Consider the following 72,089-nt stretch of genomic DNA (forward strand, 5'->3'; position numbering starts at 1 on the left):
CGTTTCCCCGTGCCTTGATACTTTTTGAGCGGTGCCGGGGGGCGGCTTGAGTTGATGGCCGAGAGGCCTCTCTGTCGCGGCCACGAGGTGGCCGGTCGGCCGCGTCATACGCTGGTGATGTAGGTTTAGTTGCTTCCTCCTCTAGTCGGGGTAGCAGCCTGCGCTTTGGGTAGCTCTTGGAGGGGCATTCGAGTTCATACTTTTCGGCTGCAAGGACTTCAGTCCATCGGTCGGCTAGCAAGTCTTAGTCAGCTCTAAGATGCTGCTGTTTTTTCTTGAGGCTGCTTGTCGTGGCCATAAGCCTGTGTTTGAAACGCTCTTGTTCAACGGGATCCTCAGGTACGACAAATTCATCGTCGTCGAGGCTTGCTTCGTCTTCGGAGGGAGGCATGTAATTGTCGTCCTCGACCTCTCTGTCTGCCGCACTCTCATGGGGGCTGGCTTCTCCATCCTCCTGTGCTGAATCCTGCTGGAGGGGGTTGTCTTCGGCACTGTCTGGGTGTTATTGTCTCCGGTGCTGGAATCGCCATTTTTGCTATGGCGGGATTTAGAGCGGCGCCGCTGACGCCGGCGCTTAGGCTGTTTCTTAGAGGGGTCATCCTCCGTTGTTCCATCGCCATCCCCTTCTTTTGGGGTGTCCACCATGTATATGTCATATGACGAGGTGGCTTTCCAGTGCCCTATAGGTGCTGGTTCTTGGTCGTCTCCTTCATCAGCGTCCATACCGTCGATGTCTTCGAAGTCGAAGTCGAGCATGTCGGTTAAATCATCGACAGTGGCTATGAAGTGGGTGGTGGGTGGGCTTCGAATTTCTTCGTCGTCCACATCCCAACCTTGCTGACCATAGTTCGGCCAGGGCTCTCCTGATAAAGAGAGAGACTTTAGTGAATTCAGGATGTCGCCAAAGGGCGAGTGCTGAAATATGTCCACGGCGGTGAACTCCATGATCGGAGCCCAATTGGGTTCGATTGGAAGGGGTGTGGAAGATTCAGAGTCCGGAAAGGGGTCCAGCACCTTGGAGTCACGAGCTTCGCGAAGGGAAAGACTGGTGTTTGGCTTGATCGCCGTAGAGATTGCAGCCCCCGAGGTGGTGTCCAACCATCCGTCCTCGATTGGCGCAGTCAGCTCCGAGCTAAGGGTCGGAGCGGACACCTGAGCGGCCTTCTGGACACTGTCCGGTGGCAGAGCTAGATCATGCCCCTCATGATAGTGCGGCGCGCTCAGCCGCGGCTCGAATCCGTCGAAGATCAAGTCTCCGCGGATGTCGGCCGTGTAGTTCAAACTTCCGAATTTGACCTGATGGCCAGGGGTGTAGCTTTCAATCTGCTCCAAATGGCCAAGTGAATTGGCCCGCAGTGCAAAGCCGCCAAATACGAAGATCTGCCCGGGGAGAAAAGTCTCACCCTGGACCGCGTCGTTGTTGATGATCGAAGAAGCCATCGGGCCTAAAGGTGATGACATAGAGGAACTCTCAATGAAAGCACCAATGTCGTTGTCAAAACCAGCGGATCTCGGGTAGGGGGTCCCGAACTGTGCGTCTAGGTGGATGGTAATAGGAGACAAGGGACACGATGTTTTTACCCAGGTTCGGGCCCTCTCGATGGAGGTAAAACCCTACTCCTGCTTGATTAATATTGATGATATGGGTAGTACAAGAGTAGATCTACCACGAGATCAGAGAGGCTAAACCCTAGAAGCTAGCCTATGGTATGATTGTTGTTCGTCCTACAGACTAAAACCCTCCGGTTTATATAGACACTGGAGAGGGCTAGGATTGCACAGAGTCGGTTACAATGGGAGGAGATCTACATATCCGTATCGCCCAGCTTGCCTTCCACGCCAAGGAAAGTCCTATCCGGACACGGGATGAAGTCTTCAATCTTGTATCTTCATAGTCCGGGAGTCCGGCCAAAGGCCATAGTCCGGCCATCCGGACACCCCCTAATCCAGGACTCCCTCGGAGCTTATGAGATTTTCTGTTGAGTTTTGTGTTGTCAAGTTTTCAAGTTTTGGGTAAGGATTTAATGGACTATGGAATAAGGAGTGGCAAGAGCCTAAGCTTGGGGATGCCCAAGGCACCCCAAGGTAATATTAAAGTACAACCAAGAGCCTAAGCTTGGGGATGTCCCGGAAGGCATCCCCTCTTTCGTCTTCTCTATCGGTAACTTTACTTGAGGCTATATTTTTATTCACCACATGATATGTGTTTTTCTTGGAGCATCCTGTATGACTTGAGTCTTTTCTTTTTACTTTGCCACAATAATCCTTGTTGTACACACCTTTTGAGACGGACACGCATGAATCATGATTTATTAGAATACTCTATGTGCTTCACTTATATCTTTTGAGCTAGGCAATATTGCTCTACTCCTTCACTTATATCTTTTTAGAGCACGGTGGTGGTTTTATTTTATAGAAATTGTTGAACTCTCATGCTTCATTTATATTATTTTCAGAGTCTTTTTAAACAGCATGGTAATTTGCTTTGGTTATAAATTTAGTCCTAATATGATAAGCATCCAAGAGGGATATAATAAAAACTTTCATATAAAGTGCATTGCATACTACGAAAAGTTTTAATCCTTACGATTCTTTTGAGATATAAAGATGGTGATATTAGAGTCATGCTAGTGAGTAATTGTGAAGTGGATAAATACTTGTGTTGAGGTTTGTGATTCCCGTAGCATGCACGTATGGTGAACCGTTATGTAACGAAGTTGGAGCATGAGGTATTTATTGATTGCTTCCTTATGAGTGGTGGTCGGGGACGAGCGGTGGTATTTTCCTACCAATATATCCCCCTAGGAGCATGCACGTAGTACTTTGTTTTGATGACTAATAGATTTTTGCAATAAGTATGTGAGTTCTTTATGACTAATGTTGAGTCCATGGATTATACGCACTCTCACCCTTCCACCATTGCTAGCCTATATATTACGGTGCAACTTTCATCGGTACCATACACCCACCATATACCTTCCGCAAAACAGCCACCATACCTACCTATTATGGCATTTCCATAGCCATTTCGAGATATATTGCCATGCAACTTTCCACCGTTCCGTTTATTATGACACGCGTCATCATTCTCATATTGCTTTGCATGATCATGTAGTTGACATCGTATTTGTGGCAAAGCCACCTTTCATAATTCTCTCATACATGTCACTCTTGAGTCATTGCACATCCCGGTACATCACCGGAGGCATTCAAATAGAGTCATATTTTGTTCTAAGTATCGAGTTGTAATTCTTGAGTTGTAAGTAAATAGAAGTGTGGTGATCATCATTACAAGAGCATTATCCCATGTGAGAAAAAAAAGAGTGGCCAAAGAAGCCAAACAAAAAATGAGAGAAAAGGAAAGAAGGGGCAATGTTACTATCCTTTTTCCACACTTGTGCTTCAAAGTAGCACCATGATCTTCATGATAGAGAGTCTCCTATTTTGTCACTTCCATATACTAGTGGGAATTTTTCATTATAGAACTTGGCTTGTATATTCCAATGATGGGCTTCATCAAATTGCCCTAGGTCTTCATGAGCAAGCAAGTTGGATGCACACCCACTTAGTTTTCTTTTTGAGCTTTCATAAACTTATAGCTCTAGTGCATCCGTTGCATGGCAATCCATACTCGCTCGCATTGATATCTATTGATGGCTACCTCCATGGCCTGTTGATACGCCTAGTTAATGTGAGACTATCTCCCTCCTTTTGTCTTCTCCACAACCACCATATTCTATTCCACCTATAGTGTTATCTCCATGACTCACGCTCATGTATTGCGTGAAAGTTGAAAAGGTTTGAGAACTCCAAAAGTATGAAACGATTTCTTGGCTTGTCATCGGGGTTGTGCATGATTTGAATATTTTGTGTGATGAAGATGGAGCATAGCCAGACTATATGATTTTGTAGGGATGACTTTCTTTGGCCATGTTATTTTGAGAAGACATAATTGCTTTATTAGTATGCTTTAAGTATTATTGTTTTTATGTCAATATTAAACTTTTGTTTTGAATCTTACGGATCTGAACATTCATGGCACAACAAAGAAACTTACATGGATAAATATGTTAGGTAGCATTCCACATCAAAAATTCTGTTTTCATCATTTACCTACTCGAGGACGACCAAGAATTAAGCTTGGGGATGATTGATACGTCTCCAATGTATCTATAATTTTTTATTGTTCCATGCAATTATATTATCTGTTTTGGATGTTTTATATGCATTAATATGCTATTTTTTTTGGGACTAACCTATTAACCTAGAGCCTAGAGCCAGTTTCTCTTTTTTCCTTGTTTTTGAGCTTCGCAGAGAAGGAATATCAAACGGAGTCCAAACGGAATAAAACCTTCACGATGATTTTTTGGACCATAAGGCACCCATGAGACTTGGAGATCAAGTCGGAAGAGCCATGAGGCGGCCACAAGGGGGAGGGCGTTCCCAAGGGGTAGGGCGCACCCCCTACCTTGTGGGCCCCCCGTGACTCCCCTGGCCTAATTCTTCATCCTATATATTCACATATATTCCCAAACTACCAGAAGTATCCACGAAAACACTTTTCCACCGCTGCAGCCTTCTATTCCCATGAGATCCCATCTAGGGGCCTTTTCCAGCATCCTGCCGGAGGGGGATTCGATCACGGAGGGCTTCTACATCAACTCTATTGCCCTTCCGATGAAGCATGAGTAGTTTACCTCAGACCTACGGGTCCATAGCTAGTACTCCCTCCGTCCAGAAATACTTGTCGGATAAATGGATACAAATGGATGTATCTAGAACTAAAATACATCTAGATTCGTCCATTCCTCAGACAAGTATTTCCGGATGAAGGGAGTAGCTAGATGGCTTCTTTTCTCTATTTGATTCTCGATACCATGTTCTCCTCGATGTTCTTGGAGATCTATCCGATGTAATCTTCTTTTGTGGTGTGTTTGTCGAGATCCAATGAATTGTGGATTTATGTTTAGCTTATCTATGAATATTATTTGAATCTTCTCTGAATTCTTATATGCATGATTTGATATCTTTGTAATTCTCTTCAAACTATCGGTTTAGTTTGGCCAACTAGATTGGTTTTTCTTGCAATGGGAGAAGTTCTTAGCTTTGGGTTCAATCTTGCGGTGTCCTTTCCCAGTGACAGTAGGGGCAGCAAGGCACGTATTGTATTGTTGCCATCAAGGATAAAAAGATGGTATTTACATCATATTGCTTGAGTTTATTCATCTACATTATGTCATCTTACTTAATGCGTTACTCTGTTGTTCATGAACTTGATACTCTAGATGCAGGCAGGAGTCGGTCGGTGTGTGGAGTAATAGTAGTAGATGCAGGCAGGAGCCGGTCTACTTGACACAGACGTGATGCCAATATTTCATAATCATTGCCTTAGATATCGTCATAACTTTGCGCTTTTCTATCAATTGCTCGACAGTAGTTTGTTCACCCACCGTATTATTTGCTATCTTGAGAGAAGCCTCTAGTGAAACCTATGGCCCCCGGGTCTATTTTCCATCATATAAGTTTCTGATCTAATATTTTCCATCATATAAGTTTCCGATCTACTATTTGCAATCTTTTACTTTCCAATCTATAAACTGAAAAACCCAAAAATATTTTACCTTTTGTTTATCTATCTCTAATATACCTCACTTTTGCAAGTGACCGTGAAGGAATTAACAACCCCTTTATCGCGTTGGGTGCAAGTTGTTTGATTGTTTGTGCAGGTATTGGTGATTTGTGTGTTGTCTCCTACTGGATTGATACCTTGGTTCTCTAATTGAGGGAAATACTTATCTCTACTTTGCTGCATCACCCTTTCCTCTTCAAGGGGAAAACCAAGGCAAGCTCAAGAAGTAGCACCCATATGTTTACCCTTGATGGCAACAATACAATATGTGTCTCGCTACCCCTACTTTGTCACTGGGTGAGATCACCGCAAGATTGAACCCAAAACTAAGCACCTCTCTCATTGCAAGAAGAACCAATCTAGTTGGCCAAACCAAACCGATAATTCGAAGAGAAATACAAAGATATCAAATCATGCATATAAGAATCCAGAGAGGATTCAAATAATACTCATAGATAAACTGGTCATAAATCCACAATTCATCGGATCTCGACAAACACACCGCAAAAGAAGATTACATCGGATAGATCTCCAAGAACATCGAGGATAACATGGTATTGAGGATCAAAGAGAGAGAGGAAGCCATCTAGCTACTAGCTATGGACCCATAGGTCTGTGGTAAACTACTCACGCTGCATCGGAAGGGCAATAGAGTTGTTGTAGAAGCCCTCCGTGATCGAATCCCCCTCCGGCATGATGTCAGAAAAGGCCCCAAGATGGGATCTCACGGGAACAGAAGGTTACAACGGCGAAAACGAATGTTGGTGGACGCTCCTGGTAGTTAGGGAATATTTCTGAATTTATAGGCCAAGAATTAGGGTTGGAGGAGTTCTGAGGGGGCCACAAGCCAGGGGGCCCATAGGGCGCGCCCAGAGGGCTTCTGGAGTCCTCAGGACTCTTCTGCCTTCCTCCCCAAGTCCTATGTGTGTCTTCTGGTCCAAGAAAAATCATCGTAAGGTTTTATTCTATTTGGACTCCGTTTGATATTCCTTTTCTATAAAACTCAAAAACAAGGAAAAAATAGAAACTGACACTTTGGCTCTGGGTTAATAAGTTAGTCCCAAAAATAATATAAATTAACATATTATTGCATATGAAACATCCAAAACAAATAATATAATAGCATGGAACAATAAAAAATTATAGATACGTTGGAGACATATGAAGCATCCCCAAGCTTAATTCCTGCTCGTCCTTGAGTAGGTAAATGATAAAAATAGAATTTTTGATGTGGAATGCTACCTAACATATTTATCCATGTAATCTTCTTTATTGTGGCATGAATATTCAGATCCATAAGATTCAAAACAAAATTTTAATATTGACATAAAAACAATAATACTTCAAGCATAATAATAAAGCAACCATGTCTTCTCAAAATAACATGGCCAAAGAAAGTTATCCCTACAAAATCATATAGTCTGTCTATGCTCCATCTTCATCACACAAAGTATTTCACCAGGCACAACCCCGATGATAAGCCAAGGAATTGTTTCATACTTTTAGTGTTCTCAAACTTTTTCAACTTTCACGCGATACATGAGCATGAGCCATGGATATATCACTATAGTTGGAATAGAATATGATGGTTGTGGAGAAGACAAAAAGAAGGAGAAAATCTCACATCAACTAGGCAAGTCAACGGGATATGGATATGCCCATCAATTGATATCGACGCAAGTGAGTAGGGATTGTCATGCAACAGATGCACTAGAGCTATAAGTGTGTGAAATCTCAAAAAGAAACTAAGTGGGTGTGCATCCAACTTGCTTGCTCACGAAGACCTAGGGAAATTTGAGGAAGCCCATCATTGGAATATACAAGCCAAGTTATATAATGAAAAATTCCCACTAGTATATGAAAGTGACAAAATAGGGGGCTCTCTATCATGAAGAAGATGGTGCTACTTTGAAGCACAAGTGTGGAAAAAGGATAGTAACATTGTCCCTTCTCTCTTTTCTCTCATTTTTTTCTCCTTTTTTGTTTGGGCTTCTTTGGCCTTTTTTTATTTGGGCTTCTTTAGCCTCTTTTATGTTTATAAAGTCCGGAGACTCATCCCAACTTGTGAGGGAATCATAACTTCCTTCATCCTTTCCTCACATGGGACAATGCTCTAACAATGACGATCATCACACTTTCATTTACTTACAACTCAATACTAGAACAAAAATATGACTCTATATGAATGCCACCGACAGTGTACTAGGAGGTGTGGTAATCAAGAGTGACATGTATAAAAAATTATGAACGATAGCCTTGCCACAAATAATACGCCAACTACATGATCATGCAAAGCAATATGACAATGATGGTATGTGTCATAATAAACGGAATGGTGGAAGTTGCATGGTAATATATCTCGGAATGGCTATGGAAATGCCATAATAGGTAGGTATGGTGGTTGTTTTGAGGAAGGGTAAATGGTGGGTTTAATGCACCGGCGAAAGTTGCATGGTACTGGAGAGGCTAGCAATTATGAAAGGGTGAGAGTGCGTATAATCCATGGATTCAATATTAGTCATAAAGAACTCACATACCTATTGCAAAAAAATATTAGTCATCAAAACAAAGTACTACATGCATGCTCCTAGGGGGATCGATTGGCAGGAAAAGACCACCTCTCGTCCCCGACCGCCACTCATAAGGAAGACAATCAAAGAATAAATCATGCTCCGACTTCATCACATAACATTTCACATACGTGCATGCTACGGGAATCACAAACTTCAACACAAGTATTTCTACCAATCCACAATTACTCACTAGCATGACTCTAATATCACCATCTTTATATCTCAAAACAAATGCAAGGAATCATACTTCTCATAGTATTCAATGCTCTTTATATGAAAGTTTTTATTATATCCCTCTTGGATGCCCATCATATTAGGACTGAATTCATAACCTAAGCAAATTACCATGTTGTTTAAAGACTCAAAATAATATAGGTGAAGCATGAGAGTTCATCAATTTCTAAAAAATAAAACCACCATCGTGCTCTAAAATGATATAAGTGAAGCACTAGAGCAAACTGCCTACACTACTGGAATCTGGCACTTTGCCATCTGCCATGGCAGATGGCAAAGGCATGGTCAGCGGATGGCAAAGGCTTTGCCATCTGCCAGCAGACGGCAAACAGTTTCCATTGCCATCAGCTGGCAGATGGAAAAGCCTCTTAACGGGGTTAGCCCTATTAGAAAGCTAACGGCATACTTTGCCGTCTGCCAGCAGATGGCAAAGGCTGCAGGCTCTTTGCCGTCTACCAGCAGATGGCAAAGGCTGCAGGCTCTTTGCCGTCTGCCAGCAGATGGCAAAGGCTGCAGGCTCTTTGCCGTCTGCCAGCAGATGGCAAAGGCTGCATGCTTTGTCATCTGCCAGCAGATGTCAAAGGGCCCAAATAGGCCAGCCCAATTTTACATGTAGATGACACGTGGCCTCTTTGCCATCTGCCAGCTGATGGCAAAGCTCTTTGCCATCTGCCAGCAGATGGCAAAGTGCCTATATTGCCCCATTTATTTATTTTTTCTTATATCAATTCATTTTCACAGAAAATCAAACACAAATATATTTATATGACCAATATAGCATATTCAACACATATTACCAATAGTCATGAACACATATATATCGAACACATATCCAACACATGTTACCAATAGTAGCAAGTTTCATCCATACATATACATAGTTTCATCAATATTACACAGTTTCATCATAGGTAGCAAGTTTCACAAAGTCAAAACAAAAACTAAAGACAAGCACTCCATCAACCCAAGCTTCCGTGATCTGAAGCAAATCTACAAAATGGGAAAGAAGAAAGTTAGAAGAAGACTAGAAGAAGAAGATTATTATGATGCAACTAAAATGTGAAGATTATTATGATGCAACCTATATCTGTAAAATAGGTCATTTTGGAGCTAAGTATGGTTATTATGTCATTTTTGAGCTAACTAAGCATACTAAGTCATTTTGGTGTAAAAAATGCTAAGTAAGGTCATTTTGGAACTAATAAGTTTATTATGTCATTTTGGAGCTAGCTAAGCATATGAAGTCATTTCGGAGCTAAAATATGTCATTTCGTAAGTCATTTTAGAGCTAGCTAAGCATATTAAGTCATTTAGAGGAAAAAATGCTAAGTATAGGTCATTTTAGAGCTATCATAGGTTAAATAGGTCATTTTTGAGCTAGCTAAGCATATTAAGTCATTTTGGAGGAAAAAATGCTAAGTATAGGTCATTTTAAAGCTATCCTAGGTTAAATAGGTCATTTTGGAGCTAATTAAGAAAAGCACTAGGCAAAACTTACCGTCAACCCGTAGGTGAAGGATCAAGGTTCTTGCTCGCGGTAGTGGCACACGAAGGAGGATCGGGGTTCTTGCTCGCGCCAATGGCAGACGTCGATGGTTGTTGGGAGTTATGTTGCACCAAATTAAAGATCATTTGCAATGTCTCGTTAGCATGAACGCACGGGGAGGTCGTCGAACACCAGACCCTCATAGCGACGAAACAACTGCACATTTAAATCCACCTGATCAACACAAATATATTATGATGTTTTTCATAACAAAGTCGGAAAATATATGACCTAACTCATAGTTCATAAATATATGACCCCGTCGGCATCTTCATATATAATTGAACTTATAACACACATGTATACATGTTGTAATTAGAAGAAGAAAAATACAGTGGTAACTCATCTCAGTTAGTAATTGTAGACCATTTAGTGAAATAGCTTCTCAGATGTTAAATGCTCCACTACCCTTGCATTCTAGCCGACAATTAATTCTGATTTAACATTGTATGTAACCGTAACTGTGGATGTCCACATTCTAAATTTCAGAAGAATTTTTTTAATGTAGATGTCTGCAACATTAAAATTTATATCTAATATTTTTGTGTGTATGTTAACAAAAATATGAAGGAGTGCATGTTTCATTTATTATTTCAAAATTACGACCCGCACATTAGTCTCATTCGTGTAATGGGAAAAACAAAGTATTCCATATTCAAATGCTAGTATAAATTTTTGCATTAAAGGAAACAAACTCAGGAATTTCTAAAATTTAAAGAGGGATTTGATTGATATTATTTAGTTAAAATTTTATGGTAAAAGAAGTCTGGGAGCAAAATGTTTGCACCTGATGTGGTCTTATTAGTATATTTTTAGGCAAGATAATGAAGACAAAATAACAAATCTATAGGTAGATATGTTTGATTTTTCTTATCACAAATCTGTCCTACATACGGTTCCTCTGCCTTAATAACACCATTTCATATTTTTGCATACACCTAATTAAATTGTAAATATGGAAAAACTGTTGCTCAAGCCTAACTTAATTATATGCAGTACAAATTATAGGACAGAACTACTGGCATTTAGAAAATATGAATAACGTCAATACCAAATCACAGCCTGTTCAAATGAATCCCTGGCCCAATATGCTCTTTAAGGTACAGGGGGAGAGAAAATTTCCATATACATTTAGACATAGCAGAACATGAGCTGAAAGAGTAGCTATGAGCTCAGTTATAAAACTGGAAGTTGCTAGTGTATGTATATTTACATACTTATATTTTTCTCATCTCTTCATTGGGAGATAACATGTATAATTTAGCATGTATATCTGCGGACATAGCAATTCGTCAGTTACAGGATGTTGATCGGAATACAATTGGAAACTTTGATCGCAAGACATACTATACTTCTAGCCAATTATTTGTATCTTCAAATCCTCTAGTCAAGAAATAAACCAAATCATCAATAAATATTATAAGGGAAAGAAACTATGAAATAAAAGGATCTGCAAGATAATGTCTTTTCAACAAAATAGCAGTGCAACACACCATTTGTACAGAAAAACTGTACGTAGCTATCATGCAAGCATATGATACTTGATCCTTAATTTCATCATAATCCAGTGGAAGAGAGGAAATCATACATCTATGTAGGACGTATATCACTGTCACCCATCTGCCCATGGCATCCAGACACGCTGTTGCCAGCCGTTGCACCACCATCCTGACACATGGGCACCTCACGCCACTACATGAGGATGATTGGTGGTGGAGTCCGTAGCAGGCTGCATGTCGATGTCCTCGCCGGACAAAAAACAGTGCTATTGTTGGTACCTAATGTTCTCTAACTGTCTTCCAAATAGAACTACAAAGGTATGACCAGATTGCCTATAAACAGTGGGATAAATAAATGGAATATGTTTTAGTTTGATTTTTGAAAGACATGGTTGAACTCTAAGAAACCAAATTCATAAATGAGGTTAGAGAGGTCGGCCAGGTTACATAGCTATTCTCTCTAGCAAACAACATAATCAAAGTAGCAAGTCTCGGTGCACGGATAAGTTCCGAAATAATGACAACTTATTTCCATTGTCTAGAACTAAGCATCATTTTCCAAGCTTGAACATTATTAAAGCAATATAAATTTAATCACAGTGCAACTCTATATATGTATAAGAGGCGACGTCAAAATCCCAGGCACTAATTAGAAATTATGTGAAGCTCCAGATGCCCCAAAGGCATGGACGTACTGCAAACCTGTTCATATATGCTCATTACGTTTGAGTGGAATCATCCCCGGAATCAGCTCGACACTGACGTTAGGCTGCATTTCTCGATCTTCTCTACGCGACCGGTGGAGTGGCAATGGAGAGGGCGTGGGTGGATCTGCATGACATAATGGCCGAACACATGTCAGCAAGGATACCACTGGCATGGGAAAAGAGGAGATCAATCGCTCGAGTTGGTGGAGAAGAAGCCACAATAGATGGCGCCCAAGCACAGGCATGGCGGCGGCATGAGGACGCCAAAGCCGGCAGACTCGCTAGGCCTCGGCAGACTCGCTAGGGCTTTTGCTTTAGATGATCCACGATCTATGGGATTTTTCTTTACGAACGGATCTTATTAGAAAAAAATAACGTGAAGAAGAAGCCTTAAGCCTTGCCGGCGTGGAGTGGCACAGAATCCTCGGGGGAGGGCGAGATATTAGGAGTTCTATTTTTCTACCATACCAAATCAAGCTTGTTACGGCAAGGCAGGAATTGCAAATTGTATTTGCCTAGCTACGTGACCAGATTGGACTTGCCTTTTCTAAAAACCAGATTGGACTTTCCTTTTCTAAAAACCATATTGAACTTGTTGCCCGTATAGCACATACCTTTTTTTAAATGGTATAGCACATACCTTTAGCATTACGTGCAATGTTTTATGGATTAATTCGGAGGCTTGTAAAAAAACACTCATTGATTGATTTCTAGGATTGATCTAGACCGTAATAACTTGGTCCCACCAGATTAACGGCTCCTAATTTCTAATTAACGTGGTAATTTTTTGGAAGTCTAGAATTAGTATAGGTATAGATAGATAGATTGATAGATAGATAGATAAGATATAAGATATAAGGTTGCAGTACCCACATAGCAAAATGCATTAACTTGTGATTCCAGAATTAAACAACCAACAACATGCGCCAGGGTAGGATTTTGCACACAACAAGTACTCTGAAAATAAATTGCACACATGTACAGAACAGAGAACATGAGCCAGGACACTGATCCATAGGGAAGAAGAGAAGGGGATGAGCTCACCTTGCAGTTTAGGCTCCGGGGGCGTGGTCGTCCTGGTGCCGCTCCTAGCTTGGGAGCGTCACTCGGGCATCAATGGCGTTGGGGCTAGCTCCTCTGAGACATGGGGTCGCAGCTCCTTGAAGAAGGCGCGTCGGACGGCGGCGAAGATGGGATCCGGTGGGAAATAGACCGGGCTGACGGGGGCGGGGCGGTGGGCGGCCTGGATCCGGAGCAGCAACCGACGGGGACCGACGCGGCCGGCCTTGATCCTTGGGGTGGCGGGCAGCAACCGGCGGGGAGGTGCAACTGGTCGGTCTCCTCCCTCGCGGTGGGGCAGGAATGGACTGGCGGGATGGCCTATCCTACGGCCATGTAGGGGAAACCGGCGGCGGCGGCGACCGGTGAGGGCGGCGGCGATCGGTGAGGGTGGCGGGGAACCCTATCCAGCAGCACGCACGGGAGTGGGCAGAGACTAATTCGGGGTGGCTGGGGTTTTCTTTGGGAGGCTGTGGGTTTTATGTTCTTTATTTTTTCACTCTTTGCTTTTTTAGCAAGGAGAGAGATAGTCCCATCTCTTTGCCATCTGCCAGTAGATGGCAAAGAATCTTTGCCGTCTGCTGGCAGATGGCAAAGAGGTGAGGCTGGTACGCTGTTACACTCTTGAAGGCCACAGGATTTGCCAACCTCTTTGCCATCTGCTGGCAGATGGCAAAGAATTGGCTGATGGCAACCATGTTCTTTGCCGTCTGTCGGTTCTTTGCCATCTGTTTTTTATAAGCAGATGGCAAAGACGTTCTTTGCCATCAGCTGGCAAATGGGAAAGAGCTGGCTGATGGAAAATTCCCTGTTTCCGGTAGTGCTAGCTCAAAAGATATAAGTGAATCACATAGAGTATTCTAATAAATTCATGATTAAAGTGTGTCCCTCTCAAAATGTGTGTACAGCAAGGATGATCGTGGCAAACTAAAAATCAAAGACTCATATCATACAAGACCCTCCAAGCAAAACACATATCATGTGGTGAATAAAAATATAGCCACAAGTAAATTTACTGATGGATTGAAGACAAAATAGGGGATGCCATCCGGGGCATCCCCAAGCTTAGATGCTTGGTTGTCCTTGAATATTACCTCGGTGTGCCTTGGGCATCCCCAATCTTAGGCTCTTGCCACTCCTTATTCCATAGTCCATCAAATCTTTACCCAAAAGTGAATCTTATTCTAATAATTATGAATCTGGATTTGGAGAGGTCATAACTTTATTTAATGATGAATCCACTACTTTGGAAGAGGTTTCAATTGACTATGATAAAAAAGTTGTTATCTATGATGATATGTATGCTATAAAGAGTAATGATATCCATGAAACTTATCATCATGATTTTAATGCTCAAATTAACTACGTGAATGAAGTATCACATGGTAGTTATTTTGTTGAGTTTGCTCCCACTAATATGAATGAGAAGAAATTTGCTTATGTGCAGAGTAATAAAATTTCTATGCTTCTGTATCATGTTAGTATACTCCATGTGGAGAGCTATAAAGGTAATATTCAAGGACAACCAATCATCTAAGCTTGGGGATGCCCCGGATGGCATCCCCTCTTTTGTCTTCAGTCCATCAGTAAATTTACTTGAGGCTATATTTTTATTCACCACATGATATGTGCTTTGCTTGGAGCATCTTGTATGATATGAGTCTTTACTTTTTCAGTTTTCCACAATCATCCTTGCTGTACACACATTTTGAGAGGGACACGCATTAATCATGAATTTATTAGAATACTCTATGTGCTTCATTTATATCTTTTGAGCTAGGCAGTTTGCTCTAGTGCTTCACTTGTATCTTTTTAGAGCACGGTAGTGGTTTTATTTTATAGAAATTGTTGAACTCTCATGCTTCACTTATATTATTTTGAGAGTCTTTAAACAACATGTTAATTTTCTTAGGTTATGAATTAGTCCTAATATGATGGGCATCCAAGAAGGATATAATAAAAACTTTCATATAAGAGCATTGAATATATGAGAAGTTTGATTCCTTCCATTTGTTTTGAGATATAAAGATGGTGATATTAGAGTCATGCTAGTGAGTAATTGTGGATTGGTAGAAATACTTGCGTTAAAGTTTGTGATTCCCGTAGCATGCACGTATGGTGAACCATTATGTGATGAAGTCGGAGCATGATTTATTTTTTGATTGTCATCCTTTGTGTGGAAGTCGGGAGCGCGCGATGGTTAACCCCTACCAACCTCTCCCCTAGGAGCATGCGTGTAGTACTTTATTTTGATGGCTAATAAATTTTTGCAACAAGTATGTGAGTTCTTTATGACTAATATTGAGTCCATGGATTATACGCACTCTCACCCTTCCACCATTGCTAGCCCTATAGTACCGTGCAACTTTCGCCGGTGCATTAAATCCACCATATACCTTCCTCAAAACATCCACCATACCTACCTATTATGGCATTTCCATAGCCATTCTGAGATATATTGCCATGCAACTTCCACCATTCCGTTTTATCATGACACATACCATCATTGCCATATTGCTCTCATATGCATGAGGTATTCATAAATAAAAAAGGCCAAAGAATCCCAAACAAAAAAAGAAGAAGAAAATGAGAGAAAAGGAGAGAAGGGACATTGTTACTATTGTTTTTCCACACTTGTGCTTTGAAATAGCACCATATTCTTCATGATAGAGAGTCTCCTATTTTGTCACATTCATATACTAGTGGGAATTTTTCATTATAGAACGTGGCTTGTATATCCCAATGATGGACTTCCTCAAATTGCCCTAGGTCTTCATGAGAAAGCAAGTTGGATGCACACCCATTTAGTTTCTTTTTGAGCTTTCATACACTTATAGCTATAGTGCATCTGTTGCATGGCAATCCCTACTCACTTGCATCGATATCAATTGATGTGCATCTCCATAGCCCATTAATTTGCCGAGTTGATGTGAGGCTTTCTCCTTCTTTTTGTCTTCTCCACAACCACCATATTCTATTGCACCTATAGTGTTATATCTATGGCTCACGCTCATGTACTGTGTGAAAGTTGAAAAAGTTTGAGAACACTAAAGTATGAAACAATTGCTTGACTAATACCAGGGTTGTGCATGATGAAATACTTTGTGTGATGAAGATGGAGCATAGCCAGACTATATGATTTTGTAGGGATAACTTTCTTTGGCCATGTTATTTTGAGAAGACATGATTGCTTTATTAGTATGCTTGAAGTATTATTGGTTTTATGTCAATATTAAACTTTTGGTTTGAATCTTATGGATTTGAATATTCATGCCACAATAAATAAGATTGCATTGATAAATATGTTAGGTAGCATTTCAAATCAAAAATTCTGTTTTTATTATTTACCTACTCGAGGACGAGCAGGAATTAAGCTTGGGGATGCTTGATACGTCTCCAATGTATCTATATTTTTTTTATTGTTCCATGCTATTATATTATCTATTTTGGATGTTTTATATGCATTAGTATGTTATTTTATATTATTTTTGGGACTAACTTATTAGCCCAGAGCCCAATGCCAGTTTTTGTTTTCTCTTTGTTTTTTTACTTTTACAGAAAAAGAATATCAAACGGAGTCCAAAAGGAATAAAACTTTACAATGATTTTTCTTGGACCATTAGACACCTACGTGACTTGGAGAGATGGTCAGAAGAGTCACAAGAAGGTCACAAGCATCTAGGCCGCGCCCTAGGGGGCGGCTTGCACTACTAGGAAAAGGGCTATAGATGGAATGGCCACTAATGGCGCACCTGTCATGTGGTGCGCCACTACTATATAGCAGTGGCGAACCATTTGCAGGTGCGCCATTAGTGTGGAAGACACTAATGGCGCACCAGGCACACGGTGCGCCACTAGTAATTATTTTTTTCTTATTTTTCCAAAGATACTAATGGCGCATCATGGCAAGGTGCGCCATTACTAGTGCTAACTAGTAATGGCGCACCGGCCACATAGTGCGCCACTACTGTTGTTCTTTTTATTCTTTTTTTGCAAAACTACTAATGGCACACCCTAGCGTAGTGCGCCATTACTAGTTTAAACTAGTAATGGCGCACTGTGCCACGGTGCGCCATTAGAATATATACTTTTTTATTTTTTTGCAAAACTTCTAATGGCGCACCAGCAGCAGGTGCGCCATTAGTAACCAGGGTTACTAATGGCGCATTTGCAGGTGGTGCGCCATTAGTAACCTGGGACCAACAAGATATTTTGGACAGCCCACCTACCCACTCACTTTCACCACTTCATTCTCTCCACCTCCTCCTCCAAGCTTGTCTCGGATGCCTCCTCCTCCTCACCTCATTTTCACCATAGATTCATCAAAATTAAGTGGTGAAATTACCTTTTTTTGATAGGTAAGTAAGGGGAAAGCTATCTTCATGTTGTAGATCTACTTTTTTCTCCCTAGCTCACTCCAACAACGTGCACATGCACTTTTTGTGGCCTAGCTAGATCTATGTATGTTTGTGGTGTTGCATATGTTTGTGGTGTTGCATATATGTTTGTGTTTGCAGGTACCGGTATTTGAAATGCGATAGTTGCCAATATTTTGCCGGAATGTTGATTCATTTCCGTTTCGTCGAGAATTTTGGCACTATGCATTCTTTTTGGTCCTATTTTTAGGGAAAGTCATGCCAAATTTTTCTTGGTTCTAAAATATCGTTTTGCTCTACCCCGTAGGCGACCATGGTCCGCACGATGATCGAAGGCATCATGAATAGGTTTTTGAGCTCCGCGAAGGCCGAGATGCTTCAAAAGAACAAGACCGAGATAAGATGTCCGTGTCGAAGATGCAAGCTAAAAAGCCTTATTGCGGATCCGGATTCCGGGTAGGTGCGGGACCACCTGCTCTTGCGTGGTTTCATGGATGGCTATCGGTGGCAAGGTGATGAAGATGACTATGAAGTCGTCCATGGGGGCCAGGCGGCAAGAAATGAGAAAGACTCGGGCGGGCGAGAAGATGAAGAATCTCCAGGACATGATCACGACGGTGATGATGTACACAGTCATCATGTAGAAGATGCAGGACATGATGATGGGGAAGATGCCAGAGCAGACGAAGGGCATGATCATGAAGATGAAGATGTCGGTGGAGCAGACGACGATGGACCATCGATGGGTTGGGTGCAGGACCCTCATGTTCAAGAGCTGCTTCTCAAGCAGACGGATAACGCAAGAGCTGCCGCCCGAGAGAAAGCCAAGCTGGATCAACTGGAGATAGACGCGGTTACTCCATTGTATGAAGGATGCAGGCCCAAGGATACCCGCCTGAAAGTAACGCTCATGGCTCTGGAGATGAAGGTAAAACACAAAATGACCGACGCATGCTTCGACGAGAACATGTCATTCTGGTGCGAACGTCTTCCCAAGGGGAACAAGTGCCCGACCAGTTTCGAGGAGGCGAAGAAAATCGTGTGTCCTCTGGATTTACCGCACATGAAATACCATGTGTGCATGAACAATTGCATCATTTATCGGGATGAGCACGCGGAGTCTACCATATGTCCGGTGTGCGGCGTCACTCGATACAAGAAGAGGAAGAAAGCTCCTCGAAAAGTGGTGTGGTACTTTCCGATCACTCCTCGTCTGCAGGGGTATTTCGCGGACCCTAAGGTAGCAAAGCTCCTACATTGGCACGCGGATAGGGAGGAGAAGAAGCGAGAAGATGACGCAAATGATCCGGAGATAAATAAAAAAGACAAGATGCTGAGTCACCCTAGGGATGGGAGCCAGTGGCAAGCGTTGAACTTCGAACACCCAGAATTTGGTAAGGATCCAAGGAACATCATGCTGGGCGCGAGCACCGATGGAGTGAATCCGTTTGGTAGCCAGAGAAGCACAAATAGCACCTGGCCTATGTTTGTGTGGATGTACAACCTTCCCCCCTGGTTGTGCATGAAGAGGAAGTACATTCACATGAGTATGTTAATTGAAGGGCCGAAAACAACCAGGGAACGACATCAATCTGTATCTGGGGCTGCTGAAAGAGGAGCTAGACACGCTGTGGAAAACGCCAGCCAATACGTGGGACACCGCACAGAAAGAATATTTCCCTATGAGAGCCGCATTGCTCACGACGGTGCACGACTATCTCGGTTACGGATATCTCGCAGGGCAGGTGGTCCACGGATTTTCTGGATGCGTCGGGTGCATGGATGACACAACGTATCGCCAGCTAGATAGAGATCCCGGGTCTTTGAAAACCGTGTTCATGGGACATCGAAGGTGGCTTCCCGATGATGACCCGTGGAGGAAACGCAAGGATCTGTTCGATGGTGAAACCGAACCCCGAAGACGCCCGCGTACGAGGAGCAGCAAGGAAATAGACCAGCTGTTGAAAAATTGGAAAGATTGCCCACTGCCGGGAAAGAAGCAAAAGGCGCCAGAGCCAGGAAAGAAGCGAAAGGCGCCAGAGCCGCTGCTGAAGGTATGGAAAACGAGGTCTGTTTTCTGGGACTTGTTATACTGGAAGATCCACTGTGTGCCTCATAGCCTTGATGTCATGCATATCATGAAGAATGTATGCGAGAGTCTGCTTGGTACCCTGCTCAACATGCCAGAGAGGACCAAAGATGGGCCGAAAGCAAGGGCAGACTTGAAATCAATGGGCATCAGGGAGGAGCTTCACGCTAATGATCATGATGATGATGAGGCGAAGCAGGACACGGAAAGTCATCGCAAAGGCAAAAAGGCCAAGAAGACCGGGAATGACTACCCTCTCGCGTGCTTCACTCTAAATAAGGAGGAGATCGATCAGTTTTTCACCTGCCTCGTAGGAGTAAAACTTCCTTATGGTTACGCGGGGAAGATAAGCAGATACCTAGACCCAGCGAAGCAGAAGTTCAGCGGGATGAAGTCTCATGACTGTCACGTGCTGATGACGCAGATACTTCCAGTTGCAATCCGTGGGATCATGGACGCGCACGTCCGTGAAATGCTATTTGGCCTATGCAACTTTTTCGACGTCATCTCTCGGAAGTCGGTTGGCGTGAGGCAACTCAGAAGGCTACAGGAAGAGATCGTGGTGATACTATGCGAGCTTGAGATGTACTTCCCGCCCACATTCTTCGATGTTATGGTGCATCTGCTGGTCCATATCGTGGAGGATATCATCCAACTCGGGCCGACGTTCCTGCACAGCATGATGCCGTTCGAAAGGATGAATGGTGTCATCAAAGGATACGCTCGCAACATGTCACGTCTAGAAGGAAGCATAGCCATGGGCTTTCTGACCGAAGAGTGCATCTCCTACTGCACGAATTATCTAGGCATTGAGGACCCCGTTGGTCTGCTCGTCAACAGGCACCTCAGCAGGCTCGCTGGATGGGGTCACCGTGAGGGTCGCCGCGAAATGCATGTCGACTTCGAGGGTCGACTCGCCGACTTTGAAAGAGCAAACCAAGTCGCGCTACAACACATAGACGTGGTCGATCCTTGGGTGGTAGAGCACTAAACCTTTATTGAGAAGACGTACAATGACCAAGGCCAACAGAGGACGGACGGAGATATAATCAAAGAGCACAACTCATGTTTCACGCGTTGGTTCAAGCAGAAGCTTCTGTTGTACCCTTTACATGAGGATTCTTCCGCGGAAGAACAACTCATATTCGCCTTGTCACAGGGCGCCGAGCACAACCTGATGACGTATGAGGCGTACGATATCAACGGCTACACATTCTACACCGAGGGAAAGGACATGAAGAGCGATAGTTATCAGAACTCCGGGGTAACGATGGAATCCTACACTGGTAACGACAAGGACAGATACTACGGAAGGATCGAGGAGATCTGGGAGCTGAGCTACGCTGGAGAGAAGGTCCCGATGTTCCGTGTCAGATGGGCCAAGAGCGTCATAAAAGAAGACCGGTATTTCACCACCATGGTTATACCCGAAGCCAAATCCAAGACCGCGGGCGCAAATGTCACCGCGAAAAATGAGCCATGGGTACTGGCTTCCCAAGTGGACCAATGCTTCTTCATTACCGACCCGCCAAAGCCCAGTCGTGTTGTCGTGAGGAGAGGCAAAAGGAAGATCATCGGAATGGATGGAGTCGCCAATGAGCAAGACTTCGACAAGTACGGTGACCCGAAGATGGAACATGATGATGACGATGAAGTATCAGCATACACCACAAGAAGAAGCAAGACCACCCTACCTAAAGGACGTCCGTTCAAGAGAAGAACTCCATTTACGAAAAATAAGGGCAAGAAGATTGTGAACAGATAGCTATCTAAGATCGATTGTATTTAAATTGTAGCCTTCATTTCTCGATTGTATTTCATGGGCACTTTTTGAACTCATGAATGTTTTTAAATTTCATGGACACTCGATCTTGATCCCCCTCCATCTCGATCGCTATCCCACCTCGCCAGATCCGGTCCCCCTCGCCGCCGAGCACCCCCCGCGCCATCTCCCCCGCTCCACCGGCCGCCGCCGCCGACCCCCGGCCCGCACCCTCCCCACTCCACCATCGCCGACGACCCACCGCACCCTCCCCCTCTCCATCGGCCGCCGCCGCCGACCCCAGGCCCGCACCCTCCCCCACTCCACCGCCGCCGCCGACCCCCCGCACCCTCCCCCCATATGAATATTTTTTCACATTCATAAATATTTTCAAATAACAAATTTGAACATATTTTTTAAAAAAATATTACTGTTTTTATAAAAAAATATTACTGTTATGATTTAAACAAGTTTGAACATATTTAAACACAAATAAATACTAATGGCGCACCGAGGGGAGGTGCGCCATTAGAATAGTCGTACTTATGGCGCACTAGGGGGAGGTGCGCCATTAGAACCCTCCCCCCACTCCACCTATTGCCCTCGCACTGTGGCCTCCCTCCCTCCCTTGCCAGATTCCCCACTCGATCGACCCCAACCGTACGCCGCCGCCGTAGCCGCCCACGCGCCCCCGCCGTCCGCCGCCTCCGTCCGCCGCAGCCGCCCATGCGCCCCCGCCGCCTCCCTCTCCCCTTCCTCCCCCTCGAGCACCGCCTCCCCCCGAGCCCCGCCTCCCCCACGAGCGCCGCCTTCCTCGCCTCCCTCCCTAACCCTCGGAGCCGCCGGAGACTTGGAGCCTCAGCGCCGCCCCACGTCCACCAGGAGAGGAGGCCCCACGTCCACGTCACTGTGGCCACCGGCCGCCCCGTGCTCTGTCGTTGTGCCTAGGAGCTGCGTCCACGGATTGGAGCCGGGTCATCAAGGATCGAGCGCATCAACCTCTTCTTCCTCATCACCGACCACTACTTCTCGGCGTTGATCCGCGCTGCCCCGACCACCGTCGGCCTCGCCTTCTCCTTCCCCAGCTCTGCGGTGAGCGTCTCCATCGATTCCCCCTCTTTTCCCCTTGTTTAGTCGCCATTTGTGCCGCCCACCACTTCCCTGCGGGCTCGTGCTCACCGCGCCGGCCGCCCCTCGCGTGGTCGTGCGCCACCCACGCCCTGCCTAGCTGTGGCCGCACCCTGTAGAATGCACTTTCTGAATATGCTGTCACAACTGGTAGTATGCATCAGATGCAGAGTAGATGGAAGGCAGGGAAGGGATAAAATTATGCACTGACATCAAATTCTCAGTTTTTAGTCACTGCTAGTATTTGGCATGAGTGCTTCCTTCATCATTGCAAGTTTTATGTGTGTAATCATCAACTCGCAGATTTGTTGATATATAGCAGTATCAACATGATACATCTATAGTGTACTTCATCAAGATCATGATAGTTTTATACTATGCCAATAATATATCTTCGAGGATGGGTCTGATTCTTCTTCATTATTGGAGCTTAAATAGTAGAGTAGGCCCTTCGAGCAAAATGTTTTCTTCGATATCGCTTTCGCATAGAAAACTATGCAAAAGAAGCTCATTTGTGTCAATAAGAATCGCATAGTATATAATTGCTAGTTTGACAGCCTTATTCCAAAAGATTATACTGAGTTTGCGTCGATAAGAAAGGGATTTGTGCCATGTCTTGTTCTTGGTTGCCTTGCTTTGCTGGACGGTCCATGGATTCAAGTGATAAACTCTAGTAGTAGCTTGGAGATGTGCTCAAAAACTTTTAGCCGGCCTCATGGTTTCAGATGCTCACTTCAATTTGTGCCTGTTCTTTGCACAAAGATACTTCATCAAGATTATGGCAGTCTCATACGCCAATATATCTTGGTGGATAGGGTCTGGTTCTTCTTCGTAGTTGGAGCTTCACTAGTAGGCCTTTTTTGGCGCAAACAAAATAAAATCTTTCCTTTCGCATCGCTTTCGCATAGAAAACTATGGAAAAGAAGCTCATTATCGCCTAATGTTGGGGCCCTGGGTGATTATGTTAACAACTAATTCCTAGGGATTAAACTAGTTTGGCATCATAATTGATGATGTTACTAAATGCTAAATCAAGTCCATGTCCCAAGCCTACTCCTGACCATGACCCGAAGCGCTATCATCGTCGTATCAAATGAGTAGTACTTTTGCATAGTACTAGGACATAACAGCAGCCAAGTAACCAGCTCATTCAAAACTCACAGAATGGTTAAAAGGATTATCTGCCCTTTTGTTTCAATGAGTTGCAGTCAATATTGTTAACTGAACTTTTTGAGCACAGTGTTCCAATACTTGTTGCTACAGTTAACTGAAAATGTTCAGTTGGGAGCAATATTTGTTTGCCTCAATACTTGTTAGACAGAGGTTTAGCACACATGCTTATGTGGCATTGCAGAGAAACAGGTTGTGCAAGAACACACCAAAAGCAAGTAGACCTGCTTGCAGTAGCTCTTAGGTGAATTTTAGGTGAAGTAGACTTGCTTTTAAGATTTGTATAGAGGAGTAGATTTACAGTAGTTTTACAACAGCAGTACTCTTTGCAATTGGCAAGTTTCAGTAGCAGAAACCCAACTGAACATCTGCTTCTGCAGAACACTGCACTCCACTTACACATGGTATTTTTCTGCAAATAGGACACCACACCTACAAGCACATGGTATTTTTCTGTAAATTTATTTAAATTCAGTGTATATCCAGTTTGCATACTCAGTTTATACTCCTAAAACAATGCAAACAAATCAGCATTGGAGGCTCATCTTTGAGGCTCATCTTTATTACATATTAGAACTTGCAAACAAATATGTGGAAGACTTGTAAAGTTGCTGGGTTTTGTCTCCGACCATTGTGTCGTGATGAATTTGCAGGTACCCCGAGAGGCCCTTGAGTTTGCCGGAATGTCGATTAACTTCCGTTCCGGCAAATTCGGGTACTCCATATGTCCTATTTTCAGCAAAGGTCATGCTGAAATTTTCTGTGAATTTTAGCATGACTTTGCTAAAAATAGGACATATGGGGTACTTGCGACTAATGCATGGGCCGGGGTATCTTAGTACTTAGTTAAGTAGGATCAACTGCCCCGCCATCGTGATTAATGCATGGGCTTAGCTTTTAGGATGCCTCGGTGTCGACAAACCCTAAATGATGAGACCATGATCTTGTTCCTTGACAATAACCAACTTTTTGACCAAACTTTTTTCCTATTTAGAGCGAAACATGGCCAACAACGATGAGACCAGCGGTTCGGGCGGCAAGCAATTCTGGGAGCTGTCCCAGGAGATGGAGGAACAACCTCACCGCTATGAGGACGCCATGGAAGACACCGATCCTGACTACACAACCCCTAGTGGCGTCGGGGATGACACCACTAATGGTGCCGCCGAGGATGCCATCACTGATGATGGCGGCGCATGCACAGATGGCAGCCAACCGAAGAAGCAACGGAAGGACCGGTGCCCGAACGCGCTCCGCACCATCAAGGAGGAATTTACTCAAGTGGACTCCGACGGGCATCCAACGGAGTCCAAACATATAGTCAAGGGGTACTCGATTTAGCTCGGGTGCATTCTCCGGAGCACCGTCTCGATCAACACCGAGAACCTTAGGCATAAGGACCGAGGGAATTCGCGCAACCTACTCTTCACGAAGCTGCACGAACGATACAAGTTCCCCGCTGAATTTGAAAACACACGCCTCTCAGGGAATAAAGTGAACAATGCCTCCCTCACAAGGATGAGCACGACCCTGTCTACTTGGAGAAGCACAATGAAGAGAATGATTGATAAAGGTGATAGTTATGAGAAGATCAAGGCGAAAAATCCTTCGATCAGCGAAGATGACTACAAGGAGTTCAAGATCAAGTGCGAGAGCAGTGCAACCTCCGAATCAAGTCAGTGGGGGAAAGAAATGCGGGAGTTGAACTAAGGGGAACACAAACTCGGTCCCGGTGGTTACAGAGTGGCGGAGCCTATATGGGACAAGGAGGACGCGGAGCGTGCCGAGCAAGGCCTACCGCCCCGCTTCGAGAAATATAGCGGTGACAAGCAGACCAAAAACTTTGTCAGGGCCCGGTACAAGGAGGACCCGATAACAAAGGAACTTACCACGGATCCGAAGACCAGGGCGCTTGAGCTTGTTCTGGCAAAGGATACTGAAAGCAGTAGCGCGGGGTCGTCTCAGAGCACCCCTGCTTGGGACAGCACTCTAAATAGGGCGTTGAACGTAATGAAAAACAAGGATAAGCTCAGTAAGCCGTCGGCAGCTGGTCGTGTGGCCGGCAAAGGCTTGTCCACAAAATGGTTGTCATACTATACCGCTGGTGGGCGAAAGGAGAAAAAGACCAGCTCGGAAAGCCAGTCGCGCGAGGTCGAAGAACTCAAGGCACAAGTGGCGCGGATTCCGAAGATTATCCAAGAGCAAGTGTAACAACAACTGGGAATGATGCTCACCGGCATTATGCCTACCTTGATTCATGGGCTGACGACGTGGATTGCGGGTGGCCAAAAGGGGCCGCCCCCGATTCCCAGCTTCATGGCCAGCAACTCGCACAACGCGCAGGCGGCGCCATTGGTGTCATCGGCGGCGGCGGTATTGGTGTCTCCGGCACCGGCACGAGCATTGGAGCTTAATGCACCCGGGTGTACGCCGGCCGGCACCTCGCCAGCAAGCGGCCCCTCTGTCAGTTGCACGCCCGCCGTTGGCGGTGCCTCGACATTAGCCGAGCTCGACGCCATCATCACAGTAACTAATTAAGCCTCTCGGTCGAGGACTTCATCTCCTTTTGCCTTTGACTAGGCATCCCTGACGCCCTATATGTTTTCGCAGGGCGCCGCCGATGTTCCGTGCACTCTCCTGCACTTCGTGAACGACGAGTTGGTTGATGTCGCCAAGGGAAAAATCGTTCAACCAGGCAACCCCGTGTTCCACGGTAAACCGATGCCACCCACCATGTATAGGGTTCAACTGGTTCGGGTGCTGCCAGGCTGTGACGAGTTGTTACCTCCAATTCAACCCGCCGGGTCCGACGAAGAAGATCTGATGACCCTCAGTGCCTGCCTAAGCTGGCCCCTGCTTTGGCTGAAGAGCCAAATTCGTTTGGGGGTGGGGGACACCACCCCACAGACAAGACCGACAGTCGTGCCGGCTCCGCGCCATGGCAAGAACACCGTAATGCTACCGGACATGCCGGACATCCCTATGGCACAGGATCCGGACATGCATATGGCACAAGATCCGGACGACGACGACAACGACGACGGTACATTTACCAATGTCGATAAGTACTTTGCCGAACATGGGTACGGTGACGAGTTCGGTGGGCCTCCTTCTCAAGAACCCAACCAAGATGACCGCGATCTAGCTGGTACGGCGGAGAAATCCAATTGCAATAGGCGTCGTCTGGCGTTCAGTTCTCAGGAGACGCCTCCAGCTCCCGCCTTCACCGAGCCTCAGATAGCTGAGGTGCAAAATATTATCAGCCCCAACACGCTCAAGAAGGCGGTCTGTGAGCAGAACTCGGTCCCATTACAACAGATCAAGAAGAAGGGACGGAAACGAAAGACTGCCAAGGGCGCCGGTGCGAGCCAGCCGGCACCGAGTACGATCCGTGCTCAGGACGGGCCACCTTCACCTCGGGATAACTTGAGGAGGGTGCATGTGGCGGGTAGGGCGATGCTACCGACAAATATGCTCAATGCTGCAACCGGTGCTATGCGGAGTTTGCATGACAACGTTCTTTCTTTGGAGAAGCGGCGTCTCTCCCAGAAAGATGTGGCATACCCGGTTTTCGTGGCCAAGGTGCCAGAGGGCAAGGGCTTTGTGGATGGCGCCATTGGGGGTACGATCGTCTTGCGGTTTGATCACATCTTTGCTATGTTTAATCTTCATCCGCTGCACTACACCTTCGTTCGGCTGTTTTCGCTGAGTATGGAGATGCGGATCATTCGAGACAAGACCCCGGACATCGTGATAGTCGACCCCTTCTACATGCGTGCCAAGATCTTGGGCAGCGCTAGGGACCGACAAGTCGCAACTTCACACCTCGAATGCGTCATTCTGGCAAACCCAGATAAGGATAACTTCCTCGCCCCTTACTTTCCCGAGTAAGTCATCCCCTCACCGCCCCGTAACATATGATTTCTTAGATTTCAATCGTTCTTTTTTTTCTAACATTCTGTGTTCTGTGCAGTGGCACACATTGCACACTCATCCTCTTAAGCCCGAAATATTCCACGGCCACGTATTTCGACCCGGACCGTGACTCCAAGATAAACTACACAAATATCAAGAAAGTTCTTGATGATGCTCTCCCCGGCTACGCCACATCTGGCGGCACCTTTAAGAGGCCAGTTCATAGGTATGGCGGGCACGTGTTCACCCACAATATGACGTTCCCCTGCGTCAAGCAGCCGCCTGGCGGTCAGAAGGATGCCTACTACACCCTCCATCACATGAGGGCGATCGTACGGGACCATAATCACCTTCTGCTACCAAATAATGTCAAAGATTGGGCCGCAAGCTTGGCGGCAATCCAAGACGCGGACCTCCGACAAGAATTCTTTCGCATCCAGTCGGAGTTTGCAGAAATCATCCATCAAGATATCCTTCGTACCTCGGGGCAGTTCTACCTCAAAGAGCAACCGTCCAACAGTGAGATAGACACAACACTTCAAATGCAGACTGACAACGCCCGCGACTTCATGACCATCACGAAAGACGGCGGCTTCATCCACGCTTCGGTCCCATGAGTCGAGTCGAAAGTAGTGATGCTATTTGTAGTTCTGAAACATTGATTAGCTCATGTTGTAATTAAACTTTAATGAACTTGTATGTCTCTTTGGTTTGGACAGTCGTTCAACTTAATTAGATGTAATCGGTGCTATTTATTAGTAGGACCATGAATCATGATATTAATGTCTTGCTTTTCTCTTCCGATCCTTTTGTTGCATACTTATATATTGCTTATGTATTGTTTGTTGTTTGGCTTGTGCATAGAGATGCCATCGTATGTCGTGTACAAGGGTAAGGTTCCCGGAGTCTACGGCGACTGGGAGGAGTGTTGGAGACAGGTTCACCATTTCAGCGGTAACAGTTACAAAGGGTACATCACTAGGGCGGAGGCGGAATCTAGATACGCCCGCTATCTAGCGGGAGAGAGGAGGGAGCGTTGGAGGAACCGGGTGAAGACCAGTTTCATCGCGATGATGCTCATCGTGATGACCGCAGCTCTCTTCTATGTGATGGTAGTTTAGATGATCGATATCAACTTGTAATGTGAAGACAAACTCGCTACTCACGGTCTCCGAGACTTGTAATGTTCTATCTTCGTTCAGTCTTTTCTATTCGGAGACTAATATGATGAATTGTATTCGGAGACTTACCTTATATTGTATTCGATGAATCTGCTATTGTTGTGTGGTGCTGTCTATATTCTGTCAAATAATATATTTTGTAACCTGTGAAAAAATCAGAAAAAAAACAAAAAAAACCTAATATTAATACTAATGGCGCACCACACAAGACACTAATGGCGCACTGTGATAATCACACTAATGGCGCATCACCCACTAGTGCGCCATTAGTAAGCCAAAGCACATGGGTACATATGGCCCCCTGGGAGGCATTCTAATGGCGCACTGTGGGCTATACTAATGGTGCACTGCTTGGTGCGCCATTAGAACACCAGATACTAATGGCGCACCAGCGATGCGCCATTAGAATTTAATTCTAATGGCGTGATGCTAGTGGCGCCCCAGTAGTCCGCCATTAGTAGGCAAAACTGGTGTGCCACTAGCATGCCTTTTCCTAGTAGTGTTGTGGGCCCCTTGGGAGTCCTCCAACCCTAAATCCACCTCTATATATTCTCAAATATTCCCCCAACATCAGAAGCATCCACAAAAAAACTTTTCCGCCGCTGCAAGCCTTTGTTCCCGTGAGATCCCATCTTGGGGCCTTTTCCGACACCCTGCCAGAGGGGGGATCGATCATGGAGGGCCTCTATATCAACCTTGCTGCCCTTCCGATGAAGCGTGAGTAGTTTCCCACGGACCTAAGGGTCCATAGCTAGTAGCTAGATGCCTTCTTCTCTTTCTTTGATCTTCAATACAATGTTCTCCTCAATGTTCTTGGAGTTTTATCTGATGTAATATTCTTTTGCGGTGTGTTTGTGAGATCCGATGAATTGTGGATTTATGATCAGATTATCTGTGAATATTATTTGAGTCTTCTCCGAACTCTTTTATGCAGGATTAAGATATCTTTGTATTTCTCTTCGAACTATCGGTTTGGTTTGGCCAACTAGATTGGTTTTTCTTGCAATGGGAGAGGTTTTTAGTTTTGGGTTCAATCTTGCGGTGTCCTCACCCAGTGACAGAAGGGGTAGTGAGGCACGTATTGCATTGTTGCCATCGTGGATAAAAATATGGGGTTTATGTCATATTGCTTGAGTTTATCCCTCTACATCATGTCATCTTACTTAAAGCGTTGCTCGGTTCTTATGAACTTAATACTCTAGACGCATGTAGGAGTCGGTCGATATGTGGAGTAATAGTAGTAGATGCAGAATCATTTCGGTCTACTTGTCACGAACGTGATGCCAATATTCATGATCATTGCCTTAGATGTCGTCATAACTATGCGCTTTTCTATCAATTACTCAACAGTAATTTGTTTACCCACCGTATGTTTCTTTCAAGAGAGAAGCCTCTAGTGAAACCTATGCCCCCCGGGTCTATTTTCCATCATATATTTTCAGATCTATAAACCAAAAAACCCAAAAATACCTTGCTACAATTTATTTATATTTGCTTTAGTTTGCTCTTTTATTTATCTTTTATACTTATCTCTATTAGATCTCACTCTTGTTCGTGACCGTGAAGGGAATGACAACCCTTTTTTTGCGTTGTGTGCAAGTGTTTGTTAGTTTGTGCATGTGCATATATTGGGGATTTGCTTGTGCCTCCTACTGGACTGATACCTTGGTTCTTAACCGAGGGAAATATTTATCTCTACTTTGCTGCATCACCCTTTCCTCTTCAAGGGAAAAATCAATGCAGGCTCAAGAAGTAGCAGGAGGCGTGGTGGATAGGCGATGGCCGGTGCGAAACGGTGTCACGCGGGGAGGCAGGGCGGCGTGATCAGTGCCACCGGTTCCTCTGGCCACCGACGAGGCGGGGAGGCACAGAGTGATGGCGGGGTGCGACAACGGCGAGGAAACATGACGAGGTGGTCCTGAAAGTTCGGCGTACTTGGCTCCCGCAAAAATTTACAGAAAGACCATCTTCCCGTAGAAGAAGGAGAAGTTTAGTACTTTCGCCGTTCTAAAATAAGTGTCGCCGACTTAGTACAAAGTGACACTTATTTTGGGGCGAAGTGAGTAGAATTTATGGAATCTGGTAAATATTTTCACGCTTATGAAAACTGTTTGAGAGTTTTTTTTCTTAATTTTCACTAAACAGTGGTTACTCTATAGATACCAAAGTTGTTGCAGACGCTCTTAGAGTATCTACAGTCGGGTGCTCCAAACCGGCCTTAACGCCCGGGCAGTCTGTCCGGTCACGAAAATCTGATCTAGACGGGTGCCTCAAACAGGCCTCAAATGTCTGGGCTGACCGGCACCCCTCATATCTAATCCAAATATGAGGCGTCGGGGCGCGCCTGGGTGTGCCACGTAGGACTGACGATGGGATCCCACGTGGAATCGCCTAGAAACCTGATGGTCTGACGGACATCTCCTCCGTCGCTGCGGTGTGAACGTCGCGTGACGCCGCTCCGGCTCGCCGCCCCGGGCCAAATTCGGCTATTTAAGCCGGCAGACGTCCCCCAACCTTAGCCCATCCACCTCCTCTCTCTCTCTCTCTCTCTCTCTCTATACATACATATATATATATATATATATATATATATATATATATATATATATATATATATATATATATATATATATATGCCGCCACTCGAGCCCATCCGCCTCCTCTCCCCCGCTCTCCAGCATCGCCATGGTCCGGCGAAAGATCACCACGTACGCTATGCTCACGCCGGAGTGCCGGAGGCAGATCGCAGAGGAGATCCGGGCAAGACACGCCAACCGCATCGCTGCGGGCTGCCTCCAGACTCACAGGAGTCGGAGGAGGAGGAGGAGCAGCAACCAGAGGAGTAGGAGGGAGAGCAGCTGCCGAAGTCGATGGAGGTGGAAGATCCGCAGGAGGACGAGACGGAGCAGCTTGCTTCGGGTTCAACATGGCGGGGCGGAGTTCGCCGTCGCCCAAGCCGCGTAGATGACGGAGCAGCAGGCCATCTTGGAGTCAATCCAGGATGAGGCCTATATGGAGGCCAACCGACAGGAGCAGGCGGTGTCCGACGCGCTATTCACCGAACTCGACGCGGAGATAGAGGAGGAGGAGGCCGGAGCGGAGCAGCTGCAGCTGCCACCCATGTACCCGGAGCCGGCACGGAGATAATTGACATCTTTAACGAGGAGTGACTAGATCATCTATGTAGTACGTAGGTTATTTTGTTTGCATGCTTTATATGAATTTAAGAATCTAATATAAGATGTCCGGACGTAATTGTGCTAATTTGACAAGTGTCCGATTACTACCACGAGCCATAATTTATCTGTAGATGCTCTTAAACCCCCTTTTTTCTAAGGGAATCTTAAACCCTTTCTTCTTTCATTATGTGCAATCTCTGCTTGCTTTCCCATACGAGTTCCATCGACGCTCGACGGCCAACACCGACACACATGCTGTCCCAATGCACCCAGCGCGTGCTCCTGCCATCGTCGCCTCTCGCCTCCTCGTCCGCGACAACCAGCGCATCACCGCCCTCGCCCGCGCTGGCGACCTGGCCGCGGCGCGCCGGGTGTTCGACGCCATGCCCCGCCGCGACGTCGTCTCCTGGAACGCGCTCCTCACCGCGCTCTGGCGCGTCGGCCGGGACCTGCCCGCGGCGCGCCGCCTCTTCGACGACATGCCGTCCCGCAACGTTATCTCCTGGAACTCCGTCGTCGCAGGCTGCCTCGCGCATGGCGACCTGGCTGCCGCCTCCGCCTACTTCGCGCGTACCCCGCGTCGCAACGTGGCCTCGTGGAACGCCATGCTTGCCGGGCTCGTCCGGCTCGGCTGCATGAACGACGCGGAGAGGCTGTTCGGTGAAATGCCTGAGCGGAACGTGGTGTCGTACACCACCATGGTTGATGGGCTCGCGCGACGTGGGGAGGTGGGTAGGGCGCGTGCGGTGTTTGACGAAATGCCTGAGAGGAACTTAGTGTCGTGGGCAGCGATGATAAGTGGGTATGTTGACAACAGCATGCTCGACGAGGCAAGAAAACTGTTTGCAGCGATGCCAGAGAAGAATGTCATGGCATCCACCGCCATGATCACTGGATATTGCAAGGAAGGAGATGTGGGGAGCGCCAGGAAGCTTTTTGATGAGATTTATGTCAAAGATGTCATCTCGTGGAACGCCATGATTGCAGGTTGCTATTCCTTTCTCATTATGCAACTTGCTAATTGCTTAATACTATGTGCAGTCCTAAGAATTCTTATGTTGCTTGGATACGTCTATTGGATGTTGTATTTACCATCTTCAAGCTGTTCTTGCATTTGCATGAGTTAGCGGTTGTAAATGATTTTTGTTGTTTGCCTTTTGCCGTTTCAAACAATTGACAGTGTTTAGTGTCAATTTTATACCTCTAGTGAGCTTCACGATTAAGAAACAAATAGTCACTAAATTTTCTTGCTTGGCATGAACTAAAAGATGTATGTTGGTTGTAATACTCTGAATCAACAACGTTCTGTCAGATTTTTTTTACAAAATTCATGCCTGATGATATTGATTCCTTACAATTTTGCAATTGTTAGGAACTCATGCCTTAATTGTTGATTGCAACTCTGGAATGCAATGCCGCAGGATGGTTTGGTTGGACTATTGAAGCCTTGGACTAATGTGTTTCAAACTTTTGAATGGTGTGCACCCTACGTTGTTGTTGAGGTTCTTGACCGAGAGAATCATTTCACTTCATTAGGGGGGGGGGGGGGGGGGAGCTCCTCTGACATACGGCACCTGCCGTTGGACCACTGACAGGTGGGCCATGTTCCAGCCGGGCCCATGTGTCAGTGATGGAACGGCACCCTGCCGTACGGCAGGGGATCCTCGTCCGGGGGGGCGGGGGGTATAGCAATCATAATAAAAGAAAAAACTCTACCTAGGTCTTTTTCTTTCTTTTTAATGCTGCCACTGAACTCTCGAAAATCCTCACATTTCACTTTCCATATTTCTGCAGGTTATGTTCATAATGGATACGGAGAAGAAGCTTTGAAATTGCACATCATAATGCTCAGAGAAGGTACAAAACCAGATCATGCGACTCTTATTGCAACCCTGACAGCATGCTCTGCTCTTGCTTTGCTCAGACAAGGAAGATCAACACATGCTGTTGCCGTCAAAACAATGTTAGAATCTAGCACATCTTTTTGTAATGCTTTGATCACAATGTATAGCAAGTGTGGTGATGTCAGTGAGTCAGAGTTGGTCTTCATAAACCTTAAAAGCCAGGACATTGTTTCGTGGAACACAATGATCGCGGCATATGCACAACATGGCAAATATCAGAAAGCTATTTCTCTCTTCCATGAGATGGAAACACGTGGGCTAATACCGAACGATATTACCATCCTTAGTGTGCTATCAGCATGTGGGCATGTTGGCAGGGTGGATGACAGCTTGGAACTATTTGATCTTATGTCATTCAAATACGCGATATGTCCAGGAGCTGAACACTATGCTTGTATTATCGATATATTGGGACGAGCAGGACAGTTCGAGAAAGCTTGTAGTTACATAAAAGACATGCCATTTGAATCTGAGAAGAATGTTTGGGGTGCATTGTTGGGGGCTTCCAAGACTCATGGCAATGTGCAGTTGGGTGAACTTGCGGCGAAAATGCTTGTGCAGTCAGACTCAGGAAGTTCAGGGCCTTATGTGATGCTTTCAAATATATATGCTGCTGCTGGCATGTGGGGTGAAGTCAATCGAATAAGAGGTCAAATGAAGGAAAAAGGTGTGAAGAAACAACCTGGATACAGCTGGACTGAAATTGCTAATAGAGTTCATATGTTTGTGGGTGGTGATGCATCTCATCCAGAGATGAACAAGATCATATCTGAGCTGAGAAAAATCAGCTTTCATATGCAAATGATGGCCAATGAAACTCATACAATGGTAGAGATGTCCCAGGAATCTAGATAGGGCTTTTCATACTCTTCATGCACTTCATGCACACATGTCATTCGCAGCATCTGCTCAATCAGAGTATCTGTCTGTGAGTTCAAGGATCAAATTTACAGGCCACAGATTGTTTGTCTCAGGTACATGGATTCCCTGCATGGCTTTTAAATAGACGAGTCTAATGGATGTTAGTATCATGATAAACCTGGGTTTTTTTCCTTCAATAAAAGAAGCCCCCCTGCTGTTTATAAAGAAATCGAAACTAGAAAGTAGAAGAAACAGTCTTTAAAGGTAATTTCCATAATCATTTCTATTGATCATGGAAATAATTTTGTTCTGGGTGATAAAACAATCTTGATCCAGTTTTACCTAGGAATTTCTAGCTGCAACCTTGACTGAGATGAACACATGGTTGTCAGGTCAATTAATCCCAAGGAAAGTGCTGTAGTTTTTCTAGCGGACCAGTATTTGGTACTCAACAGAATCATATATGTATTTTAGACATTGGCTAGTGGGATATGCTTGCTGCAATGTTACTTTGATCTATATGAACAGAAGGGACTTTAGACCTCCGTGAAATTTACATCGTTAACAAAGGATTGATGTTCGTCCATGAGCTCTTTATTCCTCTTTTGTTCCCTTTGATGTCATTAATTGGAATTGTCATTGCCGCAAGCGCAAAATTCAATCCACAGAGGATGGTCGGCAGCAAGTTAAAATTATGCATACAGGAACAACCTTAGGGAACAGAGCAGTAGCTGCATATTGGTTTGCTTAAATGGAAGTCACTTGTATATTTTGGTAATCCGGATAAACTGACATTTTCCTTGTGACAACATTGGTCTAGCTGCTGCTGTTGCAAATCCTAGTTTAGTAGCTGCATGCTTTATTTTGCTTTGGATATATAGTGGAGAGATGGTTTTCTAGTTTTTTTATCTCGAGAGCTTATGATTGGGTATGCGGACTGGAATGCAGTTTTATTCGATTTTATATAAATAATGAACTCACAACACATTGACAAGGAGGTTTAGAACTGGGAAATTGGGTATTTATTTTACCTGGTTGTTAAACTATTTCTGTTTAGAGAACAATAGACAAACAACGATTAGGCAAGTTCAATTGCAAATATTCTTAAATTCATAAACAGGTTCTGCAGACTGTTATGACAAGACTAGGACTGCTAAATTGCACATTGCTAGGTTTCTGCATTAGTCTAAAACATAAGAGAATTTCCATATCAAGCTTTGTTATGTGGGGATAGACATACAAACCTACGGGAGGCACAAGAAGGCCACGATGGAAAGAGCCACGCCTGAAACTAAGGGGATAAGCATCCCTAGTTATCCTTGGCAGTTTAAATCTCTTAGAGATATTTCTTGATTCTCAAGTTAGTTATTTACTAAAATCTGTTAGTTCGGCCTAGCCTCCAAGTTGTAAGCTGGCTATGTAATGCACTAATGCCTAGCAATATCAATCAATAGATAACTAGAAAAATAGTCCCAGTTACCCAAGTTTCTCCCCTGCTCTTGTTGTGCGGCAGCCTTGTCTTGGCTACCTATCATCTACCATGTTCATAACAAGCTTTCAGATGTAGCAGATTGAAAGTTGGAGGCAGCATATGTCAAGCACCCCTAGAAACTATGTCGGGTTCATATTTTCACTACCTGTATGTTTTGCATATAGGTTACATTCTCTGTAATTTACATCTGTAAAACTGAATGGATAAAAGGGTTTCTCCGCACTTGGAACATCTCATTTTGTCAAGCATTACAACTAACAAGGGATTTGAAGAAACAAAATGGAATCTAGAGTGTATACTTGTATTTAGTCACTGCCTGGTGCCTGAGGATGCTAGATTACACTTTGAGTTTGAGGGTTTCTTTTCTTCATTATGTCACCAAATTTCCTAAGAATCGTCCTCTTTTGCTGCCTTGCAGGACTCCTGATATCCTTTGAACGAGGAGAGCTTTCAACATCAGAGTACATATTATCTGCTGCCACATATCTTCCTTTCCCGCCGCCTCCCTTGGCATCTATGGGTGATGCTTCTGCCGAGGTTTTGGCCGACTCTGAACTGAACATAGCATCAATCATGTCCTTCAATTCTTTAATGCTACTCTGTGCAGCAGCCTCACTTACCTTCAAGGACTCGTATTCTTGCACGATGCTCTTTAAGGTATTCTCTTTCTCAGACATGTCTTCTTGAAGCTGAGAATTCTCTACCCTGGCAATCTCCAAGGATTCTTTTGCTACATTGGCTTCATTAACCGCATGCTTCAGCATTTCCCTCAGCCTGGAATTCTCATCTCTGATCACTCTCTGTGATTCAAACAGTTTGTCATTCTCTTCTTTTGCTTTGTTCATCTCCCCCTCAAATATCTTGATGCAATCGATGAGTCCTCTCTCTTTCTCTTTTGAGGCTGCTGCCAACTCATCCGACTCAAAGTTCAGTCTGGCAGCCTCTTCCTGTGCCAACCGTAGCTTTTCTTCCATGATTTCCAGAGAGGCCTTTGAGTTCTCCAATTCAGTTGTTGCATTTTTCAACTGAGCTTGCACCATCGAGAGCTCCATTTTTGCCTCTCTAGCTGCCGTGGTTTGTTCCGTCAAGGCTATCGCCAAGTCATCCATGGCTTTCTTGCACTTCTCCTCAGCTTCGACAGCCAACTTGAGGTCACGCTGTAATGAGAATGTCTCCACCTCAGCAGGATCGGCAAAGGAGAAGGACATTACACCCCTTCTTCTGAAATTCCTGGCTGGCTGTCTAGTTGGATTAGAGGACAGTGCAACCAAGGTCTTGTTGTTGTCTTGAAGTGAATCTATCTCAAGCTTGGCCTCCTCCAGAGATACCTTGGTTTGTTCAAGCTGCTTTGTTTGGGCCTCCAGCGACACTAGCATGTTCTTCTCTGAATCCCTTGCTGCCTCCAGCTCAACTTCCAACTGCTCTAATCTGCGTGCAAGGTCCAACTGATCGTCTCCGCTACTCCCTTTTAGCTTCTTCTTCTTACTGCTTTTCTTCTTGAGCTCCTCTATCTCATCCAGTGCACGTACCTTCTCCTCTTTCTCCCTTACCAGCTCCTCCTGCAACTTGTTCAACTGCTCGTGCATATCTGATTCCTCAGTGAAGCGCGGCGTGGAAACTTGGTTCCCACTGGAAGACGACTTGACGCTGTGAACATAAAACAAAGCCCCTGGGTTCATCGATTGTTGACAGTAATCGAAACAAAGAAATAACAACCCAAGAAATTCGACAGAAACCTAAATTTCATGGAACCGCAACCATGATTCATGTTGGCCAACAGATAACAAATGATTCGATGATTCAATGATTCGGATAAGAAAACTCGGGAGGAAACTAAATACTATACCTGGACTTGAAGGAGAACATCTTCTCGGGTCAGGAACGGTGCTGGCAGCCCAGGATCAAGCAATTATGCCACCTGGGTTACTCCTATGAGAATCAGATCACATGCATAGGCGGGAATCAGGTACTGCCCCGAGAAGTCGGTTTGTGCATACCGGAGCGGAGAGAAACTATGGTGGCTGTCTCTCGAAGCAAAGAGACTTTTCTTTATGGCGAAACTTCAAAACAGGGGAGAGAAGCAGAGATCCAACACCGCGTCTTCTGCGCTGTTAAAAAAGGGGAAAAGATGAATCAGAGACTTGTTGAAACGGTCGAACTCCAAGAGCCGCGTTGAAGGTGAAGGGAAGCACGTCCAGAGGCGGTCAGCCAAAGGCACAATACAATTCGCTATTCTAAACAAAAGCGGTGCGATTTTGTTTCCTAACAGATGAGATATACCTATTCTTTTGCCTTGCATTTCTTTATTATTTCTCGATATAAAATGTAACAGTTGAACCGTGCTTCGCTGACCTGAGCGTTGGTGGCCTCAGCTGGGCCAGCAGTCCGTCAGACGAAGGCACACCACTCGTCGGCTTCGTTCAGCATTGTGTGGTTGAATTGTTGTGGGGAAGAATGACGATGCTACTACGAGGCAGGAGGCTCCTTTTATAAACGACGACTTGGCCTGCCCTTTCCCCTTCTAATCAATACTTTACGAATTTAGAATTTAATAATCGAATTATTTATCGTTGCGTGCACGTATTGACCATTAGAATATTGGACTGGTTTGGTGGCATCCTTTTGGAAAGGGAATGCTGGATTAATGTGCATTTCATACATAACATAATTGGTGCTACAGCATTTTGGTTATCCTGCTCCTCCAGCTAACTCTTTGCCAAAAATGCTGGAGCATTTCCTAGTTGTGGATGAACAAAGCCATTAATGTCCTTCTTTTTTTTTTAAAGATAATGTCCTTCTTTTTGGGAAACGAATTGCGGCATGCAGACCCGGATGGGCTGGAGCAAGCCGAACATATGCTGGAGGTGAAGAAACGTCCAAGCCGTGGACAATTAAATACACCCATGGTAACTAAATATAAGATGTTTTTGTAGTTTAAATTGGACTGCAAAAATGAGCATGGCGTTTGGGATCTCGGCCTCCATGGAGGCCGATTTTTTGAAAAATTCAAAAAATTTCAGTAACAAAAAAAATCTGATTTTTTTTTCGTAAAAGTAAAAAAGGATGTGAGGTGTATGTGTGTAAAATTTTAGGTTAAAATGCGACCCGTACAAAAAGAAAAGTTCTTGGTCTGAAAGGATGAATATTATCATGTGTTAAAAAGCCTCAGATTTGTTTTTCCTTCACAACCCTCATTTCAATGTATTTTATCCTGAAAATTTACACACTTGTGCATTATGCCTTCATCTATAACTGTTTTTTTTTCAATTTCTTGAAATGTAAAACAGTGATTTTTCATGAATTTTGCATTTGATGGCCTCCATAGAGGTCGGCCTCCAAAAGCAATTTCTCTGCAAAAATGTCTTATATTTAGTTACGAAGGTAGTAATAATTGATTTCTAGTCAAAGATCGTAGAAAAAAAGAATTCACACTTAAAACGGGCCTTAGTACTACCTCATTGTTTGTTAGGACCCGCATCCTAAGGGCAAGGATGATACTAAGTAGTGCCAACTCTAGGCTATGTCAATCTAATAGTCTACTCATATACTTTGTTAGCTATGGAAATATATTGTAGTACTCACTTCGTCTCATAATATAAGAGCATTTTTTACACTAGTGTAGTGTCAAAAACGTTCTTATATTATACTACTCCCTCCGTTCCTAAATATTTGTCTTTCTAGAGATTTCAAATGGACTACCACATACGGATGTATATAGACATATTTTAGAGTGTAGATTCACTCATTTTGCTTTGTATGTAGTCATTTGTTGAAATCTCTAAAAAGACAAATATTTAGGAACGGAGAGAGTAGGAGGGAGGGAGTACATCATAAATATCTGGCCCATCTCATTATCTCACGAGTTCCTAAGACCCTGTGTTGTAGCTGACTATAAACATATAGTTCACTTGCCTTCTCTCTCCTCCCCTCATTTCTCCAGCTCAGCACAAATAGTTATATAGTTTGCGCACGGTCGAATATCCATTTCGAGTCCAGGCTCACCTGCATCCGGTCAAGGAAAAAAAAATCAATTTTTTGCATGGTAGATAATTTGGTGCATGAGGTGCTTTCAAAATTTCAGATCATTTAGATATATGAGTAGCTCTCAACAAAAAAGACAAATTGGGTCAAAACAATACATGAACAATAAACTTTTTTATAGACCTTGAATTTGTCTTTTTTGCCGAGAGCTACTCAGGTGTCCAAATGATTTGAAATTTGGAGCGCACCTCACACACAAAATTTTCTTCCATACAAAAAATGGATTTTTTAAAAAAAATTCTAGTACTTTTATTTGATTTTTTTTGCATCGGGTGCAGATAAGCATGGGCACCGAACTGCTGCTCCCGCTCACGGTCACCTTATTATACTTCTCCAAGGGTATTTCCCTCTTTCCTAGAAAAGATGGTGGACTTTGGTACGTCTTAGACACAAAGTTGTCAGAATCGAGATTCGGAATTGGATCAAAGCTCCGTTGATAGGATCGTGAATCGTAGAATTATAAATACCAGGATCGTAGAAATTTAGATTCTATGAGCAAAATCATAGAATCGGAGGGGCTAGTTTGGATCGTAAGGTCGTAAGATTCTAAGACTTGAGTCGCGATTCTGATAAATTTGCTTAGACATATCTATAACTTTTGTTTGTTACATGCTATAATTGATCATTATTACATAAATTTTGCACCTATTTTTTTGGATTAACCTATTAATTTAGTGGCCGGTGTCAGCTCCTATTTTTTGTTGTTTCTGGACTTCTAAGGAAAACAATTTTTTGGAGACCAAAAAAATCGAGAACAAATACGACGAAGATTTTCAAGTCTAGAAGGGTCCAGGAAGCATCGGGAGGCTAAAAGGCATTGCCCGTGGGCCTCACTCGCTCCTAGCTCTCGGCCAGGGGCACGAGCCAGGTTTGCATGGGTCCCACTAGCATCCTATTCACAACCTCTTTCTTTTGCTGGCTTTATATAGTCCTGAGACCCTTTATCATATTTATTGAGGATATTTTCCGACGTCGCACCAGTATGTTTTGCGGGGATCCAGTCTGGAGGTCTTTCTCATCACGATCCAATCTGGCGGCCTTTTTTGATACTCTATTGGAGGCGGAATTCATCACGGCGACCATCTACATCAACCTTACTACCATCATACCCATGTGTGAGTAGTCTTCTTTAGACTATGGGTCAATAATAATACATAGATGACAATCTCTCCCTTATTCTTCAATAAAATGATCACATGAGCTGCCCTACATGATTGTGATTCATTTGATGTAATCTTCTATGATGTGTTTGTTGCGGTGTAATGAAATTCATTTATGATCACATTGACACATGTTTTATTCGTGGATTCATATGTGTTCTTTGCCACATAATTTATAGACATGTATGCTCTTCAATCTATTATTCTTGCATTGAGCATGTTTAGATGAATGATCTCTGAGAGGAAGCTGTGTATGTAAGTTGATTTCAATCTTGCAAGTAATCTACTGCAATGATAGAAAGTGGAAAAAGTTTGTATTGTATTGTTGCCACTAAGTATAAAAAGATAGTTGTGTAGTTCTCCCTTAAACGCGGGATAAAGACAATATAGCATCTACACATGCCATCATGCTTAATGCAATACATCATTTTACTTATATTTTGAGATGTATGTTTAATAGTGGTCTTGAGATGGAGTATTAGCTGGGTTTTTTTCATTGGAGGTGATATGGGGAACAATTATGTGCTGCTTATTGCGAGCCAAACAGCTGCTTCCCCAAATGGTGTTTGTGGTGTGCCGACCCAGTAGGACTTGGCTTGTCATGTTGACGTCACTCGAATGTCTTTCCCCCCTCTTCTTTACTTACTTATATTTCAAATGCATATGTTTCAGAAAGTTAAATTTACATAAGAAATTTAAAAACATGTATTTGAAAAGATGTTTACATACTATAAAACTATGTTAACACAGTTTAGAAAAATAATGATAACTTAAAAAATTGTTCCTCACAAAGAAATGTTCCCGTGTTTCAAAAAATTATATACGTGAAATTCTTAAAACTGTATATACAAAGTAAAAAATATTAGCATAATGTAAACAAACTGTACCATTAAAAAATGTACGTGACATTTTATGGAAATATTCCCACATTTGAAATCAAATGTTCGTGAGATTTAAAAAATGTTATATACAATGTAAAAAAAACTGTTCGCATAGGTTAAAAAATGATTATTCACATTAAGAAAATGTATGTGATATCTTAGATAAATAATCACGTTTTCCCCAAAACGCCCATGAAATTTACAAAATGGTTTATGCAATGTAAAAGAAATACTTGCGTAGTTTAAAAATATATTTATTGCCATTAAAAATGTACAACATGTGCTTAAAAAAGGTTACCATGTATTCTACAAAATGTTCAAAACATGTATTATAAAAATGTACATTAAGTATTTGAAAAATGTCCAAGGTATATTTCAAAAATGTTACCGTGTATTCAAAAAAATGTTCAAAACATGTATTACTAAAAATGTAGTACATCAATTATTTGAAAAATGTCCAACGTGTATCAGAAAAAACTTCGTGTGTCCTCTAAAAATATACATTGTGCACTAATTAAAGTAGACATGTTTGGAAAAAAGAAACCAAGAAAGCGAATAAAATAAAAAGGAAGTATTATAAAAAAGAAAGAAAACCCAAAACATACAAATTAGAAAACAAAGAAAACCGAATTAAAATGAAGATAAAAAAAGAAAACCACAAAACGAAAGGAGGGTGATATGTATCCTCTGTAGCGCCGGGGGTGGGGGTAAATCCATTTTATAGTGACATGCCGACACAGATTGATCGGCCCAATAGCGGGTTTTCTCAGTTGTGCAATCGTTCGTTGGATCGAACGCTGTTGTGTTTGTTTGGTTTTCTTCGTTTTCTTTGTTTTTCTTCAGATTTTTTATTCCATCACCAGTTGTTTATGGTTTTTTTCTTTCTTTCTTATACTTCGGTTTCTTTTGTTTTTCCATAGGTTTTCATAATTTTTATTTCATTTTGTTTGTTATACTTGTTTTCTTTTTTTTACTCGTTTTTTACATTTTTTTATTTTTCTTTTTGTCTATTTATTGTTTTTTCGCTTTCGTTTTTGTTCCTTTCTTGGTTTTTATTGGTTTTCTTAGTTTTTTTGCTCCTTTCGTTTTTTGTCTTTCAACACATGTCTATATTTGTCTTATGCATTATTATTTTCCGTGGATGTGAAGAACATTTTCTAATACTCCCTCCGTAAACTAATATAAGAGCGTTTAGATTACTAAAATAGTGATCTAAATGCTCTTATATTAGTTTACAGAGGGAGTACATGTTTAGCATTGTCCAAATACATTATTTTTCAAATATATGTACTGATGTCTATTATTTTCATGCACATTCTACATTTTTGGTATATGTCCAAAACAAAACTTTTAAATATATTGCTAACTTTTTTTTAAAATATGTGTTTTGATGTCTACAGTTTTCATACACATTGTACATTTTTGGTATACATCTAAACCTTTTTATACAAGTTTAATATTATCCATCTACATGATTAACATCTTTTTTCAAATATATATTTTGATGTCAACTTTTTTGTTGGCATCATACATTGTTTATACATCTGAAACATACTTATACATGTTTAACATATTTTTAAATTACATGAACATTTTTTCACATTGCATAAACATTTGTAAAATTCCATGTACATTTATTTGAAACCCAGGATTTTTTTTACTGTCGCAAACATTTTTTTAAATCTATCATTATTTTTTAAGTTTTGGTAAGAAAAATATAACGCCGTGTCAACATTTTTCAACTGATCAATTTTAAAATTTTGAACTAAATATTGAAATTAAAGAACAACAAATGACCGTAGCGACCGAACAAATGGATCGAAGGACTAAATGGACCGGCACACTACTAGCTCTCTTCATGCAATCACACCACCTACAACTTGCTTTAAGCGAGCTATAGAGGCACCGTCTATAGGGATCCCTTGATGGGCGGATTGTTCACATGGATCGATAAATGGGCAGGCGCTAGCGCACAACAAGCAGCTGTCGATCGCTTCGCTTAAAAAAAGTTCTCGATCGCTTTGCATACACGCGCAAGGAGCAACTAAGGGTTACCTCGCTCCCCCTAAAAATAGCTAAGGGTTACCCCTTGTGGGGCTCCCGTAGGATTACTTCTTTTTTACCCTATGAGCACGCCAAATGATGGGCCCAGCAACCGTCATGTGTTGCTTGCAGGGTGCTCCCTCTGAATTTTGATTTTTTTTCTATACACATTGTGGGTTTTAGATGTTTTTTTTGGTTTCTTCGACTTCTCTTTTTTTGTTTGGTTTTCCCTATTTTGATGGATTTTTTTTGAAACAACGATTTTCCACAAGAGGCACACCATGTGTTCTCTGAGAAGCACAACTGTGCTTCCCAAAAAGGGGAAAAATATAGCATGTGCTTCCACGAGAAGCATAATAGATTTGGTTTCGTGAGCACATGCTTCCGCGAGAAGCATATCATGTGCTTTCGTCAGAAGTACAACTATGGTTCTCGAAAAGGAAAAAACACAATTGTGCTTCCGTGAAAAAGGGAAAAAGCATAGCCACGTGCAGTGAAAACTGCAACTATGCTTCCGGGCTCTGGTTTTTCTTCCATTTCTTATTCATTTTAGGTTGAAGTTTTTCCTTCTTTTATTTTTTAGAGTTTTTTTTGCGTGAAAAAAAGTTTGTCGAAACCTATTAAAATGGGATCAAGTTTTGAAGATCTCAATGTGAGAAATCCAAAAAATGGTTTGGTATTTGGATGCACGGTTCTGAAAATAAAACATTTTAAATAAATGAATCTAAAAATTACCAGGTTGCGACAAGTGGCGGACATACAGTGCGTCATTTGTCAGCCCTTGAGAAGGTGAGATTTATTTTTGCAAGGGGTAACTATTAACTAATGATTTCGGTGCTTCACTCGTTGGTCTAAAAAAAAGGTGCTTCGCTCGTGTACATCGCTCACACATAGACTCTCTCATGTACGTTCTTTTACATTCTATTTCCCACTTTATATATTCCAAAATTTCTACACATATATAGTGAAAAAGGTTTGCGAATTTCAAATAACATCCATGAAGTTAAAACAAAAAAAAGATTCATAAACTAAAAAAAATCATGAACTGAAAAACAGTTTGCAGATTCAAAAAATGTTCATCGATTCAAAAAGTTTGTGTTAAAAATTTGGTTTTTATCAAAATAATGAACAAATTTTCAAATTTAGTACATTTATTGGAAAACGCTAACAGTTTTTGATATCCCGCATAATTTTTGAAAAATCTGGAAATTTTTTGAACTTCAATATTGTTTTCAATTCATGAGCATCTTTTGAATTAACGATATTCTTTAAAAAAATTATTTATTCTGAAAATCATCAATATTTTTTGAATTCACAAATATATTTTTAAAGAAAACATTTTTTCAAATTGTGATATTTTTTGATTTTTCCAATACTTTTTAAAAGCATGAACAATTTTGTAAAGCCACATTTTTAAATGATTTTTAACTTTTCTTTTTACTTTTTAAAAAAGAAGAAAGCAAAAGGAAAAGAACCAATAAAAAAGCAAAAAAACTAATATGGAAAAGCAAAAAAAATAGGCGCGAAAGCTTCCTCGAACCGATCATAAGCATACAGAGCAATCCTGAAACCGTTGTAAGGGAAAACACTCGGTAACGCTTCGGTCAGCCCGGTAGCGAGGGTGCTTTTGGATACAACGCGCTTAGCGTTGGTAGCGGGCGATACATATCAGTTGCGGCTTTCCATAGTGAACATGTTTGTTTGATCATATCACCCAATTTGAGGGAATGAAATGGACTAGGAGAGCTGAGTTCGCTGGATATTCAGATCCAAACAAAAACTAAGTTCCTATACAAAGAAAAAACACGCACCCGTGTACCACCTTCACAGCTTCCCGCGATAGTTGGAATCCGAGATCTGGCCATCCAATCACAAGCATGGCCTAACCCCCGTATCCATATCTGAGGTGACACAGGGGAACCCTAGCTCCCCATGCCGTTGCCCCCCCCTCCCCCCCCCTCCGAGAGACACTATCGGGGCCTCTATTGGACGCTCCTCCCCCTTTTCCCCTGGCGGTGCCGCGAGGCTTTCCAACGACGATCTTGGGGGCGGTGGTAGGGGGTCGAGCTCTATTCGGTGGTGCCGCCTCGATGGCAACATCGGTTGGGGGCTCTTCTCCCACCGTGTGATCTGGATCAGGGGGGGCTTGCAGGGCCCGGTAGGTGGTTGCAAGCAGGCGTGGTGGCGTCGTGCCTCGGCAGCAGCTGAGCATCGTGGTTTAGTGTGCTCGGTGTGGTGGTGCTAGTTGCGCCGATGTCAATGATGTTTTGGCTACGGACGGTGATGTGTTGTTGCGGCGACGGTGTGAACTTACACGGACGGTTGCCCTAGTCTGGGTGGGCTAGGATGGAGGTGCACAACAATACGAATGAAAGTCATGCTCGTCTTCGGTCGGTAGCGACAACAACGACACCCGTGGTTGTCGTTTCCCCTCTTTGGAGGCGTTGTCAAGGCGTGTTGGCATCTCCCTCTCTCTCACTTGGGTTGTTATATCTGGGTGAAAGCCAGGTTCAGTCTCGGATCAACGATGGCGGCGTTCTTGATGTGTTTCCTCTGTTGGGAGCATCATGTTTGTGTACATGGATTAAAGGTTCCATGTGTTTTCGTTCCTCTGGTGCTTGCCATCTACCGACTCCTTTAGGCCTGCAACAGTGATTGGTGTGAAGTTCTGTCGAAGTGGTTATTCCTTGAGGGTGACCAAAGTTGATCGAGACGTGCCTGTGATGTTTTTGTTCAGAGCAGGCCTTTTGTTTTGTGGTTACAATGTGTCGATTGACTAAACCATGGTTTCGGTCTTCATCCAGCCCTCGCGTCGCTCCCTCCCTGGGGCGACACGAGCGGCGGCTCAGCCCCGTCCACCGCGCGCCCTCCTTCCACTCACTCCCCTCGCCGTCGCCGGTGGGCTCCGCCGGGCGAAGCCCGCGCGGATCCGGCGGCGACGGGGCCTCTTCTCCCCATCATTTCCTGGGCGCTCGCGAGGGGGAGCTCGCGGCGGCGGGCGGCGGATGGCGGCCGGCGCGCGGAGCTCCGCGTAGGCTGCGGGCGGAGGGAGGGGTGCTGGGGCGGCGGCTTCGGTCCGAGCTCCTGGCGCGGCCTGGGCGTGGACGGCGTGCGCAGGCGGCGTGCGTGTGCGCGGCGACTTCGGATGCGCGTGGGGCGCGGACGGCGGCGGGCACGGCGGCGGCCGGTGCGCGGCGGGCACAGCGACTGCTGGGCGTGGCGGGCTTGACGTCCCTGTAGCGCGAGGTGTGCTGCGCGTGGAGTGCCGGCTCCTGCTCAGATGCTTCGCTCGAGCGGTTCGATCTGGATCTGGCGCCTCGGTGCTCCGTTCTAGTTGCTGCTCCTTGCGATGCAGGTGGTTGCTGCGGTGGTGGTGGCCGCGACGGTGCTGCGGTGGTGGTTGGCGGCTTCGGCCAGGGGGTGGTGCGTATCTGGGCGCGGTGGATCGTGCGATCCCGCGGTCAGAGTGAGGTCGACCTCGGCTGGGATGGTGGAGCGTGGGCGGCGGTCGGTGGCGATTGATGGTGGCACAACTCTGGGAGAAATCCTTGTTCCGATCTTCATCGGAGCCGGCGACGGCGGCGCCCGCGGGTGTCGTTACCTTTCTTGAAAGCGTCGTCTTGGAGCTGTGCTCCTCCTCTCCACGGCATTGGCTCCGGAGGAAAACCTCAGATAGCTGGATCGGGCGATGGGGGCGTCTTCGCGTCTTTCTCCTCCTTGGGGGCATCGTCTCGGAGCCGGCTACGACTGGAGACCGGTGGATGGCGGCATCTTTGCTGCGTGGCTTGCTGAGGCGGGGCGTTGGTTTCTGTTTTGGCAACGATGATGGCGTTGAGAGGAGCTCGGGTCGCAGCATGGACTTCGGTAGTCGGTTCTTCCCGGCGTGTCTGAGGTGCCCTTCCGTTATGGAGGGCACGCTCGGCTCAAGTCCTGCATATTTCCCTTTCGAAGCTCGTCGTCAAAGTCGGAGCTGACGGTTGCTTGCGCGTGTGGCCATCTATTGGCATGTGCCGTCGTGGCTTCGGCGGCTGTTTGCGGGTTGACTTCGATGGTGGAGCTCTACGGTGAAGTCGGAGTCGCCCGTTCGAGGCAACCGGTGATGACGATGACGCTTGCGACTCCTCGGCGGATGTCTTTCTTCTTTGTAGCCCCGAGTTTCTTGTCGGTGGCCAGGTTGGCCGGTGGTGCCCATGTCATATGGGTTGAGTTGTATCGGTTTTAGTCCGGTTTTCCGCCAATTAACGGGGCAATTCTCTTCTTCTTAATCAATGAAATGGCAAGTCTTTTGCCTCGTTTCAAAAAAAAAAAAACAATGTGTCGATTACATAACTAATCACTTTAGTTTTTTTTTCTCGTCCACACATAGCTTTGATTTTATATGACTTTGCTAGTTGTCGGTTTGTTCTTTGTGTGTGAGTTGGTATTGGCTGTGTGCATCCTAACTATGCAGAGGCCGGGGGTGTGCTCATTGTGTTATTATTTCCTTGATACTTTATTTTGAGTCAATAAAATCCACCTTTGTTAAGAAAAATGCTTATAAATACGCACATACACTTTGTTCTCATGAACGCACATACATACACTCTACTCATATGAGCACCTTCAAGAGGTTGAGCCGACACAACATTTTGAAATTGACGAAGTTGCCACATACACTTTCATGATTGAGAAACGTCTTCTCCAATTGAACGCACATTGTTAAAATGACTGAAATAAATCAAAAAATGGGAGCCAAAATGTGAAAATGTTAAGTTTCTCTAGTGGACCGGGATTTCGCAGCGTGCTCCTCCATGCGCGATAATCCAACACGGTTCCACTTCCATGACACCGAGCAACGCCAGCCACAAAACCCACGCGCGACGCGCCCCGTCTGCGCTACGCGAGCCACCGCTCCGTCCCTCAGGATGCTACTGCGCCTTCCGTACGCCCGCCCCGCGCCGTCCACAGCTCGATGGAGGCTGGAGCGGGCGCGGGCCCGGCCGGCACAGCTGCTCCGCCGAGGGCACGCCGCCGCTTCCTTAGCCGACGGCGCCGGAGCGCCGGTACGTAGTAGTCTCTCGTTCGATCTGAAGCCTTTTGGGTTTTCGCACTTCATACTTCTGACTGTTCGAGCCGTGCCCGTTTGTTGTTATTCGTGCCATTGCTGCAGCTCCACTACGACCCGTTGGCCGACCTTCTCGGCCCAGATGTCGGCCCCAGCCCCCCGCAGTACGGTTTCCCCCTTCGCTCGCATTCTCGTCATGTGCCCGATTGTTGTTCATGAGCGTTAGGTGGTCATCGTTGACGTTGAAGGTGGCACAGTTATGAGGGAGATGATGGGAGAGGGGTGTTCAGTCTAAGGGAAAGAAGATCAGCACTCCCAAATAGCCACAGACCAGATTGTACATCTTTAGGGTTAACTAAACACAACACTTTCATCAAATCTAAGTGCTTGATTCCCCTAAAAACCAAGTGCTTAATTTCTTTGGGATGCTGTGGTACATGTTTTGCAACCAAGAGATGTACTAACATTTATCATTTCAAATATTTATCATTTCAAACGATAATGCCATCTTGCTAGGCCATTTTGACCTTGGTGTAGGACACTTGGGCATTCGCCGTGGATGCGATCAAAGCCTTTGAGAATTGGAGATTTCTTTTTTATGAGGGAGATTTTGTTTTTGTGCTGTGGCTACTTGTTGAAAATAGTATTTTTCGGTTGCAGGAATACTGCCCCGGTTGCAGGGAAGGGGAAGCTGAGGTCCTGGGTTGGTCCAAATGGGCAATACTATCGAGAGCTGCCTTGCCCTAACTGTAGGGGTAGAGGATACACTCCTTGCAAAAAATGCGGGATAGATAGATCCAGCTTGGATTGCCCTATGTGCAATGGCAAGGTGACCCTTCCCAACCTCTTGTAAATCGTTCTGAAAGTAAATACATGCACTTTTGAGGAATTTATCAGTCTATTGTTGTGCATACCTAGGGGATTAGGATGTGTATGCAATGTGGTGGAGAATGTGTGATATGGCAAGAATCTATTGATGAACAACCATGGGAGGAAGTTCGATCTAGGTGACGTTTGTTCTGCATCTCTTCCATGTAGTCAACAGTTACCTGTTTTTTTGTCACACTGCTTGTCGAAAGATCTCCTGTTGACAAATCTCTTTAATGGTTTGATTAAATGGTTGTTACGACTTAAATTGACTATTGCCCATCACCATCATCAATTGTAAGTACATATACACATTTCCCATTGTTTTAAAAGAAGTAATGATAGATGATATGGCGTTTTGACATAGTGATGAAGAAACTTATCATTTTGGACACCTGTAGAAAACTATATGTCAAATTCCTGATGCAACATACTTAGGTTGTTGCAAAAGTTGTGAAAAGGTAATGGATCATTAGATTGAGAATGCTGTTCTTTCCCCTCTGCAGTTCACCCTTGAAAGTAAAGGAAGATGATGAGGTCGATAGACTAGAGATAAAGATCGACACCTCAAAAAGACCGAGGCGTACTTATCCATCACCATCCCCGGAAGTTGCCATGAAGATTAGCCGATCTCTAAGAGTAAGTGGCTCTTTCTTGCAAGCTGAAAATACATGTTATAGGCTTCTTGATAAAGTTAGTGTTAGTGCAGTATATGATAGTATAACTTTTTCCTACTAATAAATGTTGTTCATATGCAGTTTGTCACGCATGTGTGTTAGATCTATTACACTAGATCCCTGCATACCTAAGAGTTAACTATGGAGCCCTGTATATCTACTTCAATTTTGAAAACTACCAGCTGCATTTTTTTAATTGCTATAGATCTATACAGTTGCTTTTGGCTTTTAAAAAGCTTAATAATAATTGCAGAGTCTGAATGCTAAAACAGGATTGTTTACTAAGCACATGAAGATTATACACCAAGACGCCAAATTGCATGCTCAAAGAGTTGCTGCGATTAAGGTAATACGATGTCCTGATAAATGTTGCAATTGTGTCTTTTTTGTAAAATACAAGCAATTGAGCTGGCGCTATAGTCATCTATTTTCCTCCTCTGCCTTAACTCAAGAGAACAAAAGGTACTGCTGCAGCAAGAAATCAGGCTTCTGAAAAACAAAAAGCATTCTTCAGGGATCCTGAGAATCGGCTCAAGAGAAGCATTGCCATGAAAGGTAACTGGACTTCCTTTCCTTCTACTCACAGAAATAGTTTTGACAGTTTCCTCAGTTTATGTCCACTTACAAAGTTTGGCTGTTTCTGTAGCCAGCTGTCTGTCATCCGTATGTTCTTAGTTAGTACTCCCTCCTATCCAAAATAAGCGTCGTGGTTTTATTTCAAATTGAACTAAAAACACGACACTTATTTTGGGTCAGAGGGAGTACATTTGTTTATCCTTCTCATTTTGACTTTAAGTGGTAGTATGGGAATTGGTTGTCGTCTTACTCCATCGCCTTCTTTTCCGTGGATTCCCACCAAAAATGGAACCCGCTATTAACCTGAACAACATTTCCACCTGATGCTCCACAGGGGTGAAATTTTACTGCAGTAAATGCGGGCAAGAAGGACATCGAAGATTCTATTGCCCAACAGTGAGGGAAATTTCAGCCAGAGTGCAATTCAGATGCCGGTTATGTGGGGGAAAGGGGCATAATAGCCGAACATGTGGAAACCCAAAGTCAGAGAATGAACATCAGCGGCAACCTCGGCACTGCAGCCAATGCGGTGAAATGGGTCACAACCGACGAAACTGCCCTGGGTCTCCAGAGGTGGAGGCTGGCGCTTCTGGCTATATTATTAAGAAAGTTAACCGTCATAATTCAGGTGTTTATTCATGTAGCTTCTGCAAAGAAAAGGGGCATAATAGACGGACATGTCCGAAAAGAAATGCTAGCTTAGGACAATGAAACTGTGAGCAGTTGGAAAAATATATATCAATCTGCATTTCGATCATATGGAACATCTACAGCCATCATTTTTCTGTCATGCTTGCAAGACCATTCCAAGTACTCCTCTCATTATTGTCGCTAGGGGAATATTCTCTTGGAATTCAGTTCTATCACTGAAACCTCCATTAGGTGATGACATGCACAACAAGTCTGGAATACCTCAGTGAAAAAAAATCTCTGATATTCATTAGCTTCTGGCTCTCTATTATCCCCTCTTGTTTTGCTGGTGGCATCTGAGTTCTCATGAACTAATTGCCTGAATATTGATGACTTGAATAGCGGACTTAGTGCTGTAGATGATGCTCTTGTTCTTGCAAAATTGGGTGAGATCGTGGCCTCTTCGGTTGTGTTGTGTTGCATGACACTTGTTTTAGAATGGAGGGAGTAGGATAAAAGGGTTATTCTGAGAATATATGTGCTTATCCTGGGAAAAGGGTTTTGGTGGGAGTTGGCATCGTAAGAGATTCATCACTTACAGAATTGTTTTGTCTTAGGGAAAATGGTGCTGCTTATTACGCACTCCCTCAGTCTCATAATATAATATAAGACGTTTTTTGACACTATGCTAGTGCCAAAAAAACATCTTACATTATGGGGCACAAGGGGTATTAATTAAGCCTTGACGAGTTCCGTCGTGACATTGTCACGAATACAAACCAGAGAAACATGAAACCAAGTTTTACAGAACTTATTCAGGCAGCCTTCCCTAGCTAGCTAGACAGTGAGCTGCACGGTTGGAAATCCTTCTAGCCCAACACATTGTGCTCATCAAAGGAGCAAAGAGCATCTCCACTCGTTCGCCCCCCAGGGGCTACAAATAGCGCCGCCTGGGGACGCGCCGGCTGAAAAATCGGCGTGGGGGCGACCGGATTCTCAGCCGCCGCCTCAAGGTCGTCCTCATGCGTTGATATCGGCGAAAATTGGCCTATTTTTCAGCCCAATTTCGACACAAATTGGCCCACTATCAGCGCAAATTGACCAGTTTCGGTCCATATTTTGCGTGCTTCGACGCAAATTCAACCAAAGCTATTTTTTATCACATAGTTCATCACACAAAATCAATAGAAATCAAATACTTCAACAAATAGTTCAATACAAATCATATAGTTCAACAAATAAAAACTCATATTTCATCACACATCGAGCTAGGCGTTGCCCTTGAGCCTCCATAGGTGCTCCACCAGATCCTGCTGCAGTTGTTGATGCATCTGTGGGTCTCGGATCTCCTGACGCATATTGAGAAAGGCAGTCCAGGTTGCCGGTAGCTGGTGATCAATTTGGGCAAGAGGACTCTGCCTGTAATATGGTTCAGTGTCAATTGTCAAACACTGGCTACTGACTCTTCCTGCTCGCTTTCAATGATCATGTTGTGCAAGATGACACAACAAGTCATGATCTCCCACATTTGAACTTTCGACCAGGTCTAAGTGGGGTACCGGACAACACCAAATCGAGATTGGAGCACACCAAATGCCTGCTCGAGATCCTTCCTGCAAGCCTCCTTGAAAGTGCAAATATCCCTAGGTGGTTTTGGTAATTCCTAACAACATATAGCTCATTGAGCTAACACTATTTCAAGATAAATATTTCAGGAAAAGCTCAATGAATGGCATGGCATGGATGAGAAAAGTGGACCCCTCAAAATGCTAAGGATAAAAGGATTGGCTCAAGCTCAAAGCTCAAGACTCTAGATTTTATATTTTAGTGATCCAAGATCACATTGAGTTTATAGGAAAAGCCAATACTATCAAGGAGGGATGAGGTGTTGCTTAATGAGGTTCTTACTCAAAGTGCTTACTGATATGCTCCAAAACCCTCATCTACTTTCTCACATCCACATATGACCTAAACCAAAAGTCAAACTCGGCCCCATCGATTCTTTCTATCCGGCGCCACCGAGTTCAGATGTCATAGCCACTGCCACAAACCCTAGGCAAATCGGTCTCACCGATAGGGATCTCGGTCTCACCGAGGTGGGATTGTAATCTCTCTGTTTCTCTTCGTAACATTTCGGTACCACCGAGATGAGCGATCGGTCCCACCGAGATTGCAATGTAAACTCTCTGTTTCCCTTTCGTAACATTTCGGTCTCATCAAAATGAGCGAACCGGTCCCACCGAGTTTACCTGACCAACTCTCTGGTTAGCTTATTACGAAAAAACCGGTCCCACCGAGTTTGTGTAATCGGTCTCACCAAGATTACGTTATGCCCTAACCCTAACCATATCGGTCCTACCGAGTTGCATGTCGGTCCCACCGAAAATCCTAACGGTCACTAGATTTGCTGAATCGGTCTGACCGAGTTTCTCAATTTGGTCCCACCGAGATTGGCAAGTTGTCTGTAACGGTTAGATTTTGTGTGGAGGCTATATATACCCCTCCACCCCTCTTCATTCGTGGAGTGAGCCATCAGAACGAACCTACACTTCCAACTTACATTTTCTGAGAGAGAACCACCTACTCATGTGTTGAGACCAAGATATTCCATTCCTACCATATGAATCTTGATCTCTAGCCTTCCCCAAGTTGCTTTCCACTCAAATCTTCTTTCCGCCAAATCCAAATCCTGTGAGAGAGAGTTGAGTGTTGGGGAGACTATCATTTGAAGCACAAGAGAAAGGAGTTCATCATCAACACACCATTTGTTACTTCTTGGAGAGTGGTGTCTCCTAGATTGGCTAGGTGTCACTTGGGAGCCTCCGACAAGATTGTGGAGTTGAACCAAGGAGTTTGTAAGGGCAAGGAGATCGCCTACTTCATGAAGATCTACCGCTAGTGAGGCAAGTCCTTCGTGGGCGACGACCATGGTGGGATAGACAAGGTTGCTTCTTCGTGGACCCTTATTGGGTGGAGCCCTCCGTGGACTCGCGCAGCCGTTACCATTCGTGGATTGAAGTCTCCATCAACGTGGATGTACGATAGCACCACCTATCGGAACCACGACAAAAACATCCGTGTCTCCAGTTGCGTTTGATTTCTCCAAACCCTTCCCTTTACATTCTTGCAAGTTACATGCTTTACTTTCCGCTGCTCATATACTCTTTGCATGCTTGCTTGAATTGTGTTACGATTGCTTGACTTGTGCTAAGTTAGCTAAAATCTGCCAAGAACTAAAATTAGGAAAAGGATAGATTTTTATTTGGTCAAGTAGTCTAATCACCCCCCTCTAGACATACTTCCGATCCTACAAGTGGTATCATAGCTTTGGTCTCCATTTGCTTTGATTTCCATAGCTTTTGGTGGTCATAGCCTTGGTTTCACAACCTAGGAGAGTATGGCGTCTAGCGAGGGAAATTATCACCGTAGAGGTCCTTACTTTGATGGTACTAATTTTGCTAGTTGGAAGCATAAGATGAAAATGCATATTCTTGGACATAACCCCGCCGTTTAGGCTATTGTGTGTATTGGCTTTCAAGGTGAATTATTTGATGGGAGAGAACCGAACCGTGAAGCTAGCACGGATGAGTTGAAGATGCTGCAATACAACGCTCAAGCTTGTTATATCCTCTTCAACGGATTGTGCCCCGAAGAATTCAACAAAATCAGCCGTCTTGAGAATGCAAAGGAAATTTGGGATACTCTGATTGATATGCACGAAGGTACCAACTCCGTCAAGGAATCCAAGTTGGATGTGCTTCAAAGTCAACTTGACAAGTTCAAGATGAAGGATGGTGAAGGCGTCGCTGAAATGCACTCTAGGCTTGCTCTCATTACAAATGAGATTGCCGGCTTAGGAACTGAAGAGATGACCGACAAATTCATCATCGAGAAGATCCTAGGAGCATTGGATGGAAAATATGATACCGTGTGCACATTGATCCAAACGATGCCCAATTACAAGAATCTCAAGCTAACGGAAGTCATTGGAAGAATTGCTGCTCATGAGATGTCACTCAAGGATAAGGAGGAGCTCCATAACAAGTCGAGTGGTGCTTACAAAGCCTCATGTGAAGCCCCCACATCATCAAGTGAGAAACAAACCTTCAATGAAGAATTGAGCCTAATGGTGAAGAACTTCAACAAGTTCTACAAGAGTAGAAGCAAAGAGAGAAGTTCCAAGTCAAGGTACTACAATGACAAAAGATCTTTGAGTCGAGAGCGTAATTGCTACAATTGTGGAAGACCCGGACACTACTCCAATGAGTGTACGGCTCCCTACAAAAGAAGAGAAGAATCACCTAAGAGGAGAAGTAGAAGAGAAGAATCACCACCAAGAGAGAGAAGGAGTAGATATGATCGTTATGAATGAAGAACATCCCGGAGAAGCAAGGATTCGGAAAAGAAGGACAAGTCATCAAGGAGCTACCCAAAACGAAGACATCAAGCTCATGTTGGTGAATGGGTATCCGGTTCCGACTCCGACAATCACTCCGAGAGAAGCTATCACTCCGACTCCGAACATACTCAAGATGAAGGTGTTGCCGGTCTAGCACTTGTGTCAACCAACTGCTACGACATATTTGATTCACCAAATGAGGGACTTGGAAGATGCTTCATGGCTAAAGGCCCAAAGGTAACACACCCCGAGTATGTTGATTTCAATAGTGATGAAGATGACTTGATAGGTGATGATGATTTACTTATTGACAACTCTAGTGATGAATACTATGATGAAACGTCAATTAATCATGCTAATCAAGATAAAACAAATGACGATGATAAGGAGAAGATTGAGCTCCTAACTAAAGAACTAAACACTCTTAAGTTAGCTCATGAAATTATCTTAGGGGATCATCAAGAACTTTTAAGGACTCATGAGAAGTTACGCTTTGAAAAGCTCAACCTTGAGCAAGAGCATGAGTTCTTAAAGGCAATCAATGATGATCTTCACAAGAAAAGTTCTTCTTGCATTGCCAAGCGTTTACTCTTATCTACTCCCTCCGTTCCTAAATATAAGGTGTATTAGTTTTTCAAAAAGTCAAACAGCCTATGTGTTTGACCAACTTTATAGTGAAATATATAAAGATTTACATTACTAAATATATCAAATACAAAAATATATTTCATGGTGAATCAAGTGATGATGATTTTGTATTCTAGATATTGATGGTTTTTTCTATAAGCTTGGTCAAAGTTGGAGAAGTTTGACTTTTTGAAAAAATAATACACCTTATGTTTAGAAACGGAGGGAGTACTTACATGCCTCAAGTCAAGTCTAGTAACAAGAACAAGAAGGATTCTTCCTCTAGTAGTAACAATAATCATGTTAAATCTAATGTTGTTGCTTCTAGTAGTTCTCTTGATTCCACTAATGATTCTCTTAGCCAAGTTACACTTGAGCAAGAAAATAGCTTATTGAAGGGAAGTATAGAGAAAGGTGTTTACAAGAGCCTTGCCGGGAGTAAGCAATTCGAGGAAATTGTACACAAGCAAGGAAGGCACCGGAAGAACCAAGGTGTTGGTTTTGAACGAAAGTTCAATGCCAATGGAGTTGAGTGGGAAGAAGATCAATACCCCAAGACGAAGTTTGTTCCTCAACAAGAGAAGTATGATCCTACTTCCTTCAAAGGGACACAAGCTCAAGATGATCTTCCACCACAAGACCACAAGCAAAAAGGCAAGGATGAGCTTCAAGAGGAGATTGATGCAATTGAAGAAGCTCCCAAGGCCTTGGTCAAGTGGGTTCCCAAGACTACGTCAAGTTCTACTTCATCAAGTACGACTACAACCCCAAGGATTCCCATTAAGATGGTGTGGATCCCAAAGAAGAAGAACTAGAGAGTTCTTGAGGGTGACTCCGCCAACATACTTCACTCATATCATTTTGGCAAGGACAAGTGCAGTCAACTCCCACATCTTGCACTAGTTCATGGAGTCACAAACCCTCTTGTTGGTAAGACATGGGACAAGGTAACATAATGCTTTCATAGACATCACTTTGTGTGTGCATCACTCTATGTCTATGGATATCCTTGTTTGTTCCTTGTGGGACTAACCCGTGAACTCCCTCTGTAAAGAAATATAAGAGCGTTTAGATTACTAGAGTAGTGATCTTAATGCTCTTATATTTATTTATGGAGGGAGTAGGTATTGAAAGTGCAACTCACTCCAAAGGATTGCTCCAAAAGATCTACATCAACATGGAGCATCCACATCTTCAACACCTACATGAAGTCATCATCGACAAAACCCGAGGTTAGTTCATCCCTCTAAGGGGGGATTGTTGGGGAACGTAGTAATTTCAAAAAAATTCCTACGCACACGCAAGGTCATTGTGATGCATAGCAACGAGAGGGGAGAGTATTGTCCACGTACCCTTGTAGACTGAAAGCGGAAGCGTTATGACAACGCGGTTGATGTAGTCGTACGTCTTCATGATCCGACCAATCCAAGTACCGAACGTACGGCACCTCCGAGTTCAGCACACGTTCAGCTCGATGACGATCCCTGGACTCCGATCCAGCAGGGTGTTGGGGATGAGTTCCGTCAACACGACAGCGTGGTGACGATGATGATGTTCTATCGATGCAGGGCTTCACCTAAGCACCGCAACGATATGACCGAGGTGGAATATGGTGGAGGGGGGCACCGCACACGGCTAAGGAACGATCACGAAGATCAACTTGTGTGTTATGGGGTGCTCCCCTGCCCCCGTATATAAAGGAGGGAGGGGGGAGGTGCGACCGCCCCCTAGGGGTGCGCCTGGAGGAGTCCTACTCCCACCGGGAGTAGGACTCCCCCTCTTGCCTTGTAGGAGAAGGAAAGGGGGAAGGGGAAAGAGGAAAGGGGGGCGCCGCCCCCTTCCTTTTCCTATTCGGACTAGGGGGAGGGGGCGCGCGGCCTGCCCTGGCCGGCCCTCCTCTTCTCCCTTAGGGCCCATGTAGTCCCATTAACCCCCGGGGGGTTTCGGTAACCCCCCGGTACTCCGGTAAAATCCCGATTTCACCCGGAATGATTTCGATATCCAAATATAGGCTTCCAATATATCAATCTTTATGTCTCGACCATTTCGAGACTCCTCGTCATGTCCGTGATCATATCCGGGACTCCGAACAACTTTCAGTACATCAAAACATATAAACTCATAATGAAACTATCATTGTAACTTTAAGCATGCGGACCCTACGGGTTCGAGAACTATGTAGACATGACCTAGAACTGTTTCCGGTCAATAACCAATAGCGGAACCTAGATTCTCATATTGGCTCCCACATATTCTACGAAGATCTTTATCGGTCAGACCGCATAACAACATATGTTGTTCCCTTTGTCATCGGTATGTTACTTGTCCGAGATTCGATCGTTGGTATCTCAATACCTAGTTCAATCTCGTTACTGGCAAGTCTCTTTAATCGTTCCGTAATACATCATCTCACAACTAACTCATTAGTTGCAATGCTTGCAAGGCTTAAGTGATGTGCATTACCGAGAGGGCCCAGAGATACCTCTCCGACAATCGGAGTGACAAATCCTAATCTCGAAATACGCCAACCCAACAAGTACCTTCGGAGACACCTGTAGAGCACCTTTATAATCATCCAGTTACGTTGTGACGTTTGGTAGCACACAAAGTGTTCCTCTGGTAAATGGGAGTTGCATAATCTCATAGTCATAGGAACATGTATAAGTCATGAAGAAAGCAATAGCAAAAAACTAAACGATCAAGTGCTAAGCTAACGGAATGGGTCAAGTCAATCACATCATTCTCCTAAATGATGTGATCCTGTTAATCAAATGACAACACATGTCTATGGTCAGGAAACATAACCATCTTTGATCAACGAGCTAGTCAAGTAGAGGCATACTAGTGACACTCTGTTTGTCTATGTATTCACACAAGTATTATGTTTCCGGTTAATACAATTCTAGCATGAATAATAAACATTTACCATGAGATAAGGAAATAAATAATAACTTTATTATTGCCTCTAGGGCATATTTCCTTCAGTCTCCCACTTGCACTAGAGTCAATAATCTAGATTACACAGTAATGATTCTAACACCCATGGAGTCTTGGTGTTGATCATGTTTTGCTAGTGGAAGAGGCTTAGTCAACGGGTCTGCAACATTCAGATCCGTATGTATCTTGCAAATTTCTATGTCTCCCACCTGGACTAGATCCCGGATGGAATTGAAGCGTCTCTTGATGTGCTTGGTTCTCTTGTGAAATCTGGATTCCTTCGCTAAGGCAATTGCTCCAGTATTGTCACAAAAGATTTTCATTGGACCCGATGCACTAGGTATGACACCTAGATCGGATATGAACTCCTTCATCCAGACTCCTTCATTTGCTGCTTCCGAAGCAGCTATGTACTCCGCTTCACACGTAGATCCCGCCACGACGCTTTGTTTAGAACTGCACCAACTGACAGCTCCACCGTTCAATGTAAACACGTATCCGGTTTGCGATTTAGAATCGTCCGGATCAGTGTCAAAGCTTGCATCAACGTAACCATTTACGATGAGCTCTTTGTCACCTCCATATACGAGAAACATATCCTTAGTCCTTTTCAGGTATTTCAGGATGTTCTTGACCGCTGTCCAGTGATCCACTCCTGGATTACTTTGGTACCTCCCTGCTAGACTTATAGCAAGGCACACATCAGGTCTGGTACACAGCATTGCATACATGATAGAGCCTATGGCTGAAGCATAGGGAACATCTTTCATCTTCTCTCTATCTTCTGCAGTGGTCGGGCTTTGAGTCTTACTCAACTTCACACCTTGTAACACAGGCAAGAACCCTTTCTTTGCTTGATCCATTTTGAACTTCTTCAAAACTTTGTCAAGGTATGTGCTTTGTGAAAGTCCAATTAAGCGTCTTGATCTATCTCTATAGATCTTAATGCCCAATATGTAAGCAGCTTCACCGAGGTCTTTCATTGAAAAACTCTTATTCAAGTATCCTTTTATGCTATCCAGAAATTCTATATCATTTCCGATCAGCAATATGTCATCTACATATAGTATCAGAAATGCTACAGAGCTCCCACTCACTTTCTTGTAAATACAGGCTTCTCCAAAAGTCTGTATAAAACCAAATGCTTTGATCACACTATCAAAGCGTTTATTCCAACTCCGAGAGGCTTGCACCAGTCCATAAATGGATCGCTGGAGCTTGCATACTTTGTTAGCTCCCTTTGGATCGACAAAACCTTCCGGTTGCATCATATACAACTCTTCTTCCAGAAAACCATTCAGGAATGCAGTTTTGACATCCATCTGCCATATTTCATAATCATAAAATGCGGCAACTGCTAACATGATTCGGACAGACTTAAGCATCGCTACGGGTGAGAAGGTCTCATCGTAGTCAACCCCTTGAACTTGTCGAAAACCTTTCGCGACAAGTCGAGCTTTGTAGACAGTAACATTACCGTCAGCGTCAGTCTTCTTCTTGAAGATCCATTTATTTTCAATTGCTTGCCGATCATTGGGCAAGTCAACCAAAGTCCACACTTTGTTCTCATACATGGATCCCATCTCAGATTTCATGGCCTCAAGCCATTTTTCGGAATCTGGGCTCACCATCGCTTCTTCATAGTTCGTAGGTTCATCATGGTCTAGTAACATGACTTCCAGAACAGGATTACCGTACCACTCTGGTGCGGATTTTATTCTGGTTGATCTACGAGGTTCAGTAACAACTTGATCTGAAGTTCCATGATCATCATCATTAACTTACTCACTAATTGGTGTAGGTGTCACAGGAACAGATTTCTGTGATGAGCTACTTTCCAATAAGGGAGCAGGTACAGTTACCTCATCAAGTTCTACTTTCCTCCCACTCACTTCTTTCGAGAGAAACTCCTTCTCCAGAAAGTTTCCGAACTTAGCTACAAACGTTTTGCCTTCGGATCTGTGATAGAAGGTGTACCCAATGGTCTCCTTTGGGTATCCTATGAAGACACATTTCTCCGATTTGGGTTCGAGCTTATCAGGTTGAAGTTTTTTCACATAAGCATCGCAACCCCAAACTTTCAGAAACGACAACTTTGGTTTCTTGCTAAACCACAGTTCATAAGGCGCCATCTCAACGGATTTTGATGGTGCCCTATTTAACGTGAATGCGGCCGTTTCTAAAGCATAACCCCAAAATGATAGCGGTAAATCTGTAAGAGACATCATAGATCGCACCATATCTAGTAAAGTATGATTACGATGTTCGGACACACCATTACGCTGTGGTGTTCCGGGTGGCGTTAGTTGTGAAACTATTCCGCATTGTTTTAAATGTAGACCAAACTCGTAACTCAAATATTCTCCTCCACGATCTGATCGTAGAAACTTTATTTTCTTGTTACGATGATTTTCAACTTCACTCTGAAATTCCTTGAACTTTTCAAATGTTTCAGACTTATGCTTCATTAAGTAGATATAACCATATCTGCTCAAATCATGTGTGAAGGTGAGAAAATAACGATATCCGCCACGAGCCTCAACATTCATCGGACCACATACATCTGTATGTATGATCTCCAATAAATCAGTTGCTCTCTCCATAGTACCGGAGAATGGTGTTTTAGTCATCTTGCCCATGAGGCACGGTTCGCAAGTACCAAGTGATTCATAATCAAGTGGTTCCAAAAGTCCATCAGTATGGAGTTTCTTCATGCGTTTTACACCGATATGACCTAAACGGCAGTGCCACAAATAAGTTGCACTATCATTATCAACTCTGCATCTTTTGGCTTCAACATTATGAATATGTGTATCACTACTATCGAGATTCAATAAAAATAGACCACTCTTCAAGGGTGCATGACCATAAAAGATATTACTCATATAAATAGAACAACCATTATTCTCTGATTTAAATGAATAACCGTCTCGCATCAAACAAGATCCAGATATAATGTTCATGCTCAACGCTGGCACCAAATAACAATTATTTAGGTCTAAAACTAATCCCGAAGGTAGATGTAGAGGTAGCGTGCCGACCGCGATCACATCGACTTTGGAACCATTTCCCACGCGCATCGTCACCTCGTCCTTAGCTAATCTTCGCTTAATCCGTAGTCCCTGTTTCGAGTTGCAAATATTAGCAACAAAACCAGTATCAAATACCCAGGTGCTACTGCGAGCATTAGTAAGGTACACATCAATAACATGTATATCACATATACCTTTGTTCACCTTGCCATCCTTCTTATCCGCCAAATACTTGGGGCAGTTCCGCTTCCAGTGACCAGTCTGCTTGCAGTAGAAGCACTCAGTTTCAGGCTTAGGTCCAGACTTGGGTTTCTTCTCCTGAGCAGCAACTTGTTTGTTGTTCTTCTTGAAGTTTCCCTTCTTCTTCCCTTTGCCCTTTTTCTTGAAACTAGTGGTCTTGTTAACCATCAACACTTGATGCTCCTTCTTGGTTTCTACCTCCGCAACTTTTAGCATCGCGAAGAGCTCGGGAATAGTCTTTTCCATCCGTTGCATATTATAGTTCATCACAAAGCTCTTGTAGCTTGGTGGCAGTGATTGGAGAATTCTGTCAATGACGCTATCATCCGGAAGATTAACTCCCAGTTGAATCAAGTGATTATTATACCCAGACATTTTGAGTATATGCTCACTGACAGAACTGTTCTCCTTCATCTTGCAGCTATAGAACTTATTGGAGACTTCATATCTCTCAATCCGGGCATTTGCTTGAAATATTAACTTCAACTCCTGGAACATCTCATATGCTCCATGACGTTCAAAACGTCGTTGAAGACCCGATTCTAAGCCGTAAAGCATGGCACACTGAACTATAGAGTAGTCATCAGCTTTGCTCTGCCAAACATTCACAACATCTGGCGTTGCTCCAGCAGCAGGCCTGGCACCCAGTGGTGCTTCCAGGACGTAATTCTTCTGTGCAACAATGAGGATAATCCTCAAGTTACGGACCCAGTCCGTGTAATTGCTACCATCATCTTTCAACTTTGCTTTCTCAAGGAACGCATTAAAATTTAACAGAACAACAACACGGGCAATCTATCTACAATCAACATAGAAAGCAAGATACTATCAGGTACTAAGTTCATGATAAATTTAAGTTTAATTAATCATGTTACTTAAGAACTCCCACTTAGATAGACATCCCTCTAATCCTCTAAGTGATTACGTGATCCATATCAACTACACCATGTCCGATCATCACGTGAGATGGAGTAGTTTCAACGGTGAACATCAATATGTTGATCATATCTACTATATGATTCACGCTCGACCTTTTGGTCTCCGTGTTCCGAGGCCATATCTGTTATATGCTAGGCTCGTCAAGTTTAACCTGAGTATTCCACGTGTGCAACTGTATTGCACCCGTTGTATTTGAACGTAGAGCCTATCACACCCGATCATCACGTGGTGTCTCAGCACGAAGAAGTTTCACAACGGTGCATACTCAGGGAGAACACTTCTTGATAATTTTAGTGAGAGATCATCTTAAAATGCTACCGTCAATCAAAGCAAGATAAGATGCATAAATGATAAACATCACATGCAATCAATATAAGTGATACGATATGGCCATCATCATCTTGTGCTTGTGATCTCCATCTCCGAAGCACCTCCATGATCACCATCGTCACCGGCGCGACACCTTGATCTCCATTGTAGCATCATTGTCGTTTACGCCGTCTATTGCTTCTACGACTATCGCTACCGCTTAGTGATAAAGAAAGCAATTACAGGGCATTTGCATTTCATACAATAAAGCGACAACCATATGGCTCCTGCCAGTTGCCGATAACTTCAGTTACAAAACATGATCATCTCATACAATAAAATATAGCATCACGTCTTGACCATATCACATCACAACATGCCCTGCAAAAACAAGTTAGACGTCCTCTACTTTGTTGTTGCAAGTTTTACGTGGCTGCTACGGGCTTAGCAAGAACCGTTCTTACCTACACATCAAAACCACAACGATAGTTTGTCAAGTTGGTGCTGTTTTAACCTTCGCAAGGACCGGGCGTAGCCACACTCGGTTCAACTAAAGTGAGAGAGACAGACACCCGCCGGTCACCTTTAAGCACGAGTGCTCGTAACGGTGAAACCAGTCTCGCGTAAGCGTACGCGTAATGTCGGTCCGGGCCGCTTCATCTCACAATACCGTTGAACCAAAGTATGACATGCTGGTAAGCAGTATGACTTATATCGCCCATAACTCACTTGTGTTCTACTCGTGTATATGACATCTACGCATAAAACCTGGTTCGGATGCCACTGTTGGGGAACGTAGTAATTTCAAAAAAATTCCTACGCACACGCAAGATCATGGTGATGCATAGCAACGAGAGGGGAGAGTATTGTCCATGTACCCTCGTAGACCGAAAGCGGAAGCGTTATGACAACGCGGTTGATGTAGTCGTACGTCTTCACGATCCGACCGATCCAAGTACCGAACGTACGGCACCTCCGAGTTCAGCACACGTTCAGCTCGATGACGATCCCCGGACTCTGATCCAGCAGGGTGTTGGGGATGAGTTCCATCAGCACGACGGCGTGGTGACGATGATGATGTTCTACCGACGCAGGGCTTCGCCTAAGCACCGCAACGATATGACTGAGGTGGAATATGTTGGAGGGGGGCACTGCACACGGCTAAGGAACGACCACGAAGATCAACTTGTGTGTTATGGGGTGCTCCCATGCCCTCGTATATAAAGGAGGGAGGGGGAGGTGCGGCTGGCCCCTAGGGGTGCACCTGGAGGAGTCCTACTCCCACCGGGAGTAGGCCTCCCCCTCTTGCCTTGTAGGAGAAGGAAAGGGGGAAGGGGAAAGAGGAAAGGGGGGCGCCGCCCCCCTTCCTTGTCCTATTCGGACTAGGGGGGGAGGGGGCGCGCGCCCTGCCCTGGCCGGCCCTCCTCTTCTCCCTTAGGGCCCATGTTGGCCCATTAACCCCCCCCCGGGGGGGGGGGGGGTTCCGGTAACCCCCCGATACTCCGGTAAAATCCCGATTTCACCCGGAATGATTCCGATATCCAAATATAGGCTTCCAATATATCAATCTTTATGTCTCGACCATTTCAAGACTCCTCTTCATGTCCGTGATCATATCCGGGACTCCGAACAACTTTCGATACATCAAAACATATAAACTCATAATGAAACTGTCATCGTAACTTTAAGCGTGCGGACCCTACGGGTTCGAGAACTATGTAGACATGACCTAGAACTGTTTCCGGTCAATAACCAATAGCGGAACCTGGATGCTCATATTGGATCCCACATATTCTACGAAGATCTTTATCGGCCAGACCGCATAACAACATACGTTGTTCCCTTTGTCATCGGTATGTTACTTGCCCGAGATTCGATCGTCGGTATCTCAATACCTAGTTCAATCTCGTTACCGGCAAGTCTCTTTACTCGTTCCGTAATACATCATCTCACAACTAACTCATTAGTTGCAATGCTTGCAAGGCTTAAGTGATGTGCATTACCGAGAGGGCCCAGAGATACCTCTCCGACAATCGGAGTGACAAATCCTAATCTCGAAATACGCCAACCCAACAAGTACCTTCGGAGACACCTGTAGAGCACCTTTATAATCACCCAGTTACGTTGTGACATTTGGTAGCACACAAAGTGTTCCTCCGGTAAACGGGAGTTGGATAATCTCATAGTCATAGGAACATGTATAAGTCATGAAGAAAGCAATAGCAGAAAACTAAACGATCAAGTGCTAAGCTAACGGAATGGGTCAAGTCAATCACATCATTCTCCTAATGATGTGATCCCGTTAATCAAATGACAACACATGTCTATGGTCAGGAAGCATAACCATCTTTGATCAGCGAGCTAGTCAAGTAGAGGCATACTAGTGACACTCTGTTTGTCTATGTATTCACACAAGTATTATGTTTCCGGTTAATACAATTCTAGCATGAATAATAAACATTTATCATGAGATAAGGAAATAAATAATAACTTTATTATTGCCTCTAGGGCATATTTCCTCCAGGGATCTCACATCTAGGGGGAGCTTTACTCTAAGAATTGAGTTAAAGCAACTCTAATGGTGTGAACACATCAATGCATTATGTAAAAGTGGGAACCCCACTTGAGCTTAAACGATGAGTATGACCTATGATCAAATGTTCTCATTTGACTCCTAAGTCAATATACCCATATATAGATGACCTAGTCATCACCAATTGCTTGATAGATGCTAGAATGGTTGAGCATGCTTTGTCACATATTTCATTTGTCATTTTATTGTGTGAGCATGTTGGTTGCATATTTTACTCATTCGAGGACATCCACTTGTTGTTTTGATTGTTTGGATTCTTTTCTTTTGCCAAGTGGATGGATAAGAATGCTTAAGAACCTTCTCTAGATATCTATGCTATTCTTGTCTCAAACTCTATTCATGCTACATCACATAGTTTGATCAAGTCAGATTCGAACCACTCTGTGTGAGGAGCACTCGGAGTCCCCGATTCGTCATAGACTTAAACTTCCAAAACTTCTTTGTGTGTTTCGGTCTGACTGATTCTTCCATTTTGGTCATACCGAGATCACTAAGTCGATCTAGGTTTTCAATCTTGGTGCAACCGATTTGAACATTTCGGTCACACCGAGTTGCAGTAACTGCTTGCAGTAATGCATCTCGGTGCCACCGAGTTGTTCCACTCGGTCACACCGACAGGGTCGGGCTATATATACCCACAGGAATTTTTTTTGGAAATTTCTCCGACCTGTTTCGCCCGTGCTCAGCCCGCTCTGCCTCCTGGGTCTCCGATCGCCAGCTGCCTCACGCCGCTGGTCTCCGCCGCCGTCAACGGGAATCATCTCTGCTGTTGCCGCCGTAGCAAGTCCATCGCCGAACTAGGATATGGACTTGATCCTTGTGCTAATCTCACTCCGATTCCTAGCACATTGTTTTCGCCATGTATCTTGCCACGATTGAGATCACTTTATCCAGTAAAAACACTCTGTAGATTAGGATTGGATTGAAAATTTAGGGTTAAGTTTCCGCCGAAACCATCTCGTACTGACCGAGTTGTAGAAATCGGTTCCACCGATTTGGCCAAGGCCATTGCACATGTGATTCTCGGCCGAGAATTGCAAATCGGTGTGACCGAGTTCAGGACTTTGTGAAACCCTAGTAGTCTCGGTGCCACCGAACTGTGACTCGGTCTGACCGAGTTCACTAGTTTAGGTTCCTAAAGCTACTTCGGTATCACCGAGTTTACAAATCGGTAGATCCGAAATGCTTTCTGTGGAAAATTAAAACTAAGTTTTTAACTCATTCTCTTGCAAAAACCTCTGTATTTTGTGATGCTCATCCCCTCTATCTCATCTATATCTATTCACAGGGTCTGCTGTCAGTGTTTGCAACATGTCTGATCAGAGTGACAGCTAGAACAGAGAAGAGGAGCAGGTTCACTTGAGTGAGGGCACTAGTCCCTCCCAGTTCCTCAGATGAGGGCAGCAGGAGCACTCCCAACAACTTACCTAAAGCTGCCACCAGGGCCAGAAAGAAGAGAACCTCAGACTCTGAGGATGAAGATTATGTGGAAGAAGAGGATGAAGCCACATCCAGAAAGGTGCTCAAGAAGGAATATGGCACAACTGTTGCCACCAAGCCTGGTTTGAATAGGAAAGTCCCAGCGAAGAGGACTCCTATGCTGAAGGTCAGAGCATCAACTCAAGAAACTGAGAGATCAGAACCCAAAGAGCCAGAAATGACTGAGAAGAAGAGGAAGGAAAGGGTCAAGAAGACCATCGCTAGGGTGATTGGAAAGCCTTCCATGATGGAAGATGAAGAAGAAGAGGTTGCTGCACCAGCACCTAAAGCTCAGAAGCTTATGGGTGATGCCATCAGGTTAGGGGTTGCTTCATCAAAGCCCAAAGAAGCACCCAAGACAGCTGCTCCAAAGACTAAAATTGCACCCAAGAGGACTACTAGGAACATTCCTGCTGGAGAAAAGAACAAGGCCCCAGTGCCTGAAGTTGTTGTTGAAGAAGAAGATGATGAGGAACATGTCTTGAGAAAGTTGAAGCCCAAAATTCCAGATCATAATGATGCTCATCCTGTAGCTGAGGATATGAAGCTGAGAAAGGATGCAGGACTCAGACAGTGGAGGATGACTGATCCCTATGCAGTCAGGAGGAGAACTGCTGTGGACTATAGGTTCCATACAAAGGAACAACATGATTTCTATGAGACAGTGCTGCTTGACAAGAAGCCAATTGTATGTGATATGAGATGGGTGGACTGGAAATATATCAAGGAGAATGAAGAGCACTATCCTGGTGTGTATGACAGTTTCCATGCTTATGGAGTGGATGACTTTGTTGGGCAGAAGCTCACTAAGTGGAATGATGAGCTCATAATGCAGTTCTACTCCACAGCACACTTCTATTCAGATGGAAGGATAGTATGGATGTCTGAAGGTACTAGGTACCAATCAACTATTGAAGAATGGGCAAATCTGATCAATGCACCTAAGAAGAAAGAGGATGACTTGGATGTCTATGCCAAGAAGAAGAAGGATCAGAACTCTATGGCACATATGTACAAGGAGATCCCAGATGCTGCTGTTGAAACACACAAGTTTGAATTAGTACATTACCTTCTGTCAGGACTGCCAACCATCAACTGGATCCTCAGGCACACTCTTTTGCCTAAGTCAGGTGATCACAAGATGATCAGAGGGCATGCTATCAATCTGCTTCACATATTTGATGTGCCTCAAAAGTTCAAGGTCATGAGCCTCATAGATCAAGAGGACAACTGCTGACCAGAAGAGAAGTTATGGGTATGCCCCACAGATCCAGGAGCTAATTAACTCCAAGATGGGCACTGGCACATACCTATTGGACAAGGAACACATGCCTATCTATCCAGATTTTGAGGACAATGCAGTGGTTATGGATGAAGATGAACCATCTTCTGTGCAAGCACCAGCAAAGAAGGAGAAGGCAAGGACTGAAAAGGCTGCCAAGATGCCAACCATTGATGAGGCATCTTAGTACTTCCTGAAGAGCAAGCAAGATCAGCTTGGCTACTTGATGGCCTCCACTCTAAGGATTGAGAAGGGATTGGCCACCCTGACTCAAAACCAGGAGAGCCTGGAGAGGATCATGGAGCAGAAGTTCTATGACTTGGATGTGAAGGTCACTGAGATCCAGTCAGTCGTTGAGCAACTTCAAGATGATATGCAGGAGAGGAAGGGCAAGACAACCATTAATGCATTTGCTAGAGTGCCCAGAGCTCAGAGATCAGCTGCAGTACCTGTTTCAGACACTAGAGCAACTTCATCTGCACCAGCTACAACTTCAGTGCCACCAGTTCCAGCACCTACTCCACCAACTCCATCTACATCAACAAAAGTCTTCGTCCAAGGAGCCATCTCTACACCACCACCTGAAGACCAAGCCTGAGAGTCCTTTTAGAACTATGCATTTTCTAGGAACTTTTTGGCAACTTGTTGCCAAAGGGGGAGAAAAATGTATAGATCATAGGCTTTATTATCATTTTGAGCGCTCCACTAAGATGTATGTGACATGGGAGAGTAACTCATGATCCTAACTCATTGTGCATTTGCAGTCCAAAGCAAATCTTAAACTATGCACAAATTTAGGGGGAGCTCTCACATTTCACATACTTCTCAAAGCGACAATGCTTTTCAATCTTATTATCATTTGTCGAAGCTTTGATCTATATGCTGTCATCAATTACCAAAAAGAGGGAGATTGAAAGTGCAACTATCCCTAGGTGGTTTTGGTAATTCCTAACAACATATAGCTCATTGAGCTAACACTATTTCAAGATAAATATTTCAGGAAAAGCTCAATGAATGGCATGGCATGGATGAGAAAAGTGGACCCCTCAAAATGCTAAGGATAAAAGGATTGGCTCAAGCTCAAAGCTCAAGACTCTAGATTTTATATTTTAGTGATCCAAGATCACATTGAGTCTATAGGAAAAGCCAATACTATCAAGGAGGGATGAGGTGTTGCTTAATGAGGTTCTTGCTCAAAGTGCTTAGTGATATGCTCCAAAACCCTCATCTACTTTCTCACATCCACATATGACCTAAACGAAAAGTCAAACTCGGCCCCACCGATTCTTTCTATCCGGCGCCACCGAGTTCAGATGTCATAGCCACTGCCACAAACCCTAGGCAAATCGGTCTCACCGAGATGGGATTGTAATCTCTCTGTTTCCCTTCGTAACGTTTCGGTACCACCGAGATCTCTGTTTCCCTTCGTAACGTTTCGGTACCACCGAAATGAGCAATCGGTCCCACCGAGATTGCAATGTAAACTCTCTGTTTCCCTTTCGTAACATTTCAGTCTCACCGAGATGAGCGAACCGGTCCCACCGAGTTTACTTGACCAACTCTCTGGTTAGCTTATTACCAAAACCGGTCCCATCGAGTTTGTGTAATCGGTCTCACCAAGATTACGTTATGCCCTAACCCTAACCATATCGGTCCTACCGAGTTGCATGTCGGTCCCACCGAAAATCCTAACGGTCACTAGATTTGATGAATCGGTTTGACCGAGTTTCTCAACTTGGTCCCACCGAGATTGGCAAGTTGTGTGTAATGGTTAGATTTTGTGTGGAGGCTATATATACCCCTCCACTCCTCTTCATTCGTGGAGAGAGCCATCAGAACGAACCTACACTTCCAACTTACATTTTCTGAGAGAGAACCACCTACTCATGTGTTGAGACCAAGATATTCCATTCCTACCATATGAATCTTGATCTCTAGCCTTCCCCAACTTGCTTTGCACTCAAATCTTCTTTCCACCAAATCCAAATCCTGTGAGAGAGAGTTGAGTGTTGGGGAGACTATCATTTGA

General features: G+C 44.0%; 3 protein-coding genes across 8 annotated transcripts; 2 read left to right on the forward strand and 1 right to left on the reverse strand.

The window, feature by feature from the left end:
• The first annotated feature begins 32,246 nt into the window (after window positions 1–32,246).
• Window positions 32,247–36,916, forward strand: LOC123070357 (pentatricopeptide repeat-containing protein At4g02750). Of its 2 annotated transcripts, none has more exons than XM_044493517.1 (3): window positions 32,247–33,034; window positions 33,842–34,925; window positions 36,723–36,916. In XM_044493517.1, exons 1-2 carry the CDS (start codon window positions 32,311–32,313, stop codon window positions 34,804–34,806), a joined length of 1,689 nt encoding a protein of 562 aa, XP_044349452.1. In that variant the 5' UTR covers window positions 32,247–32,310; the 3' UTR covers window positions 34,807–34,925; window positions 36,723–36,916. The 2 variants fall into 2 exon arrangements, with proteins under 2 accessions (XP_044349452.1, XP_044349453.1); XM_044493518.1 differs by having other exon boundaries at window positions 33,842–35,076; window positions 36,723–36,865.
• Window positions 36,405–38,880, reverse strand: LOC123070358 (myosin-11). Of its 4 annotated transcripts, XM_044493523.1 has the most exons (4): window positions 38,657–38,880; window positions 38,302–38,412; window positions 38,151–38,222; window positions 36,405–37,951 (listed from the first exon to the last, which is right to left on the reverse strand). In XM_044493523.1, exons 3-4 carry the CDS (start codon window positions 38,168–38,170, stop codon window positions 36,637–36,639), a joined length of 1,335 nt encoding a protein of 444 aa, XP_044349458.1. In that variant the 5' UTR covers window positions 38,171–38,222; window positions 38,302–38,412; window positions 38,657–38,880; the 3' UTR covers window positions 36,405–36,636. The 4 variants fall into 4 exon arrangements, with proteins under 4 accessions (XP_044349458.1, XP_044349456.1, XP_044349457.1 ...); XM_044493521.1 differs by having other exon boundaries at window positions 38,151–38,412; window positions 38,657–38,875; XM_044493522.1 differs by lacking the exon at window positions 38,657–38,880 and having other exon boundaries at window positions 38,302–38,567.
• Window positions 38,881–49,212: 10,332 nt separating this feature from the next.
• LOC123070359 (uncharacterized) lies at window positions 49,213–52,350 on the forward strand. Of its 2 annotated transcripts, none has more exons than XM_044493524.1 (8): window positions 49,213–49,471; window positions 49,579–49,637; window positions 50,134–50,302; window positions 50,392–50,480; window positions 50,847–50,979; window positions 51,271–51,363; window positions 51,470–51,572; window positions 51,928–52,350. In XM_044493524.1, exons 1-8 carry the CDS (start codon window positions 49,220–49,222, stop codon window positions 52,302–52,304), a joined length of 1,275 nt encoding a protein of 424 aa, XP_044349459.1. In that variant the 5' UTR covers window positions 49,213–49,219; the 3' UTR covers window positions 52,305–52,350. The 2 variants fall into 2 exon arrangements, with proteins under 2 accessions (XP_044349459.1, XP_044349460.1); XM_044493525.1 differs by having other exon boundaries at window positions 51,480–51,572; window positions 51,928–52,106.
• Window positions 52,351–72,089: the final 19,739 nt, after the last annotated feature.

Source organism: Triticum aestivum, chromosome 3B, assembly GCF_018294505.1.
Source record: "Triticum aestivum cultivar Chinese Spring chromosome 3B, IWGSC CS RefSeq v2.1, whole genome shotgun sequence".
In the NCBI taxonomy this organism is placed as follows: Eukaryota; Viridiplantae; Streptophyta; class Magnoliopsida; order Poales; family Poaceae; genus Triticum; species Triticum aestivum.

Coding starts and splice junctions, on each gene's coding strand:
- LOC123070358 (XM_044493523.1), bottom strand. CDS start 38,170: ATGTTCTCCTTCAAGTCCAG. Junction 37,952..38,150: donor ATGTTCTCCTTCAAGTCCAG/GTATAGTATTTA, acceptor TTATGTTCACAG/CGTCAAGTCGTCTTCCAGTG.
- LOC123070357 (XM_044493517.1), top strand. CDS start 32,311: ATGCACCCAGCGCGTGCTCCTGCCATCGTCGCCTCTCGCCTCCTCGTC. Junction 33,035..33,841: donor GTGGAACGCCATGATTGCAG/GTTGCTATTCCT, acceptor ATATTTCTGCAG/GTTATGTTCATAATGGATAC.
- LOC123070359 (XM_044493524.1), top strand. CDS start 49,220: ATGCGCGATAATCCAACACGGTTCCACTTCCATGACACCGAGCAACGC. Junction 50,980..51,270: donor AGATTAGCCGATCTCTAAGA/GTAAGTGGCTCT, acceptor TAATAATTGCAG/AGTCTGAATGCTAAAACAGG. Junction 51,573..51,927: donor GAGAAGCATTGCCATGAAAG/GTAACTGGACTT, acceptor GATGCTCCACAG/GGGTGAAATTTTACTGCAGT.